The sequence below is a fragment of the Maylandia zebra genome, linkage group LG19 (assembly GCF_041146795.1).
Source record: "Maylandia zebra isolate NMK-2024a linkage group LG19, Mzebra_GT3a, whole genome shotgun sequence".
In the NCBI taxonomy this organism is placed as follows: Eukaryota; Metazoa; Chordata; class Actinopteri; order Cichliformes; family Cichlidae; genus Maylandia; species Maylandia zebra.
The window spans coordinates 22,814,253-22,886,341 of NC_135185.1; the positions used below are offsets into that span (position 1 = coordinate 22,814,253).

Below are 72,089 nucleotides of genomic sequence, written 5' to 3' on the forward strand. Positions count from 1 at the left end.
ATTAGTCTGCGGAGACAAAAGAGGTGTGATGAGGGTGAACCATTTCTGTCAGTTATAACGCAGCAGTGTCGTTGTGATGCTGTGAGGTGCAACCCAGTTTTGTCAAAGAGCGAACCATTTGTTTTGGTGCTAATGCATGCAATCCCAAAACAGGTAACATGTTAATGTTTAATTCATTAAAAGCACTTTGCAGAGGCTTTTTGTGTGATTTTGGCATCTTTTAAATGATCCTGTTTGTGCTTGTAGAAGAATTAATCTGGGGTAAATTAGAGCATTCATCTCATTGTCCTCTAGTCTGATTTGTGGGTGTGGGACTCTTCAGTGTGTAACACCCAGACTCTCCCTGAGTCTGGGTGTTATTTTTTATGTCTCTGTATAAGATTTTTCAATCTTATATAAAGATTGAATGATTAGTTTTATTCGTGGGAGAAATTCACCAACTTTAACAGAGTGGTTTCAGGGCCAGATTTTGTCACTGAGTGTGGTCTTATTGTGTTCATTATTTCCGTTGCAGCTGCAGAATGTCTTTGTGGTTTGACATAATTTGAATTGCCAGCGTTTTTCTATACAGCCAACTTTTTGGTGCACTCACTTTCTGTTTCACCTCCAATTACGAGGCTTTGAAAGTGTGACTCAGCTGCGATTTTATTTCCAGCCTCAGTGATCGTTTGAGTGCTTTTGTCGACCTGCTGGACTCCGCTGCATGCCCACATTTCAGCAAATTACTTTAGTGACTAAAATGTTTTCATAAGAAAAGGACAGGACTGAAAACTGCAAAATAAGACCCATGTTTTAAACTCAACACTCTATGTAATGGTAAATGTGTTCACCATTAGCTAGTTTCTTATTAGAATGCATATTGGCTGTTTATTAGTCATGATAAAGTACTTATTTGGGCATTACATTTTTACACTGAAGACACACAGGTTCTTTCTCCATTCAGGATAAGAAGGTTAAAGTTAGCACAACAAGTATTAGCTTCTTCTTCTTCTTCTTTTCTTTTTTTTTTTTTTAAAGAATATTCATCCATTCATACATTTTCTTCTGATTATCCAGTTCAGGAGAGAGACAGCCTTTCCCACTCGCAGTCATGCAGTTCAACCTAACCCCAGTAACTGCATGTCTTTGGACTGTGAGAGTAAGCTGGAGTACTCACACAGACACAGAAAAACTCTTACTTTGAAAGGTTTCCACTCAAGGACACGTGCTATAAAAGAAGATTTTCAAACATATTTTTTGCATGTTACTTCAAACCCCAAATACAAATTCACTGATCAGACTTGTTGTATAATTTTTAGTTGACAGAGTTGTTTTTTGTGTAAGGATCAGACTTTAAACTACATCTCTGTGTATTTATGATTCTGATGATTCTATATCTGTGTGAGCTATTAAGTGTCAGATTCATGTACAGCTTCAAGGCTTGTTATCAAAAAAACAGTAATTATGAGGTTACAGAGGGAAAAGTCAATAATGGCCAAGCAGTAGCAGTTGAGGTAAAATATAGTCATACAGAAAGAGGCATTAATAAGTGCTATATATTTAACTAATAAAGAACTGATATTCTATGAATATCAAAGACGTTATGGGAAGCTTAGCATTAGAAAGTTTAGCACTGCCGCCTCACAACAAGAAAGCCCTGGGTTTAAATCCAAGCTGGATTTTTTGTGCAGAGTTCGCTTATGCTAGCTGAGTAGTCCAGCTTCGTGTCACAGCACAAAGACACGCATGGGTTAGATGAAGGGGTGATTTACCTAAGGTGTGAATTTCAATGTGAGCTTTTGTCAGTCTCCAGCCATCCAGCAGAATGGTGACCTGTCCAGAGTGTATTTTTGCTCTCACTCAGCTAGGATAGGCTCAAGCCATCCCACGATCCTCATGAGTGATTGGATAGATGGGTTTACATCTTTCTAGACTTTTTTTTTTACAGCGTGAAAATTGGTAATGCACCAGTTCGGTGCTCTGGTGGTGTGTTGATCATGCCTCGACTCTAGATCGAGCTGTAAATGAATGAACGCATGGTATGAGACCACAGAAATTAAAGCTATAGCTCTCTTCACATTCATTTAGATAAATGCCCAGTCTTATTAAATGAAAATAACTACCCAGTCGCTGGCTAGACTTGCTAGAAGGACTTTGATGTTATGCATACTAATAAACAACTAGGTGGTGGTGAATGTGTGTAGCTTAGAGAAACCTCTACTGATGACTTTCTTTTAGTTTGGAAGAAATGTGCAACACTCTTCCAAGAAAATTAAATTAAAGCACAAAAGCAAGTTTTTACGGTCTTCTGACATTCATTAGATTATCTCTGATAATGTTCCCACTGAGACGGCATTGAAATGTCTGTGTACTTTCTTTCTTTTCCTTTTTTTATTACCTGTTGTTTTCCTATTTAGTAATCTGCCTGGCACTTTTCCAGATATTGCTTTGAGCAGCGTCTTAATTCAGATACCTGCTTTGAAACCAAATGTTATAGATTAATTGAGTTCTAATTTGAAACTCAATTCATTTATTAAGATGAATGTGCACGCACTCAGACACACACTGAAAGGGAAAACCCACACAAACTCCCTCTGTATTTCATTCACCACACTTACACACATACACACACACACTTTGAGCTTCCACTCTCCAATGTTTCCTTCATCTCCCCTGTGGCACTATCAGAGGGGTGAATCTGTATCGTTTCCCTGCAGCATTACATGAGCTCCATCCCCTCGCATTCACTGACTGACATAAAACTTACAACACACACTGAAGCTTTTACACTCACTCTGTTAGACAGTTAGTCTTGGTCAGACGGAAAATCTATATGAAGAAGTGAAAAAAATGGGAGATTTCTTTTTTTTTTTAAAAAAAGCCTTTAAATGCACTGTGGGCCATTTGTTTCGCACACACCAACCAGCAAGGAATCCAGACTGACACTCAGAGGGATAATGATTATTATTACTCCTCTCCTTGTGGAGGTTTGGGATAACCTTCTGTGTCCGTCCCCCAGTGTGGTGCTGCTGCTGGGGCTGCTGGGCTGGAGTAGCTAGAGGGCAACCAGGATCCACTGAGGCCCCATGATGGATGGACCATGCTTATTTATGGGGGGAAAACTCTGCGGTGTGGTGTGTTTGGGGTTTTTTTGTGCGTCTGATATGTATGAGTGTGTGTGTTGGACTAAGAAACAAGTTGAAAAAAAAAGTGTGCAAGATGAAGTGGGCCAGTGATTTTGAAGTGTGCTCTAACCTTGACCTTGCTTCTGGGCAGTATAAGGCCAAACTCTGTGTGTGTGTGTGTGTGTGTGTGTGTGTGTGTGTGTGTGTGTGTGTGTGTGTGTGTGTGTGTGTGTGTGTGTGTGTGTGTGAGTGAGACCAAGAGAGAGAGAGCAATAGAGGCTGCATAGCTGACAGGTTTTTAAAGGCCAGAGGATAGTCTAACCTTGGCAGAGAATAGGTTGGACACCAGCCAGCCTCATCTTCACCTTAATCCCCGAGCCTCATATATCCTTCACCAGACCCCGTAGAGACGATGGCATATTTCACTTTATGACCTGATCATATTTCTGATAAATCTTCACCATTTACACCCCAAAAGAGCTCACTGACTATCACCCCGTTGAATTTTCAGAGCTGTTTAGCGATCGGCAATGCCTCCCTCTATCTGTTGATGGCACTATTGAGCTTCTGTATCCTGGCCTGTAATCTCAAGTCATCAACAGTCAGATGCAAGCATTAACAACCACCAAACCACCGTGCAGCCCCCTCATACCAGGTTCCAGAATCCCCCCAGCTTGCTGCCTCCACCCACCCACCCCTGGAGCTGTGATAGATGAGCATGCCTGCAAAACTACTTATGAAACACTTAACAATAATAATGTTGTTATTTCTCATTCACTATTCCACAGAGCTTCCATTTAGTCTCTCCAGCTGAAGCAGAAGGTAAATGACAAAAACCCACACTTGTCACAAAATGTCATATAACTAATACAAATGGGGAAAACATGCAAAACAATGGTTGCATCCATATTCTAATGGCAGGAGTGGGTGCCATTGGTGCAATGTAAATACAAGCACTGTTGACTGATTGTGTATATGGAGAAAAACTGCACTGAAGACTGGATGAGAAGCAGAGGCATAAACAGAAAAGAGCTGAAGGGCAAAACAGAGCCCACAATATGCAATTTGTCTTTCTTCTTCTTCTTTCCTTTTCAGGCCATACATGTACATATGCCTATCAATACACTTCTGTGCATTAATCAGAGGGCACAATTTTAAATATCAGCAGTCCTCTGGGTTTCAGTAAAAAAACAGCCAACTTCAGCTCTTCAGTAACCTGTGCATGTTTCCATCATAGTCACATATTTTGATCTTTAACTTATTCAAAAATTATGCTGCATTAGTAAGTATCAGAAGAATGTTTTGTCTGGTGCAATTATATAGATCCGCCCTGGCAGTGGGAACATAGTGCATTATTAATATCTTCATATTACAGTACATTTTGCGGGGGTAACCAGCAGAGATCTGCTTTAGAGAAGAAATCAGAACTGACAAATATCTTGTTTGTCACTGAAGCAAGTTTTCAGCACTGACTAATAAAGGATGGAGGCAGAGCAGGCAGGCTTTCTTTCCAAACAGGCAATTTTCCTTTTGCCTTAACCCTTACCCTGACCCTACCTCTAACCTCCACCCTGTCCAATCCCATGGACAAAGAGCACATATTTCATGTGTTCAATCATTGTTGCTGACATTATGGCCATTGGCTGTCCTGTCAGGCGTGACTATATACCGGCTAACCCTCGGGTCCCTGCAAACACAGCGACAGCAGCCTCCCACAGTGATAGCTGCCTGGGAAATAGAAGTACAGCCACCCTGTGATCATTCCAGGAGCCATCCTGCCTAACAGCTCTGGGCTTTATGGCTCTGCTGCTTCTGGTGATTCACACTCTGTCATATAGTGCAAGCACAGCTACACGGACAGACAGATTCATGGGCACGCACACACATGTGCACCTATGCACACATACCGGCAAGGGTGCATCGACAAACGAGGCACATTCCTGCACACACACATTGGGAAACACATGTCCATAAACAATACATATACAGACAAACCTGAGGAATAAAACATATGTTCAAAGCACATATTGCACATGGGCACATTGGAGAAAAATTGGTGTTTATCAGTTTTTAAATTTTTTTTATTATTATTAAAAAAATAGATAAACACACATATTTTCTTTCTTTGAAACCGCTCTGCACTTCCTAATCTTAAACTGGAAGGATTAATGCTCTCTTATTGCAACTTGGGTCTTGTTTAGATGTTTTGGATACCAAACCAACCTCAGCTAATTGAATGAATATCACTGCTGAGGCTGAAAATTCCCTCCATACTATGCATGAATTAAGTTCCTGCATCTAAAGGAACACCTGCCTTTTGTTTAGTTTGAGATATTTTCATGACAATATGTCCCAATTTCTTTTTTGTTATGATATCTATCTGTCAAGGCATGATGTGGAATGTCCATTTTTGATCTATCAATGGTAAAAAAAAAAAAGAAAAAAAAAAGAAGAAGAAGAAGAAGAAGAAGAAGAAGAAGAAGAAGAAGAAGAAATAAAATCTCCAAAATGTAATAATTTCTAATGTAGGGAAAAAGAAAGAAATAAAATCATGCAAGGTGCAGACAGACTGAGCCTTGGCAGAAGTAATTATAGAGACTGTCAGTTGTAATTTACACACTCACTTCCTGCTTACTTACTAACTGTTCTCGCACACAAGTTGTCTGCAAAATCAGAAGCCATTAAGGACAACTTTTATGTCCTCACTTTACAGCCCACAGTCAAATACACTAGCTTGTGTAATCTGTCTAGCTTTGTGATTCTCTGCTCATATTTTAAGCACATTTTGAACTCCTTTCAGTGTTGGCTGCACAATACAGAGCCCACTTTCTGATGTCTTTCTCTTTCTTTTTTGCACATTTGTCAAGTTTTTACCGGCAGACAAAGATAACCCATGTAAATACAAAATTAATCTTTTTAAATTATGATTTTTTAAGGGAAAAGGATAAAGTTTTGAAAGTCATTTTAAGATGAGAGCTTCGTTTTTAGATTTTCTGGAGGTTTTAATCAATAAAATAAATATTAACATTTTTTTTTAGTCCTCGGTCATTTTTGCTGTACAGTTTGTTTAGGTCAATCACAAATTCATTCATCTTCTCGGTTTATATATGAATAATGCAAATAGTGGCTCAAACTAGAAGAAAAAAGCCCATATATAAGTAATAAAATTTGCAATACACTTTGAGAAATATGCCCTTTATGCTGAAAATTAAACCATTTTTTAAATAATACAACATCCTAACATGTCTGGTCACACCAGAATGTGGCACAGCAAAATGTATTTGCACATCCATGTTAGATAGGTGGTGCAGAAAGCTTGGTGATGTACTTGTGGGTGATGCAATGCATGTATAATTTTTTTTCAGCTCTGTTCCTCTCAGTTGCCTCAAAGTTCAGCACTGTGAAGCCTGGTCAACAGTGTAAATTCGTGTATCCGAGCTCAGAAAAGTGTAACTGCACAAATCTTGTTCCACTTCCATGACTGAATTCGCTGCGTAATGTCGTAAAGGGCAGCGAGACGGAGCTCTGAGCGATAAAATCTCTCAAAGAACAAAGAAGGAAAGAACGCACACAATACTAGTGATATCTTCACAACATAAGGGTTTACTAAGGTGTTGTACACACTTCCCACACCGATGAATACTCAAATTCAGGAGCAGACACACAAACAAACATCAGACCTGCGTGGATCTGCACAGCATGGTCTTCTGTCTCTTCCCCAGCACAAATAACAATGTCCTACAACCAGTCCCAGCATCATTTTTTTAGTTACCTAGGTAACCTCACGTAAAACTTTAGGATCCCCATTAAAATCAGTCAGGATGGAATAAAACGCACACACACACACACAAACACCTAACAAAATCCCTCTTAACCTTTACCAGCCTCCCTCTCTCACTCTCTCCCTTCGTTCCTCCCATTCCCTGTCCAGGCAGACTACTATTCAAATCCACCTGTACCTCTTCACCTTCAACAACCTGCACATTTTTCTCGACATCTCCTCTGTTCTGACAGAACATTATACTCCTCCCCTCATTTCTCCTGCCTCCCTAATCCCCCGGCTTTCCCCCTTTCTCTCCTCCATTCATGTTACTCCCTTCGCTCACATTCTCTCTAATACAGTCCCCCTTCTACCTCACGGCTATCTCGCTGCTCCTTTTTCATCCCCTCCCTTTCCCTTCATCTCTATCCCTCCATATACTCAGAGATGGAGTGGATGGACCTTCCCCGTCTATCAACCCCAGCTATGACATTTTATCCCTCTCATCCTCCCTGTATCATCCCTTTCTCCCTCTCTACCTCTCCCCGTCTCTCTCCCTCTCCCAGCAGCCTCCCTTTGGCCATTTCCCTTTGAATGCAGATGTGAGCTACTGCATAAATAGCACTCTGTATATTTTCACTGAAGCTTCACTGATTGAAGTCCAGCCATGACCAGTGCATCGCTTATCCCTTGCATCCCTTATCGCATCCTCACGGCTGTAGATGAACAGTATCCTTCACTTTTGTGTCTCACTGTGGATGTGAATGAATGATGCATTGTGATCTGCAACATCAAAGTTGTGTTGTTTAATTCATACATCTACATTATCTGGCTGCCCTTGGCAGGTGTCAGCAGAGAGTGCAGTTTAGAGTCTGGGAGCGGGATGACACCGTCCTGCCCCGGCCAGTGTCACACTGATGTATGGCTGCAAATTACTGCGATAAAAGCCTGATGCTGCTACTGTTACCAGCCACTTGAATGCACTTAATGCGGAGCGGGAGGGAGAGAGGAAGAGGAAGCCAGTGTGTATGTGATGCATCGCGCACTTGCTTGTGTTTGTTATTTTGAGTTACGAACTGTTCAGTTGTCGCCGTCCCTTCGGGAGGCCACTACAAGGTAAATTGGATGTATCTACAACTGTCATAGTGTGGGTAGCAATTGTGTGTGTGTCTGGTGGGATAATAGGATGGCTGCTTGAGTGAACTTTTCCTATCTCTCCATGTGTTACTACCGACAATGTCAGTGAACAGCGTTTTGTCAGATGTTACAGCTTTGAGCGATGCGTAATTCTCAGTGCGGTGACAGCAAAGACTGAGATGACTTTGAAGAGATGGAGGAGAGGCGGGAGAAGACGGAAGGGGAAGACAGAGTTATGAAGATATGAGCAGAGAGCAGGAGAGATGACAGGAAGGCAGGGAGATGGGGGGAAAATTGAGGACAGGTAAAGATAGGGTCGAGGGAGACAAGGGAAAGAAGAGGAAGAGATAATGTCAGGAAAAAAAGCAAAGCAAAGCAGAGAAACCCAAGGAGGAGGGAGGAAGGAAAGAATGGGAACTTGGAAAAAGGTTTTGTAGGAGTAAAGGGGCTTTCTCAAGGACACAAAGCTTAAGAAATTTCCACAGCAAACAACTCCCATCAAACTGTTGTTTTGTGAGATTATGAGATTTCGGTATGTATAGAGTTAAGCTAGTTGTTATTACTTCCAGTTTTTCTGCCAAGGAGCTTAGACAAAAGCACAGCAAGCTGGGTCATCCTGTCACGACCATTATCAATTCTCTAGACTTTCCCTGAATGAGGCTACCTTCCATTTATGCATTTTAGTTGTAGCAACCTCTGAGGATGAAAGATTTGTGGCTCCATACTGTAGAAGTTTACATATTGCCCAACAAGCAAAAATCCCTGGTTTGATTCTGGCAGGAGACATGAAACCCCAGGGAATTGCACCAGGATGGACATTTGATGTAAAAATCTGTGGCACTATCTGCTGTGGCAATTCCTTGTGCATAAGGGATCAGACAAAAGTAGTTCCTTAAATGGCCATTTGAGCCTGGCTTCATAAACAAGTCAATCTCCACATACTCCGATATTTGAATCCCCAACTTGAAAGCAGAAATAAACAGTAAAAATAACAGTTTTGGTCTAAAGTTATTGCAAAATGAGGAAGGTTGACTCTGAGATCTGACTAAGCCACCACACTAATCCTAACCCTAGAGGCAATCAGTATGTAATTTTCGTTTTTATTAAATCGTTCTCCCATGTCTTTGCAATTATAGAACAGAGAATATTTACTCTTACTATCTAACTATCATTTCTGCATTTTTCTCCAAAAAGTCTGTTTTTGCTTTTCTCCAAACAATAAATGGGGGTAGGGTTAGGATAATTGTTGTCACCTGTGCTTATTTAAACCTCAGAGGTTTCTGTGTTCTGGCGTGAGGTTAGCTCTGTTTTTCTGTTGTGATTTCATTCATGTTTGGTATTTATTGTGACCGTGCCAAAGTCCAGACCTTGACCCAATAGACTCGCTGTGGCAGGATCTTAAGAGTATGCCTGCAAACATCGATGAACTTGTGTCCTTTTGAATCTTCTTTTTGTCTCTGTGCTCTTGCGTTCACTTGTACCCCCCCATGTCATGATTAGTTTCCCTCCTATGTGCAGTCTCTTTAGCCCTTTACTTCCTATTAGTCTGTTTACCCTTCCTCATCTGTTACTGCCTGCTAAGAAATAGTTTGAGTTATTTTACCTTTTCACCTTACAAACCTTGTATTCAGGCGACCATGGCTCAAGAGTTGGGAGTTTGCCTTGTAATCGGAAGGTTGCCGGTTCAAGCCCGGCTTGGACAGTCTCGGTCGTTGTGTCCTTGGGCAAGACACTTCACCTACCGCCTACTGGTGTTGGCCAGAAGGGCCGTTGGCGCAATATGGCAGCCTCGCTTCTGTCAGTCTGCCCCAGGCCAGCTGTGGCTACAACTGTAGCTTGCCTCCACCAGTGTGTGAGAGTGAATGGGTGGATGACTGGGTGTGTAAAGCGCCCTAGGGACTTTTACTAGTCCCTAGGCGGGACTAGTAAAAGCGCTGTACAAATACAGGCCATTTACCATTTGGGCTACTTACCCAATACCATTTAAGGGGTGTTTTCACTTTACCTTGTCTGTTTTTTGTGGTGTTTTTCTTCTTGCTTTTGAGTCTTTGATCTGCCAAACTATGACAGAAAGTATCCCTCGATGATGTTCGTGCTGTTAACTTAGCCCTCTACCCTCTTGTCCAAATATACTTACCACTGGCTCAAAAACAAAACAAAAAAAGCAACATGAGGATAGCACAGTACTAAACATAAAGGTTTCAAAACAGGACTTCACAAACCAGAAGGCAACTTTGTGGTTGTCTCTCCATACACTATTATCTTCCCCACTGCAAAGTTTACCTCTAGAGAAGTGTGTGTTCTTGGATTTCTGTGATTGTGTTTCAGTGCGTGTGTGTGTAGTTTTTGCTTACCACAGCCTTGACCAGCTAATTGATTTTTCCTGGCAGTCTGTAGAGATCTCATTTGAGTTTCCAAAACGTTCAATTTCTCTGAAATTACAGGAAAATCCCCAAGACAACAAACCAAGAGAACATAATTCTCAGACCAAACCAGAGCCTTTCCATGAACACAGCTTCAAAACAAACACTGGAGTCAATTTTCCTGGTGAACAGCTGCAAGTTATGTGACACATTTAGTGCACTGACCTCTAGATGACTTTTCTGTTACTAACTTGATATTGAACTTAAAGGATGTAGTAGTTAATTGGCTTACTGTGCGTGGTAATGTTTCATCTGTAGATCTGCTAACGTGTGTGTGCGTTTGTGTGTCTAAGTCCTACAGCAGTGATCACCACTGCTTCTTAATGGTGCTTCTTTTACTTGCTGGATCTATGATGGGTCTGTGTGGCAGACAAGTGCAGAATACCAATGAGGAGAGCAGTTTCTGTAGGAATGGCTCCATCAGTCCAGCATGCTGCAAGCCCACAAATCTAAACCACTATCTCTATGCAATTTCATCCTAATGAGCTCAATTGGAACAGAGGTTCAGAGACAATATTGCCAGAGCAATTAGGTGCAAATGGTTAGAGTATCATTTGGATAATAATGAGACATAAGAGCAGAGTCGGTTCAGTTTTGTATTTTCTGTCAGTAAAAATATGAGGATTCTGGACATGCTGCTGCATATTTGAGATATTTGGGTCATGCTTGGATATGATGATGAATTACTCAACAAAATCTTAGTAATTTTCTTTGCTTCTTTCAAATGAAAACAGTGTAATTCATATCATTTTTAAATCACTTAAAAATGAATGAAAACATTTCTTAAAAAGTTCAAATACTAGAAAACCAATAGTTTGACACATTAAATTTGAAAACAGACAAACTTTGTTTTAAATAGTTTTAGATTTAAGCTATTTTTATTAGATGTTTAATCGCTTTGTTAATGAATTCAGTTTATGTGTGTGTGTTAATTGTAGAATAAAAGTACAATTTTATCACTTTCATAGGAGTTAAGAGGAAACTGCGCAACCAGATGCCATTAATCAAATGCACTTGAATAAGTGATAATCAGTGAGCGTGACCACCTGGATAATAGCAGATAATCTGGCAGTTTGTAGGTCCGGTGCATTTGGAAGTATGTGTTTACACATAACCAATGAGGAAAAATATCAGCAGTGTTTCTAATGAGGCAATGGTTTCTGCCCATCAATCTGGGAAGGGTTTAAGGACGTTTCCAAATAATATAAAGTCCATCATTGCACAGTGAGAAAGATTATTCACAAGTGGGAAATATTTGAGGCAGCTGCAAGTCTTCACAGGACTGAATGTCCCAGCAAATTCATGCCAAGGTCAGGCCGTGCAATGCTCTGAGAAACTGTAAAAAACCCAAGAGCTACATCTCAGACTCTACAGGTCTCGGCATGTTAAATGTTAAAGTTCATGACAGTTCAGTTAGAGAAGACTGAAAAAACATGGCTTTTTTAGGAATTTTTGCCAGGAAAAAGGCTCTTCTCTCTAAAAAGAACATGGCGGCCTGACTTATCTCCACACAAGACGACTGGAACAATGATAACAAAGTGAAAATATTTGGCCATAATGCACAGCGCTACGTTTGGTGAAAACCAAACCGCATATGAGCACAAAGACCTCATACCAGCTGTCAAGCACGGTGGTGGAGGGGTGATGATTTGGGTTTGTTTTGGGCACCTTGTCATCGAGTCAACCATCAATTTCTCTGCACACCAAAGTATTCTAGAACTCAATGAGGAGGCGTAGACCTCAATGAATTATGCAACCATTTAATTTTTGGTATTTAAAAAAATCTATTTATAGATATAGATATATAATTTTTAAAATATAATTATTTATGTGTTTTACATTTCACTGTATATTCCAGATTTCTTTTTTACATATTAAAGATGTGACGTGATGTAAACGAACAAATGAGCTCATGGTGGCAAGAAAAACAGTTTTCATCTCCATTTATCTAAAACTTTCACTGCATACGAACTAAAAGCCCAGTACTGACACACAGACGCAATCACACAGACTTTGAGCCACTCTCACAGAACATTATAGTTTTTGCTTTTCACGTATGAGACAGCTTATGTAGAAAGATGCTTTGCCATCTGACAGTCAATGAAACCCCCGACATGGAGGCTTTATTAAAGACCCAACAGGTGAAGGAGGTCCTGGAGAGAAGGGCTCCATCAGCCCGAGACGCATAGGAATAATACACACACATACAGGCATACCATTCTTCATCTCCCTGAATCTCTATTTCTCTTGCCTTTGCACTCATTGATTGCTTTCATCCTGCAATAACCTCTTGGTTCGACCACTTCCATACTCTGTTATTGTCTCTCACTTCATTCATTCTCTGCTGAATTTCCTTTTCCTTCTCTATCTTTTCACATCTCTCCCAGCCGTCTCTGTCTATTCTTCTATCCCACAGCACCTTTCACTCCTCTTTTATCTTGCCTTCCTCCTCTTTATCATTCTCATGGCCTCGGCTCTACCTTTCAACCCTCGAACTTCACACTCTCCCTCGCTCTTCGCTCTTTTCCCTTGCCTTTTCTACTATTCTCCTTTGGTTTTTTTCATCTCTTTCCCTGCCTCTCCTCCTGTTCACGGTGTGGCCATAAAGGTCAGGTTAGCTCCATGAATAAGCTGTAGATTTATGATGCTGCCATCTCCCAGGAATCACCGTGACCAGGGCCAAACAAAAACAACACCGCAATAGACCGCAATAGATCGCCAGAGCCCCGTTCAACAAACGCAAGGGTTATTAATGAAGCTACGGACCGCTGCGCTAGAGGTTGACGGAGTGGTTAAACTTGCGAGTAGTGCACACGCCTGCGCATGCAAACGCACAAAAAGGAACGCATAGAGAGGTTTATGAGCAAGCGCACAGTTGCGGAAAAAAAAGCAAAAATTCCCAAGAATTGGAATCAAGGTGAACATTTTAGGATTAACCAGAAACCAGCTGCACATTTTAAAAGCTCTGATATACTACTAGTCTAATAAAAAATAACTTTGGTAACATGCATGGATCTCATTGAGATGTATAGTACAAGTAATAAGTACATCATTGTTTTGCTAATTTTACGTGACTTAATTAAAACACGTAAATATTGAATAAAGAAGAAGACCTCTAACTGAGCCAAGCGAACACTCCGGTTAGATGCATTATTAAATTACGTTAATACTTTGCCTTAAGGTGGAACAAGGTGAATCGAGCTATCTACTCAACGTTTTCTGCAGAAGTCTGTTCAGATTTATTCTCATGCTTATTCCCAGGGTTTAAAATAACGCAGTTTTATCACAGCTGCTGGGCAAATCTCTTGCCACAGTAAAGCGATGTATTTCAGCCAAACCTAAACAAGTAGATTTTACCATCTAAACCTTTATAGTGGATAGCAACAGCAACGACTGCTGTTTGTTGTGACACAAACAACAATCATCTGGCATCAAACCTCTTTACGTGGACTCTGCAAGCATCTAAAACAGTGCTGCTCTTAGTGGCAAATACTGGAGATACGCAGGCGACATCTAACAAATATCTAAAAAAAAAATCATAGCATCATAGGACAATCCAGGATGAGATTGGGATTGCATAAGACTAAGATTAAAACTTAAATGTATCAGTTTGAATTAGTGAAAGGAAATGTAATGTAAATACCACATGGGATTAAAAATTCACCTTAGCTGCATTTGTGAAATTGCGAGATATATCCAGAATATTCATTCATCGTCCATTTAGTTAGAGAAACTACCATTTTAAAGTTTTTATCAAATTGAATGCAAAGTTTAATTAAATCAACAAAGATTAAACAGTTTGATTAATAAAGCTGGAAGTAATGAATAATAAACACAGCTAAAACAGCAGTAGTACTTCGTGATTAGGTGAAATACTGCAATAAACAAGCACTTTACATATTCAGCCTCCTTTATGTGTTGTGTAGTCTTGACAAAATTTTAACAGGTGGTGTCCATGAACAGTGCTTGACCTTATCTGCAAGAACTTTGTGGGTACAACAACAAATAAAGTATATACACCAGTGCTATATAAATATATATCTAAATGCTATTCAGTACGAGTACACCTGAAAATGCTCCTTTTTTTCCTGCAAACACTGAAATATGTTTCTAAAACACAAACAACCAGATAACGGCTGATAATGAATGCCAAGGGAGAAAAAGATTATGAGTTCAACATCAGCAACAACTTGCTGAATACAAACATTAAAGGCAAATACAAACTAAAAACAGAATTTACATAAGTCAGCCTTATCATCCCGTGCAGTTCAATCAGCCTCTGCAAATATTAACATCTTCCCCCCCCCAACACTAGACACTGTGACAGACTGATGTCCTGGGGATATGGTCAAATGTTCTGCTTACGATATATGCACAAAGGGATAAAGCTTTTTTTCTGTGTGTGTGTGCATAAAAGCTTTTTTTTGTAATAACATACAACAGATTAAAGTCTGGGAGAAAGCTGTTTGTGTTTCCTTTTAACTATTCTAAAAGAAAAATATGTGTGATTTTCTTCAACACGAGGACTGTGTAGTCATTTCTGTCAACACAATCCTAAACATTTAAGGTATACTTTCTTTTTAGGGAATTGTTTAAAGCTGCAGCACATCTCCTGTTCACATCCCTTAAAAATTGGACTTCATTGTCCCGATCCTTCCCTACCTTCTTGTGTCGTTAAGAGACGCTCAGACACTCAGACAGATCAAATTACCCGTCTACACCTCGGGTGAACCTCATTACTCCTTTCTTCCTCACAATTTCCTCGTCCTGCTCCTGCACCCAGTGTTACCCCTCCAGCCTCCCTCTGTGGATATTTTCACTCCCCCAAGTGTTGGGTCACAACTGGGTCAACCTCCAGTCAACAGTCTGGATTAAAATTTCACGAGATCCCTGATGCATATTTCATCGTTCTATACCCTCTATCCATCACGCTACATCCTCCTGATTGCCCGTCTCTGCTCACCTCTCCTCTCTGTGCTCAGCCTCTAGAGTCCGGGTCTCACAGAAGCTAAATGGACTCATAACGCAGCAGTGAGTGAGATGCAGATAGCTATTATGACACTTTTCCTGTCACAATGATAAATAAAAAGTAGCCCACGCCGCCGCCTATTCTTACTGTTCAAAAAATGAAATGACAGCTTTAATAGTAAAGGTGATTCAGCAGGCTGTGTCTCATATCTGGAGGTTAGAGGCGTTCGAGTAAAGAAAACTGAAAAGATATCCAAACACACACACACACACACACACACACACACACACACACACCAAAAACAGCAAATGCTGCAGCTTTACTGCAGGAGGACAAAAAAAAATAAAATCAATAGTGTCAATCAATGGTTTTTAAAAATCTTTATACATTCATAGCTGCACACTACTTAAATATACCAGGCACAGACACAGTCAGTGAGTACATAAACAGGACAGACATGGAGATGCTTAATACTGTTGTTCTTTTCCCCCTTTATTTATTTATTTATTTATTTATTTATTTATTTGTTTATAGAGGCATCTCTATGTGGAGCTTGAATGTCATCCCTTTGTGTGCCACTTTCCTCTTAAAGTGAAAGAAATTCATATTACAGTAGGTGATTCTAAATTGGATGTAGGTATGAATGCGAGCCTCAATGCCTGTCTCTGTGTTTGCACTATGAAGTAACTGTAGTATAGGCTGCCATTTATTCAAAGTCAGCTGGATATTAAACAGGGTATATACAGAAATGGCACAAAGAGAAAACTGCTTACACAACGGCTGCAAATCAAACTTGGGGTGGAGTTGTTTTTTTTTAGTTGTGTCATACGGCAGTTTCGCTGCTGTCCTGTAAAAAAGAACAAAGAGGTCAGGTTAGTTGTGCCCCAATTATATACAAAGAGCGTTCAGACACTGAAAATATAACAGAATAAACTGCAGATTTTTCTCTTGGTGCATTTTAGTTTTTGGTTTGAAAGACAAATCCACCACACAGACATACAGTAAGTGCCGCTAAGCCTGAGAAAAAGTTTTCATTTTGCCTTTTGACTGTGGGTTTATGCATCAGGACTTGATTAAAATGAGTTTGAGCCTTTTTTTGTTCTTTTGATGTGTAAAATAAATAGATTTCAAAACAAACTGCTGATGTTAAGACAACTTTTGGGGGGGGGGGGGGGGAACTTGGGCAAACAAAAAAAAAGTTTTAAATCTTTCTGAAGAATATTTTTTGCTTTCTTTTTGTCAAGTTTAATTGGCAGCAACTTTCAGCACTTGCTTGATTGATGTCTGCCAGCCCAGCACACACCATTTCTTGATATTTAGAAACAGTAAAGCACACTGATTTCTTGGTAAAAACAGTAGGATGCCCAGTATACACATGGTAGACTCTTGGATAATGTGAAATTACGACCCAGCACTGTCCTTAAATTGGCTAACTTTACTCACAGAGTGACTGTGTGACTGCAGGATACATCGGTTATACAGCTTAGAATGGGTGTAGCCCAATCTATTAAAGCTCCATCTGTGAGTTCGTCTGTTACGAGACCTGCAGGTTGTAGTATATTTATTATCAGTTCTTAATGTGGCTTATTGTTGTAGATAAGTCAACAGAACATTAAAATAATATTTCCTGTGTAGCGTAAGGCTCTGCAAAGGGTGGGTGAAGATCTGAAAGACAAGATGCAGTTACAATGGACTAAACTATCTGCCAATGGTAAATAAATCACTACACTCTAAAAACTATTGTTTAAGCTCAACAAAAAAAATTAACGCAACAGTTTCCATTAGTCTTTTTGAGTTATGATAACTTATGTCGAAATTAGATTGAACCAACAAACTATATTGAGTTACGGGAATTAAATTATCCTCCATAATCAAAGGTGATTTGAATTACCATTTACGTAATATTTGGTAGCTTAAAAACATATTTTTAAGTTGTTTACTCATAAAAATTATGTTCCTCCAATTACTTTTTCCACATTATTTGAAATGATTTTTAAGTGTTATGTAATTAATTACAGCAATTACAAAAACAATTTTTTAAAGTTCATTATTTAAAATATTAAGTTGCTGATTTTCATCATTATTATCATCATTTTAGCTTTCTCTTATTTTTTTTTTTTATTGTAATAGCTTTTAAGAAAGGAATTCATTCAACATTTTTTTTTATCAAATAACTTTTTTATTTTTTTAACAGTAGGCATTTCAACACTTTGTATTTAAAAAGTGAAAATAAACCAGAAATTTAGATTTATACCATCACAGCCAAGTTATAGAATATGCCTTTATGTATTTAACACCACAGAAACAAATGTGTTCAATTGGTAAAAAATCTACTTAGAAAACATTTTGTTGCAGTAATACTTCCATGCAAGTGTTCAGTAAATGTTAACTTTCAATGCCTACCAAACTTTACAAGATCTTGCATCTTTCTATTACACAATGTAGCAAACACCTTTAAGATCAATTTTACACATACAGGATTCAAAACAGTTAACAATTTTTGAAACAGAGTCAACATCTTTAACATAATGATGGTTCCATCAAGGTCAAGGAACAGCTTCTGAACAACTTCAAAAGTATATTTGCATTAGCTCAGATTGAGAGCATATATTATGCCCATGAGCAAAACACAGCACCTTGGGAAATTCTGGCCCTCCATTATTTTTGTTTCCTCCACCACAATGGTTGCAGTCTTATGGTCAGATCCAGGGGTGTACCGGTTACTGATGATGGCAGTTTTCATCACCTGCCTTAAGTTCTTTGGTGTCCTTGTAAAGCAAATTTTAAAAAATAGGTTAGTGAATTATAGATTAGACTTTTATACTTACTGAATCTTAATGAATTCAGATGATCAATGGAACACACACACACACACACACACACACACACACACACACAATGCTGAATTACTTACACCAAACTCCATGAAAAGGTCCTCGTCCTTCTCTCCAAGGAAAGTGATAAGGCAGCAGATGGCTACTTCTCTGCGTGTTTCAATTGTATTGTGCTATTTAAGAAAAAATAAAGTGTGAGTATAACATACATGGGTGACTGACAACAAAGTGCATTTCAAAGCTACCCAAAGTCTAAATAGTTGTCCTACCTCAAGAAGCATGTCCTTGATCTGCCTGATTCTCACTCCCTTAGCTCCTCCCCTTGATAAAATGACATCCATCAGTTTTGGGGTGCAATGGTCAAGTGTAGCCATTCAAGGCTTACAGTGGTTATTCTCTTGAACTCCTCCTTTATCTGTAGACCACACAAACAGAAGAATTAAACCTTGCAGACTATTAGCTATACTGCATTAATGAATGCTGTAATACATTATTTAAAGAGGATAGAAGTGATCTAAGGCTACCCCAAGTTTTGAGGGAACAAAAACAATCTTGGTGAAGACAAGGGAGACTTCCCCACCATAACCGTGGTGTAATCTCTAATGTTTTAGCAACCCTGTTTTTGCAGAGGTTTCGAATTTACACATTGTTCACTCCCAGCCCATTTTGTAAAAAATGTGTCCCAACTTAACAAAGCACTAATGACCCTAGATTATCACACTATACTAACTGCTTACATAAAGTCTTAATATTAAGTAGATTCACATTGTTAATGCCAGAATAATGCTATTTGAATGACATTAACAATATTTCACACAATCTGATTTAAAAAAAAAAAAAAAAACCCAAAAAAACAAAACAAAGATAGCTACAGCTCTTAAGATCAAGAACAATACTTACTTTAAGCTGTATCACAATACTAACCAAAATCATTTACAATGTAATATTACGTATAGGTCATGCAAGTTTTATAAAGACATAAAATAGGTGAGCCAGATGGAAAAAAGAAGCCTCTAGGTTATCCCTCTGACAAAACTATTCACAGTTTAAGGCTTCCAATTTTGGTAAAAAGAAAAACAAAATCAGCCTAAGATCGAAATTAGATTGCACTGTGTAGCAAAACTTTAACCACGCTTTTCCTAGCCACAGTTGCACTCTCTAGCTGAAGACTTTTGTCAAATGAAACTTTATAAGTCTTATCCTCTGCTGTGCTAAAGTTTAGAATGGCTAGCATTAGCTACATGTGGTAGTGCAAAGTATTTCCTTATCTGTATGAGCATCACATCATACACAAATCCACTACAGGTGACTAGCACAAATGCTTTGCTTTGGTAGAACTGTTATTTGTAAATGAAATGTTACTTACCTTGAAATGTCTTTTACAAAAGCTTGCACCATGCAACTCAACATGTGTGAATTTGCCCAGCTAGTTAAGTCGGTAGGGGAGGGAATTTGAAATCAGAAGTTACAGTGGAAAAAAATAAGTTATGTATTAAATTTCTTTAAGTAATTACAACTTGAATTTTATTTTGAACCCACTAACATTGGGATTTAATTTCAAATTACATATAAAATTAATTTAATGTAATTACCAACATTATTATTTCAACACAACCCAAAAAAATAAAGTTTGCAACTTAGAAGGTCTATCTTAATCAATAAATTAGAATTTTTATGTGGCAGCCATGGATTTAATCAAGTGGTGGTAAAAGGCCTGATGAATTACTTTTTAGAGTGTAGTTGAATATGTGATGTAGAGTAATGTGTAATGTTACAATGGTGAGGCATCATCATCACCCACTGGTTTAGGGACTCCTGTTCTGGAGCTTCAGCTAAAACAGACCCTACTTTATTATTTAACTTAGAAGCAGCAGTTGAGACAACCAAATTATCAGGTACATCAAGGTCTTAGGGTTTTAGATGAAAAACAGACGTAATTCAGAAACAAAGACTTTTTTCAAGTAGCCAAGCTGTTGAGCATCAATGTGAATTTTATTCATTGAACAGGTATTCTTGGTGTTCTAATAGCTGCAATTCCTGCAGTGTAAGAGACTTAACAGCAGATAAAGAATCAACTATAGCAACCTTTATATATTTCTCCATCATATTTCTGCAATGAATTCATGCACATTTCTGTGAGCGTGCAATGCTTCATTCAGTGGTTTTAGTAAGGCATGCCTTAACACCTTACACATATAAAACACATTACTCGATCAGAGAAACTATACTGCAGCTTAAGCATAAAAGAATTGGTGAAAATGTAATGTTGGTGATAATGTTTCCAGCTACACCATTAACCTTGCTCTATAGTAAACTCCTCAAGCGCCATAGCAATAACTTATTCGTGGCTGGGAAATCACTACTGACATTGAAAGTAAAAATCTTGGTAGTAGTCGTGCTGTGCTATACTCCAAAGTTTGGTATCAATCGATACAAAGTAACTACTGGGCGAGTACTGCCAATGCCAACACTAGTAGTATATTGTCACGAAGTGTGAAGAACTGCAGGCAATATAAAGATCTTATTGAATTCTTACATTTAGTGTGACCTTGACCTTGACCCAATTTTCACCCAAACAAAATCAGCTCAAGCTGTTATTGGTATCAACCATCAGACAAAATTTAAAAGCAATATCTTGAAAACTGTGGACACAAGACTGCAGACAAACAAACAAATGGAGCCGATTACATACTCCGTCCCATCAGGGGGAATAAAATAAAACAGACAAATAGACACAGAAAGTTTCAGACATTCCAGACATTTTTTCTAGAGCATGTTTGCGGTTTATTTTTATCATTTCCTAAAGAAATTATTTAACACAGTTCAGTGGGACATGTACTGAAATTTGAAGATATTTTTTAATAGAATAAAGCTAGCATACAGTAAATATACCACGTATTTGGTTTATAAATTAAAATATGAGAGATTGAGGGAATCTGAGAGACATAAAATAATGGGTTTGAACATATTTTCACACCCAGACTCAGGCACAGGAGCAGTATGAGTCTTCAGTTTTGAGTATTCCCATGGTGAACTCAGAGTAATGCTACACTGTTAAAGCAACATTTTACTATGTTTTCCCAATTCTGATGGGATCTCTTATCTTTAGCTTTCATTTCCAGAGGATTAGGCGTTCTCATGGATTTAATTGCGATCTCCTAAACCTCAGTATCCTCTTGTCTAACACTGTCTCTGTGGGGGAACTCCACCTCGGTGCTCTTGTCTGTCTAAACCACAGCAATTATTCAGTCTACCTGAGCTGTGCTTCTGTCTGCCGCTTTCTAGCCTCTGTGCTGCTGAACTCTGGCTGACCTGACAGTAGACTGGTTTAACCTCACAGTAACCCCCGCACCCACTTGTCTCTTCACACCCACAAGATCACCCAACCACGCACGCACACACACACACTCACACACATACATACTTCTTCACACCCAGCCAAAGTGCACAAACAGTCAGCTCTTTCATTTGAACATGACGCCTGACTGGCAGAGTGAACTGCCTCGCACTGAATAAAATTTTCATCCATTTTTAAACACTTACGGAAGAAGCTGAAAAAGGGGAAGTGGAATGTATGCCAGCTTCAAAATACAGTACGCAAACAAACAAATATAAAAGAGTATGTATAGAAGTAATAGCCTCAAAGCAGCATGAGGAAGCTTCACTCAACAGCACAGTCAGCTGCAGGGAGGCCGTTGGCAAACGCAGCATATGGCTCTTTAGAAACTGTGTAGCTTGTGAATGGAAATCAGGCTGCAGATGTTTGTTGTCTCCGAATGTTCCCATGGAGTGCATTTAGTGGACAACTTATAATGGTTTTGTCAGGGCAAAAAAGAAACTTGTGATCACATGCTCAGTTCTCACCTCTTTGACAAACGGGTCCAAGCATGTGTCAAAACATCCAAACTGATCCAAATCATCCAATCCCAGCTTGGTGAGGTCATCCGTCGGCCACTTATCGCATGTTGGTGGTTTTTCGTCTGTAAACGCGATGAAAGGCTGAAATCTAAATATAATCATTCAGTCAGTCACTCAGTCATCACTCAGTCATATCTGTGAAGGGTGTTTCAAATCCCTTTGTAGAAGAACACATCGTTTGAGATGTGTTCCTTTCTCCACTCGCTGTCATCAAAAACAGAAATGTCTCAAAGAAGGATGTTGTCAGGGCACTACATCTGAACTTGTCACTGGTTTAAAAAAAAAAAAAAAGACAGCATGGGAACTGAAGCTTTTTGCACCTGATGACAAACAGCAGCCTACATTTTTAAAAGGAAAAAAAGGGCACAAGCACAATGCTCTAAAAAGAACATGGAAGGTGGCATAATGACTGCAGAAGCATTAAATAAACATTACGGCGAAATGACTTCTAAGTACAAACGTTAATGTTACACATGGCAGAAAATCTGAATGAATCAACCATTAGTCGAAGGCAAATTTGCCTCCTCGTTGTCAAATAGAGTATGAGGCCTGATAGCAGGGAGATAGGACAAATGACGAGTGTGGTGTAATAGGACATCTGTAGTGAGTGTGTCACCGCCACACAGCCCCTGCAGATTTGTTTGTGCGTGCATGAGGAGCATTTGTCAAGTGTGAAAATGCAAACTGTATTTGCAAGCCTGGGTGTATACAGTATGTGTGTGCATATAGTGGGTATGATTGTGTGCATATTTGTTGCCAAAGTGCACTAAGAGCATTACACGGCTGAGCGCTCCGCTGACTCCCAGCAGGGCTTTTAGGCAACTTGGTGTCCATCGCTTTGTCTTGTAACAAACCAAGACACGCGCTCTCACACCTTTCCTGGTTCATTGTGAGGTTGTATTTGTGTGTGCTGCTGTGTGTTAACGTAGACAGTCGCACGCATGAGTTAGAGGCTGCGTGAGTGACAGCTCGCCCTGTACTGCACCATAAACTTCTGGTCAATGGCGATCAAAGTAGATCCAGATCTGCAGCCCGCTGTTTCAGTCTTTTATTGAAGTCAACACAATAAATGAACTGATTTCTAAAATAGTCTGTGAAAAGGATTCCTGTTGTAATCAGTGCGTCGTTTCATCAACATAGTTTTTGCTTCAAGGGCAAAACTGAAGTGACATCTGCACTGCAGTCTGCATAAAATTAGAACAGTGATGGAAAGCACTGACTTTGCTTGACGATTTAATATTTCATGAATATTCCAAACAGGGTCAAAGATTTTACAATTCACATAATAATGTTAATAAGAATGGCAAAAAATAAAATAGACTCCAAAACTTCGTAGTATTGCTTGCTTTTCTCATTTCAGGCATTTCACATCAGTGACTTGAGAGGGTTAGGGTATGTGGAGTCTGCAGAGTTTGCTGACATGCAAATTCTGGACCTTTTACTATTTCATCAATAGCACATCTTTCATGTTAGCTTGAAAGTTAAAACTTTTTTAATCAATATCACATTTGATCACCAGCCTCTGCAGCCCCATCTTACTCCCCTTCAACATCCTATTCTAAGCCACCTGACCTCTATGTGTGTGTGTGTGTGTTTGTGTGCTTGCCTGCTTGATTGCAGGACTAGAGACAGGTGCCCTGAGCTGGAGCAGAGCCTCACCAGCTGCACCTTGTCAGTGATCAAAACACCCAGCTCTTCTACCGCCGTCTTTCAAAAATCATAGTCACCACTAAAGTCAGTGAAATTGCAGTCGAGCCATTTGATTGATTACATCTTGATAGTCATCATTTGTTTCATAGTTTCCCCTCCGTATTTAACTCTGAGCCTCATTCTTGCAGCACCTCTTTTGGATTTCCTCGCTTCTCTGGAGCCTTGCACTTCTCACCAGCCCAAATAGCACTCCAGCTCTCCAGCCTAAGCTTTTCCCCAGCCTCTCACCAGCGTACCTGCTCCAAATAAATCACCCTTTACCTGCAACCTGCTTCCCTTTGCTTTAATATCCGCTTTTGGGATCACCAGTTCTGTGGAACACATCAAGTTACAAACTGTAATGGGGAAAAAATGTTGTTTGCAGTGACTGATCCGCAGGAAAAAATATGAACCTCCTCTCTAGTTCATCTAAACTCTGCAGAACAGTTTAGTGCCTTTCAGTAAATGATTTTGGTTTTACTGCCAACAACTTTGAAAAGGGAGTAAATATTGAGCTCACTATATAATCACCAGATCGTAAACATTACTCAGAATGAATGCTAATGTTCCCTGTTCTAGCTGTATCCATTAAAAGTTTTGCTAATGTGCCCCCGGTGAGCACTTGCTGTCTTTGCTGCTATTGCAAACTTCGACTGTATGAAAAAGTTGTGAAGTGAAGCCACTGCAGAAGTGCCTTAAACCTGCACTTTATATATCGGCCACCAGGGTGAGATTTGGATGGTTGCAAAAAGAATGATTGTGAGGAAGTCATTGAGAAAAATAGGCTGGTTTGACCTTATTGGCTCAGGCTGAGATTCTATAGTGTCAATAAACGGTGACTTCAACTTATTCTTTTTGTAAATTATTGTCTGGTTTTAAATCAAAAGGAGAATAAATCAGGATATTTTTAGTTCAAGACTGACTTTAACCAGCTAACACCCTTTTGGTGTTTCAGTCAGATTCATCCTTTGCTGGTGACATCTGACTTCAAAACAACAACATGGTAACTATGAAAACAGTCAGCTCAAGGTCTCAAACAGAACCTTAGTACCCACTGGGTGATGCTGGTGGCTAAATCCCTTTGAGTGGTGATTAAAACAAAGCAACTCTGTCTTTCTTTTCATGGTTTTGCAGCTTCCAAAAATTATACGACTTGCAAGCACCATACACCAACGAAGGCTGTGCGATTTCACAGTTTATATCCTCAAATGCTCTTAAGCCACTCTATGCTAACATTTATACCAGCATTTGGAAAGCTGTCAATAATTAATACCTCCAACTTCAATTGGGAATCATTGCATCCCTACAACTAAAAATTTTCCCTGACCTTGCAAACAACTTGGAAGCAACAAAGGGCTGAATTTTATGAATGTGAAAAGCAGAATTTTAATATCTTTTCCATCTCATGTGGCTGCTCTTACCTACTGGAGGCCTGAAATCAAACTGGCTGGTCAGAAAAACCAGTTTCATAAAAGAACCAGCAACATTTTCTCATGAAACCTGTGAACAATGTTTTATTAATCCTGAATTTTTCTCCAGTGCTTCCTGTATACAGCACACTGGAAAAACAGCCAGCCCTTCCAGAGTATTCACATGAACATCTGTTATTTATTTATTTTTTTTGTGGGGGGGTTATGTCCTTCGTGATATACATATGCTCTTGGGGCTGGTTTCAGAAGTGTCTCAGTCATAAACTTTCCCATCTTTGTGTGCATCCCATTGTTAATTGATCTGAGATGAAACAGCAGCTCTTCTGTGTCAAATTCATGATTAAATACATTCCCCGCCCTAAAAAAAACCATCAACCGGTGCCTGATAAAATGGAATATGCAAGCGTTGCCACTGTCACGCGATGCAGACGGTCCCCAACGGAAAAACACCAATTACAGATGGCAACAAACACAGACCTAAACCCAGGGAGATTGCTCCCTGCTGTGAAAGATGGCACAGAATTCAGTGCAGGTCCAAAGAATGGTTCTTATTAAAATGCTCAAGACAGATTAGAATGAATAGAGAATTTTTGCCCTTTGAAAGATGATTAAAATGAATACAGAATTGCTTCTCTGAACGCTATGCTGCATACGGTCGCACTGCTCAGACTAGCCTTTTAATATTTAAAGGGAGATGTGTGGAATCCAGAGCCGAGGGTGGCGGAGGAAAAAGGGCGAGGGTGAAGTGGGGAAGGAAGACTGGTTTGGGTGGGGGGCAGCAGAAGGGGAAGCAAATGGAGGAAAATGCTTGATCACGACTGCAACAAGAAAGAGAGAGGGCCAGAAAGAAGAAGAAGAAGAGCAATACGTCCAGCCACTGTTATTCGTTTTCATTTGAACCTCTGAACCCTGAATGACTTCCCATGGGTAGAAACGGCTTGTCAGCGCTGCGTGTGCGTTAGTGTGTGTGCGTGTGCAAGAGAAAGACAAAGAGAGTGTGTCCACGCTTACATCAGCAGTTCAAACCCCTCATTTCACCGCCTCAGCACCCCTCAGTATTGCACCCTGTTCTCTTTACGCCCCATCTCTTTTCTTCTATTTCGCCTCCACCCGGCCACCACCCCGCTGTGTCGCCAGGACGGCTATTTACTCTTCCAGGGCGACGATCAAAACACTCATTTTTCTCTGTCTGCCTGAAGCTCTTTTACTGGTCTTTTGTCAGTTAGCCTGCTTTGACTTATCTGACTGGTTTCTTGACAGTCAGGCAGTCATTCAATCAGCGTGTAACTGTCTGGCCTTCCTGTCTGTCCGGATGGACAGGAATATGTTAAAGTTGGATTTCTCCCTCGCATGTTAACAAGAAAAGGCAAAGCCTTTTCTTGTTAACATGCGAAAGACTGTAGCTAAAAGCTCTGTCAATGAGACTTGAATGTAGCCTAACTCAGAAAAACGTGCTATTCTTCTGTCTCCAGTACTGAACAGCTTTGGTGCTATGCAGTGATTTGCAGGTGCACGTCCACATGTGTAGCTGTTTACTGTCCCTTGAGGGCAGCGTCAAACATAGGCAAATTAAATGGGCCACCTACACATTACACATACAGGAGCTGCTCGGCCATGACCTTCTGGCGGCCCGTTTTTGTTCTGATGTTGTTGCCAGAGGAGGTTTGGAACACTGCAGCTACTGAGTCAGCAGAGAATTGGTGACTTTTACACACTATGTGCCTCTGTCACTCTGTAGCTTTACGTGGTCTGCCACTTGGTGGCCGAGTTGCTGTGGATCTTAAATCCTTTCACTTTGCAATACTTACAGATGATAATGAAATATGTGGGAGAGAAGAAATTTAGAATGGCCCATTCTTTCACAAAGGTTTATAAAGGCAAACTGCATGTTACTGAGACTGAAAACACATAGAAAAGCAAGATGTAACGTCTGGTTTAGATTTTTAACCAATCGCAACATTCCAGTAGTTGCCAGTCCTTCCTCCTTCCCACGAGTTCCTCCAGTGGCCATTTGGCGGAGTTCTCAAAAGGCTCCCGTGCTGAAAGTCAGGGAAAAATTGAACATGTTTACAAAATTCCCTGTTCATAACAACTCCACAGGGACCGGATTTTTTTTCCCCCTTGATGCATCTGTTAAGGTTTTATTATGCTACTTTTATTGAGCAGTGCATCAATACAAGCTGGTGTAGCAGCTGTCTGCTAGTCCACACTTCCTCTAATTTCAGTCATTAAACTGGACCTCTTGAGCGTGTTTGTATGACTGGTAATAAAATCAGACAAAAAACATGATTTTTTTGTATAATAACGACGGTCCAAGAAGGTAGTTGTCCAGTTCTTGTGCAAAGTGCTTGTATTGCTAATGCTAGCAGTCTGTTACTTTGCACCAAACAGCTCATGCATGCAGCCTGCAGACAAAGTTTGATAGAAGCCTACTTCGGTCTAATTTTTTTCTCCAGAAAACTGACGTGCAGAAAAGACTGAAGCCTTAATGGATCAAGACTTCTTTTCATTTTCTCATCATCAGTTTTCTGTATTCTGTCTTGGTTTTTCTTCTTTTTTTTATGGTGACTGCTGTGGTTATTTCTTCCTGATTATAAAATGCAATGACAACAGAGAAAAGTCGTATCCAAGCATTTTAGCATGTTTTCCGGTGCTTTGAGGTGCAGGACCGTTGTTAATGGATGTAGGTTTAAAGGTTGAAGCAATCAATGCTGGATGCTGTTCCACACACTAATTTGGGGATAGACGCAGTTGGCAGATGGCATCAGTATGCCTCAAAGTGTTTCTCTGAATCCGTCTAACTTCAAAATTAGATGAGATTCAACAAACAAATTAAACAAGGTTTGAACTTCTCTTGTCTTGAAACAGTGCAGCTAATATAATATTTATGTAGTTTTTTTGCTTGGTGTAATCAGTCCTCCTGTTCATACTGACAAATAAAAGGTCCCTTCAGTGTTTCAAATAAAAGCGAAGACACACAAAATCCTTCCTCCTTTCAAAAATACATCCTTACGTTTGTGGGAAGACGATATGAAGCTTCAAAAGAAAGTTTAAAAGTCAAACAAGGTAACTGTTTCCACGGTTACAGTATTTTTAGTACAGAGTTTCCACTTTGTCTTAATAATATTTAAAAAAAAAAGAAGATTGCAGCTCAACTTTGGAAGTCTGGGTCCAATGTATTCCACTTATTAAACTCATTTTAACAAAAATCCAGGTGATTCATGTAAATTTTCATAAGGATGCATAATTGGAAGACTCTGCTAAAGCAGAAACGTTGTTTCTCTTAATCACCATGATAACAGCATTTCAGGGTTGAATCTTAGTATAACCTAGGTCTGACGTAGCAGACACACTTGAATGACCTCCCCTCAACAAAAAATCCAGCTTACAGTGTTTTTCCTGAAAATAAGGACTTAATTTCAATAAGATTTCCAGTATTCAACTTCAGCCTGAGCCACCGCACCACCTCTAAACAGCACAGAGTCCTCTTTGTGTTAATCAGTTAACTAATCCCACTTAGACTGAGGAGTCTGAGATCCATTTATTATGCAATATAATATGAGTTATGAAACTGAAAGCTCCCATGCATCTTTATCCAGCTCCTAATGGCATGCTGCGCTTGTGTTTGTGTGGTCCACGTACAATATTACCCATGTTGTGAGGACACAGAGCGAGTCCCCATAAAGTAAATCAGAATATGTTAGGGCCTGGACAGCCTTTAAGGTTACTGTGAGGTTACATACATGTGTTGTAGTATTGTTTGCAAGGTATAGACTGGTGCTTCAGTGTGAGTGTGTGTGTGTAAGTGTGTTTGTGTCTCTTCATAACTCATATGTCTTTATTCTGCTCTCATAATTAACAATCCAGTTTCATAGATGTTCATCCTCTGTGACAAATGAGGTCTGTGTTGGCCATGACCTAACCAAGGTCCGTTGTCTGTTTTAATGCTCCGGGGAGCGAAGCTGAGAAATGGGTCGGGAGAAGGAGAGGGATAGAGGAATCTATGTGTGCTTGTGCTGACCTTCGCGGGTTATTAAGGCCAGGATTCATGTTATTGTAAACCCCACAGAGACGAGACTTGGCTTTGATTCAGAGGACATTCGGTAGAAATAAGGAGGCTCAGATGCTGCTGGCAACACGGCCTCCCTGTTTAATCTTTCCTTGATGTTATAGGTGCACTGTTGACGCCGTGATAAAAAACAAAAATCCAGGCTTCAAAATGGGCTCTCTGAGCTCCTGCGAGATTTCATTTAATCATATCTTTTCATCTTTCTCAATCTTCTAAAGCGAACACCAATTTACACAAGCTGCAGTTTGCAAACAGATCTAGAGGTTTTCTTTTTTTTTCTTTTGAGGTTTTGCCAAGTTTTCAGTTTTCCTTATAGCTCTACAGTAACTCCCACTGTTACCTAATGAAGAGTCTAATTGTGCTGCTTTTTCCACCCTTTTGAGTGCTACTTAATGCATTGCGGCAATAGCAAATAGATGAGTTTGTTTGTGTTTGAAATCACAATGCACCACCTCACAGCTAAGACAGCTCTCTATTTTATACTTAGCAATGCTTGGATGACTTCTGAGAGTTGGTGCCCTGGCACTAATGAAAATCAAGATGGAACTGATGATGAAAGGGAAATGTAAGACTGACAACTGTTGAGATGCAGGAGATGGCAGGAAGCGTTGCTCTCCCCTGTCGAGAAACATGTCAGGGCCTGTAATGAGTCTTCCTGTCTCATATGAAATAAAAACGTGCTATTATCACAACTCGATCACTCTCACATTACGAGTGAAATTACAGGGTGCACCAAAAAAAAAAAAAGAGAGAGAGAGAGAGAGACTGTAAGCTGAGGACATGAAATCATCGCAAGGATCCCATTCAATTTCCAGAAATGTTTTCTCCTTTATGTACGTGTGCTCACTGAAATCTCCGAGTGGAGGAGGGATGTAATAAATTATATTTCCATTCATATTATGCCAGAATCATTCAGAGAGATTTCTGATCGCACTGCCGACGAAAAACTCGCAGCAAAACTTTTTTTTATTGACCCCTGCAAGTGTGAAGATGAAACACTGCCACGTGTAATTACCAGGAAATTCAAACTCTGCTTGACTAAATATAGACATGATAAGACTAATTGATATGGATAATTTTTTTGACAGGACCGACTATAAGGGGAGGAAATGCGAGGAACTATTTGTTGAGTTGGACCTTGTTTAGCTCCGATCCTTAACTGTCTCTCCACGGTCACTACATCACAGACGTCAATATGAATTACATTAAAGTAGCGTCAGGCTCACCGGCTTTGATCTCATCCCCACTTTATTTAGCTTATGATGATGAACCTACAAGAAACTCATCAGCGTGGCCAGAATGAACAGCTATAATTGTCTTTACAAGGTCGCGGAGTGATCTTTTTTAATTTGACGGCATTGTTAATTTCTTTCAGCTAATATCGCCGGACTGCCCTCGGGGTTGGGGGGTTGGTGGGGGAGGGGGCTGTTTCTTTCATGGTCTTAAGTCCAAAAAAAGGACAGCATTGGAAAGGAGAGAAGCGGGGCTGGTGACACACACTGCAAAAAAAGTAGGATTAAATAAGTCTAAAGCACTTTGCCAGCAGTATGTAGATATAAATAAATCTACTTTTGTGAAAATGAATAAATAAACAACTAAAAAAGCCTCCTGTGAAATGCCCAATGGTAAAATTTGATCAGACTAGGACAAGGCTAAGATTTTTGCTTTTTTTTCTCAGGATCTGAGATGACACTCAGCTGCCCACTCCCTGACCCCTCCATATATTTCTGCCGCCTCAGTGAAAAGGACAAAAGGTGCAAACCTACCTGATGACCCTTAAAAACTATGAAAAAGCAAACAGAAGTAGAAAGCAGCTATAAGCCCAAACCAGCGATGAGCTCAGTACATTAAGGTACATGGAAAACTATCACTCACGTCATTTTATCAGAGTAGCGTGCTGCATGTAGGTACAGCACTCGACATTAACACTTCTGACCGAATGAATCAATCAAAGATTTCCTTGATGCAACCAGCAGACAAGTTTAAACTGTGAATCACCCATCAGACTGACAACATCTACCTTGATGCTTCAGCTCACCGTACAGAACTGTATTTTTGGCATGCTGTTGCGTCTGCTTTGTGTCATTGAGCTTGCAAGCGTTCTTTCATATATATATATATATATATATATATATATATATATATATATATATATATATAATAAATCTGCATAAACTGCGTTTCTGCTTGTAATGAGGTTTGTGCCTACGCAAATCTCCAGGCGACTGAGCGGCATTCACTTTGTAGCGTCTCACAGCAGATAGAAATGGAAGATAAAAAGGGCGGAGGCTGGAAGCTCCAGGAGGGGAGATGGTGGTGTTTAATCAGGTCCTTCGTTCTTCTTCCCCTGCTGTGGTGAGCGTTGGGCTTTGACTCTGCCGCTCCCGTCTCCTCTGGCATTCCTCTGTTGCCATGGCAAAGCCACACTTATTCTCATTCCAGTGGCATTCTGCTGAATCTATGCCCAGCAAACAGCCAAAAGATGCTCGCGCAGGCACACATGCACCACCAAAGACAGACATGAATTTTTGATAGCAAGCATGCAAAAATGCTGAGTTACACATATTGAATACCAAGTTTGAAGCATATATATATATATATATATATATATATATATATATACACACACACACACACACACACACACACACACACACACACACACACACACACACACACACACACATATACACAGGTGCATATATTCACACACAGCCTGTGCACACATTATTGTTTGTCATGTGTGAGCTTGAAGAGCTGTAAGCCTGAAGCCCCTACTGACTTGAATGCAGATTTGTGCTACAACCATCTGTCAGCTAACAGCTCTCTATGTTCACCCTGTGTGTAATTTGGACACTTGCAAGGCAATATGGCATAAAACCGCATCATATCTCACACATGGTATGCCAAACTGTATATCTCAGTCTAAGCAGCACTATCCAGGGATTGAGCCCTGGGCATCTGCCTTTGGCTTCATGACCGCTCTCTGATAACAGCATTAATAGGACATGGTTAAGATGGGGAAGGTGGGGAAGGTGGCTGCAAATGAAACAGGGAAGTAGAGGATGAGGGAATCTGTGAGAAGTTGGCTTCTTAGGTAAAAATAAATAAAACCCAGAATCTCAGTTTCTTCCTTTTTCTTCATTAGAAATATGAGGACCAGCTCGTCATCATTGCTTAAGGTGGAATTTATTTTCACTGCTTTTTTTTCATGTTGTTTTTTTGCTACACACTCGGTGTTTAATGGCCTTAATGCTGCTGTGGTCCTCGAGGCTATCCTGGACACTGTGCTTGTGTCCCCCAAGTACTTGACAGAATATCCTTCAAGAAGGCTGGAGAACAATTCCTAAAGACAAAGATTGGCTAGGAGAGTTCAGGCTGTACCGAAGAATAAAGGTGGTCATACCAAATACTGATTTCCAAGCTTGTTCAAATCTGTGCTGTTTTTGCCTTTTGATGTACAGTATTTATGTAGGTTTGCATATGTTTCAATAAATCGATGGACCATTTCTTAAAAAGAAAATATAAAGAAACTAGACTTCAATTACTGGAGAAACTGAACTGCTGCTACTGGCAGCTTCTTTAATAGGCTACAAATTTACTGTACCTGAGATAGCAGCTACCCTACTGCATTATAGAATTGCTCCGAGGGGTCATAATGATTTCTGTCAAGTTTTTGTATTCAAAGTGTACTCACCCTCACTGTTCAGGGACATTTACCTTGTTGTGGTAAAATTGTCCCTCTGCAGTATGTAATAATTTTGTACTGCTTAGTTTTCTGACTAAGATTATAAGGAAAAAAAGGATTCCTGAAAAAATTCTGATGTGTGAAATATCCCATGCTGTACTTGAGCTCACAATCTTCAATATAAAGGGGGAAATAACACGTGCCACTAATGGCAAGGTGAGAAATTGGTGGCTCTCCATTCAAAGTCAATGAGACTTTATCACCAGAAAAAGTTGAATATTTCAGAAACGGTACCAAATTTTGAAAATCTAAATAGACGCACGCAGCACACAATCGAGCCAGTCTTTTTAAGCTATGAACAGTCTGTCATGCCTTACCTGTGTTAGAATAATTAGCCTGCAAAGAAGAAAAATGGCAGACATCAATAATGTATACTGTTTTGTAACACCAACATAGGTTGCTTCCATACAAAGGCTGAGATATGGAAGCTAGTTACCACAACAAAAAAGAGAAAATTTTGCCAACCAGCAGTCAAAATATCAGGATTACTTGAAAATTTCAAGTTATTAACTCAAATTTTTTAGAACATAATATGAAAGTTAGTTATTAAGTCAATCCAACTTTAAAATAGCCTCCATGCCATGTCTAAAAAGTATCCACAGATTCAAAATTGTGCATTTATGTTTGCATTGTTATTGCAGGGTGATCAAAAAATATCTTATGATCATTAAACAGATTAAAATGTACCTTGTCAAAGATGTGTAGTAATAGTTATTAAAGGACAGGATTTGGTAATAACTTCTGGAAACAGGGAAAGAATCATTGTTTGGTAAAAGGACTGTACGTGAAGCGACCCCCTCATGGCAGGAAAATAAAGTATAAGACTTCGGCATTGTCAGTTAGTTATTTTTCAAGTCTTTTTTTTCTTCTTTTGCAGACCCATGATTTCTTAATAACTGCACAAAACCACATGTAGACTTTTTGTAGTTTTTTTGTACAAAACACTAGCAATAGCGTGACTTCACGACAGCCTTGACAAACCTATTCTTCTGACAAAACACGGTAACACACTCATACTCCATGAAAGTCTTTTCATCCATTGTCAAGAAATATGTGCCCCTATTTTATAAACCTTTCTCAGCAGCATTTACCCAAAACAAAGAATTTTAATTAAAAGATTGCTGCGTCGATGTTCCTGAACCGAGCTAACCTTCCCGACGAGCAGATTGAAAGACAACTGCTAGTGTTTGCAGAGAAATTATTGATTTACCCGTCATTAAGGCTCGAACCATGGTGGGTGCCGCCCCAGTGCAAAGTTGGTTTTGGCCGCTCGGTTTTTATCCAAAATGTTCCATCAACAAATATGCACAGTTGGTCATGAGACATAAACACTGACGTCATAAACAGCGGTATTTAACCGAGTGGATAACCATAAAGGAGGATTTATGTTCCACATTGTTTTTTAGTCAGACTTTTGTGTTTGTGTGTGGTTTATTTTTAATCGAATCAAGATGTCCCTCTTTAAGTGTGCTAAAGTAAAGTTTATCGAATACTTTTTTTCCCTACAAAATCATCCTGCTGCAGTTTTAAATGTTTGATTTTAGAGAGTTTTCAAAGTGATCCCAACATTTGCAGTATAATCGTTTTGGTAGCTGATGTTTAAACACTGTAAAGTGTGTTTCAATGACATGCAAACGTGCCCTTAACCTTTATTTCACTTCATCTATTTTTCACACGGCTGACTGGTGACACATCAGTGCTAATTCAATTCTGTTCATCTGCCTGCTGAGTTCACGGAGAAAATTTGCTCACCAAATTAGCATTGATGAATGACTTACGAGCACCGCGGTGGCAGTCAGGTGACTACCATTTATCTACACTCTAAAGACTGGTTGTCAATACAAAAAAGAGGGTCTCAAAACATATTTGATGCATGCCCAGGTGCGCAGAAACAGATCTAATGAGTCAGTGGATGAGTCAGAAGTGATCTCAAGAGAAGTAAAACATGGAGTTGCTTAAAATATAAAGGACACGAATGCTGGGGTACTGGAGGACAAGGATGGAAGATGAGTCATGGGCGAGAGCAGAAGTAGCCTGAGATAGAATGGTGGTCTTCAGAACTGCATGAAAAATATCTGTAGAAAGAAGTCATGAAAAGCTGAAAACAGGCGTGAATAAATTCACACATTTTCAAAGGGAACCTGTCATTCTCATTTTCAGGTCTGTATTTTTACTCTAAGGCCCTGCTGGCATATCTTTGTATGATTTGCAGTTAGTAAAAAACAAAACAAAGCAGCCCTTTAGTTCAAACAGGCTGCTTCAGCTGCTATTTCTTAAGGCCCCCAATCTGATGAGCTCAGTGTTCTTTGCTACAAAAAATACGGACGTATTAAGGTAAACTAGATTCCTGACTAAAAGATACCACTCACTCGCCTGAATGAAAAATTGCTTGTCTGGCACATAAGCCAAAAAGAGTTTCTTCATCATTTTTCAGTCCAATGTAAATGTGCTGTAGTGTCTCCTTGACTAGGCCACAGACTTCACTTTTTGAAGAAGTCAAGGTAGTAAAACTCACTTTTGTACCTGCTGGGGAGGTTCTACGATTAGAAAAACACCAATTATTAAAAATTCATGGTAGAAATAAAAAAGATGTTTGTTTGCAGTTGGACATATCTTGTCAATGTTTTTTTTAAAGCCTGTAAGGCTGAAGAACTTCAAATTTCAGTCAAAATAACACATCAAAACTGAGGAATTCAGTTCAGGCATGTTAAAAGTCAGCTTTAAGCTCAGACTAATGGACAAAGTGCAGTCTTTAAAAGGATAATAAGAGTGATTTAATTAAGAGTGATTAATTAAGATGGCGCCGGTGAGGTCGGCTGCCGTCACGACTGCTCCGACCACTTTTTCTTTGTCTTTGTTTTTTAAGTTAGTTTTCAGCGTTTCTAAATCGGCAAAATCATCACCATTGGGTACATTAGGTATGACAGTGACACTCTTGTTTCTATTGGTTTACAATGTACTCACAATTCGAAGTTTTTAACTCCGGATCCGAGCTGGCCGAGTGAGATCTCGAGGGAGAACAAAGGGAAGCGGCGGCGGCCTAGAGGGAAGCGAGCCGGCGTCAGGAACAGGCTGAGAGCTCGTGCACACCGCACACCTCTGCCTAGCATCCTGCTCGCCAACGTCCAGTCACTGGAGAACAAGCTTGACGACCTCAGGGCCAGGATAAAGTTCCAGAGAGACATTCGGGACTGCAATCTCCTCTGCTTCACCGAGACATGGCTGAACCCAGCGGTGCCGGACCACGCCATCCAGCCGGCCGAGTTCTTCTCGGTTCACCGCATGGACAGGACACGGGACTCGGGGAAGTCAAGGGGAGGCGGCGTGTGTTTAATGGTGAACAACAACTGGTGCAACAGTGCGAACGTTGTTCCTCTCACACGCTCCTGCACACCAAATCTGGAACTACTGTCCATCATGTGTCGTCCTTTTTATCTACCTCGGGAATTTACATCGGTCATTGTAAGTGCCGTTTATATTCCACCACAAGCGGACACGGTCACTGCCTTATGCGAGCTGCATGAGGCACTCACACAGCACCAGACACAACACCGGGACGCTGCGCTTATTGTGACGGGGGACTTTAATAGCGCCAACCTCAAACGCGCAGCGCCGAACTTTTATCAACACATCACCTGCCCCACCAGGGGTGAAAGGACACTGGACCACTGCTACACTACGGTCAAGGATGGCTACAAGGCACAATCCCGCCCCCCGTTTGGCAAATCTGATCACGCCGCCATCTTCCTCATGCCAAAATACAAACAAAGGCTGAAACAGGAAGTTCCGGTTCAGAGGAAGGTCGCGCGCTGGACGGATCAATCGGTGGCCGCGTTACAGGACGCACTCGATGACGCAGACTGGGGCATGTTCAGAAACAGCTCCGACGATGACGTCAACGTGTTTACGGAAGCGGTTGTGGGATTCATCGGGAAACTAGCGGATGATACCGTGGAGACAAAGACTATCACAACGTTTCCCAACCAGAAGCCGTGGGTGGATAAAACCATCCGCGACGCTCTGAGATCCCGCACCGCTGCCTACAACACGGGACTCATGACGGGGGACATGGACCCGTACAAAGCCGCGTCATATAACGTGCGGAGGGCGGTGAAAGAGGCGAAGCAGCGCTACGGGAGGAAACTAGAGTCACAACTCCAACAGAGTGACTCTAGGAGCCTGTGGCGGGGACTAAGGACAATAACGGACTATAAAGCACCAACAACCGGTATGACGAACGCGGCCGTGACTCTGGCAGACGAGCTGAACACTTTCTATGCTCGCTTCGAGGCTGCAGCTAAGGTCTCCAACAATGCTAGTGTTAGCGGCGCTAACGGCTGCAGACAGGAAGATACTGCCAGCACCGGAAACGTGCTCGTCATCTCCGAGCATGAAGTAAGGAGAGCCTTCAAGAGAGTGAACACCAGGAAAGCAGCAGGACCAGACGGCATCCCAGGTCGTATCCTAAGAGACTGCGCATACCAGCTAGCTCCTGTGTTCACTGAGATATTCAACATCTCTTTATCTCAGTCGGTGATCCCCACATGCTTCAAAGAGTCCATCATTGTTCCTGTCCCGAAGAAACCCCACCCTGCTTCTCTCAATGACTATCGCCCTGTAGCCCTCACCTCAGTAGTGATGAAGTGCTTTGAACGCCTGGTCAGAGACTTCATCATTTCTTCACTACCAGACACACTGGACCCACTACAGTTCGCTTACCGTCCAAATCGTTCCACAGACGATGCCATCTCTCATCTCCTCCACACATCACTCACTCACTTGGACACTAGAAGGGGGAATTATGTTAAAATGCTCTTCATAGACTACAGCTCTGCATTTAACACCATAATTCCCTCCACACTCACCACCAAGCTGGAGCATCTGGGACTCAGCTCATCTATGTGTCAGTGGATCTCCAACTTCCTAACTGGCAGACCACAGGCAGTAAGGATGGGCGGACATGTCTCAGCCTCCACCACTCTCAGCACTGGAGCCCCCCAGGGGTGTGTTCTGAGCCCCCTGCTGTACTCTTTGTACACATATGACTGTGTGGCCACTACCAGCTCCACCACCATCATCAAGTTTGCTGACGACACCGTCGTGGTGGGCCTGATCTCTGATAACAACGAGACGGCCTACCTGAAGGAGATTAGGAATCTGGAGAACTGGTGCCAGAGGAACAACCTCCTTCTAAACGTCAGTAAGACAAAGGAGCTGATAGTGGACTTCAGCACTAAGCAGGAGAGGAACTACCAGACCCCCGTCATCAACGAGTGCCCAGTGGAGAGAGTGGAAAGCTTCAAATACCTCGGAGTTCACATCACGCAGGACCTGTCATGGTCCTGTCACATCAACACCGTGGTGAAAAAGGCCCGACAGCGTCTCTACCACCTCAGACGCTTGAGAGACTTCCAACTGCCCTCCAAGGTGCTCAGGAACTTTTACTCGTGCACCATAGAGAGCATCCTGGCGGGAAACATCTTAACCTGGTTCGGGAACAGCACCATGCAGGACAGACGAGCTCTACAGAGGGTTGTGCGGTCAGCTGAGCGCACCATCCGCTCCGAGCTCCCTGACCTGCACTCAATCTACAGCAGGCGGTGCCGGACCAAGGCCAGGAAGATCGTGAAGGACCTCAGCCATCCCAACAACAGACTGTTCTCTCTGCTGAGGTCAGGAAAGCGATTCCGCTCCCTGAAGACCAACACAGAGAGACTGAGGAGGAGCTTCTTCCCGCAGGCGATACGGTCTCTCAATCACACCACCACACAGTACTGACCCACACATGCAGTTCTTACACACACACTGGACTTTCTGGACTTTGGTTTTGCACAACACTGGTCACTATATTCTTCATTTCCGGTTAATACTTGTACAGCTGCTGTTATTGTGTATATATTTATTTATATTTAGATTTCTTCATACATTCTTATATAGTTCTATATTGTGTATTGTGTATTTTGTTGTACAGTTATTTTATTTTCAACTTTAATTTATATATTTATCTTTATCTTATTCTTCCCAGTTAAATTTACCCTTCATTCTAATTTGTGTTGTACAGTTATTTCATTTTTAACCTTAATTTATATTCTATTCCTTCCTAGTTAAATTTACCCTTTTTAATTTTTCATATTTATTTCCTATCTTATTCATAGCCTTTTCCTTTTTTGTTTTCTTTAGGTCACGAGCAGTTGTCCAAGCATTTCACTACATATCGTACTGTGTATGACTGTGTACGTGACAAATAAAATTTGAATTTGAATTTGATTTCTGGAAACATTTCTGTTTGAGGTGATTTTTGGGAGATCCACCACTGCTTAAAATAATAATCTGACTCCTGACTTAAAGAGATGGAAAACTCAAACTTAACAATGGATGTTTTAAAATGAGAATCAGTCGATATGCTCACTCCTGGAGCCAGCCTCAAGTGGCATTTCAAGGAGCTTTAGTTTTTTGGCATCCTAATCAGCTTACTTTGTCAACCCCAGAGGGTTTTTTTTTTTAGAGGTTGTGAATTCACTGGGCACTCGACTTGCTTTTTGTCCGTGATGAAAACAAATAAGAGGGGTTGGTTTGTTTTCTTACTCAAAAATGTAAATTTTTGAGCCCAAATCAGATCCAAAATACGAACCCACAGACCAACACTGGCAAATACTTTAACCACAAGGTCTATGGAAGGGAGAGCTGTTTGTAAATAAACTGGCATCAGTTTAATGAAGTAGAAGTAGAGGTGCATTTTTTCTACATGAGGTCATCTCACTTTTCAGAGCTTCTCATGTAACGTATAGATTTCTGATATGCTGATGTGTGATCAATAAAACACGGAATATCTCAGAAGTAAACAGTGACTGTTTATGGTGTGATACTTTAAATTTTCAATAATGCATGGCCGCACCCATATGGAAAAGATATATATAAATCTTATAAAGTTTTTATCTGTCTAGCATGAAACTTGTATGAAGAGTGAAAACACATATAAGATCCCTTGAAAAATTATATAATGAAACTTGTATGTTTTGTATACTTACTAAAAAAAAAAAAATGAAAGTAATGAGAAAGTGGCCACTTTTATGAGTAAATCATATATGTTTTTACTATTTCTTTTCCATATGGGCATAGTCGCTCTGGGCATTAAAGAAAGCTGAAAACACGCTGAACTTTGGCTACCGTTTAGACACGCACACTCGATGTGAGCACATGTTTTGATTCTGTGTCTCATTTAATTCTATGCTTTCCATAAGCACAGGCTGTTATGTCCAGCGGGCACACCAATACTCATGTGGAGTTATAAATAGCTAATGTCCACGCTCTGTTTGCCTCCTGAAATGGCTATTCCTTAAACAAACAAATACTCCTGACCCGATGGACAGATGAATGCCATAGGGTGTAGTTAGTGGGGAACACACTTTCCTGTAAATGACGGCTTCTGCAGCTTAACAAATATAAGCTTATTCAATAGCTACATTACATAAATAATTCGTGTTGACCTCCGGACGCTGACAGTTTCTGGAGAGTAGTGTGTTTGACGCAGACGCATGCTCGCTTTCCTGTTATAGACTGGTCAATACATCGATTAGCTAAAAAAAACCACACAATTTGTACTTGTAAGTACCAGCAGCACGCCCAGAGAGCCGATATTTGGCTGTAACAGGTCCGCCAGCTCATGATTACAACGATAATTTGTATCACTAGAGGCCGGGACTATTGAGCGAGACTCATTTACCTCGCTGTGTTGACAGGGAGGGCACTCAATGGGCTTGTGCAGATGTTTGTGTGTGCATGTGTGTGTGTAATCATGCATGTGTGGGCAATAGGGACACACTCATCTCTGCCAAGGTCAGAGAAGGAAGCTGTATTCATTAACCACAGCAACTGATTGTACATTCAGGGGAAATTTACACTGTGTGACAACAATGAAGACATTACAATGGGCAAAATGCTAGAGATGCAAAGATATTTCCAAAGCTCATCAGCAAGGAACCCTGGAGAGCAGCGAGAATTGTGTTTTTACTGTATAGGATAATTGTTCTCGCTGGATTAAAACACAAAAGATGAAAAGGGGTGATTGTCATGTGTTTTCTTCTTGATTTCACAGGAAACCAAGCCAAAGCTGTGATCTGACTTTCAAGTTGTGTGCCAATATGGCACCAGAGTCTGCACAGGGTACACGTTCAGCTCTCTCATCAGGGAGAAAATTGACCAATCTAGAAAATAGTGATGTGAAAACTACTTTTGTAGAACAGACTGTGACACAACGCTGTAGAACATGATAGAAAGAGAAAGACAGCATCATTCAGCCTGCGAGGCTTATTGTGTGTAGAGGAAGAGAATGAAAGAGAGTGACAAAAGTGGTTTATCTATCTGAAGATGGACACACGTACACTTGTATGCACTTAAAGCAATGATATACACAAAAAAGAGATGTCGAGAACTGAGCTGAATGGGGGGAATGCTGGGATCAGCTGATTAGGAATGAGATGAAAATTGGGGCAGGGCGATAAAGAACGGGTTCTTGTTTTCATCACTCTTGTTCTGAGCTTAATGGGGTCAGGACAGATGGAAGGAGGGAAGAATAGATGGCAGGAAAAAAACGCAAGGTAACAAGAGAAGAAGAGAAACGGGGTGCCTGCGACAGATGGAGAGGTGGAGGAAGAGAGTGAAAGGGAGAAAGACAGATAGATGAAGAGCGACGGAGGGATGGTGCCGACTGCTTCATCTCTACTATCAGATGAGGAGGAGGTCGGGTGCAGTAAAGGCAACTCAAGGTCAGGCTAAAGGGGGGAAATGAGTCAGTGAATTAAGCAACTCAAAATAATCCCATCAAGAGTCAGTATTTAATTAAAGTTCTTTTTACATAGTCACTTGTTTCTCAGCACCAAAGACATTTTTCCCATCGCATATCTGTTTCCCATGGCATAACTCTTTCCCACACTTACATAGGAATGAAAAACTTCTCTTTAAACCAGACTCAATGGCTTGTTTCACTCTTATCAGCCTGTCGAGTCTCTGTGGTTTCTCGGCTGTGAAAGCTCGCTGCTGTTCTGCTCCGACGAGGGCGCGGAGTAAGGGAAGGGGGGGGAGTTCCCAAGTCCTCGGTGCCTGCCTCCCTTCACTGCCCTGGGGCTCAACACCAGCCGCTCGACCAGCAGACCTCTGAGACTTTTTTGCCACCCAAGCGTCCAAATAATGCCTGCAAACATGCAAGCCGAGAATGGGCCCTGTTTACAGGGCCGCAAAGGCACTCCTTCAAAGAAAAATTCTATCAATTAATCTATTTTTCAAGTGGGAGAAAGAGCAGCGTTTTTGTGGCGTTAGCCTGTGTGATGGACTGATCTTCAGAGAGCTCAAAGGAGTGTCAAATGCACTGTACTGATAAGGCTGGGGGCAGGAGAGGAGGGAGTGAGGTGGTGGGGACGCTGAAGCTGATTAGCTGATTAGGTGACGAGGGCTGCTTCTGAGCTCTTTAATTTGCTCGACCAGAAAAGAAAAGTAATTAATCTCAAACTTCCAAGACCTCTTGGGGCCTTCAAAAGCACACCGAGAGCGAAAATCAACAAAAACAGTAAGCCTTATTGTGAAAGTCTGTTTATTAGCCAAATTGGCTGATTGTTTTGTTTGCAAAATCCCAGATTTAAGCCTCGCAGACAATCTTGAGGGTGTTGGGGTTTTTTTTGTCTCTCTCTCTCTTCTGAAGCTTGTGCTCACATCTGCTTCTGCTTCTGCTGCACCGCCAAAGATGAAGCTATGTGGTAATTTTACAAAAATGCGCTTGGCATTTTCACAGAGGTTGATAACTTGTCCACAAAATAAGTCTTTTGAGCTGCTGAAAGGAGAAAAGAGGCAGCAGTGAACTGCTCGAGATGAACTCAGAGCGATTTTTAAAAGAAAAACAGGTATTTCTTCTTGGTGTTTATCTTCTGTCTGCATCCCATAATAAGACAGCATCTTTTAAAACGACTGCCAGAAAAAGGGAAAAAAAGGAGTGAAGGACAAAGGAGGGGATTTATTCAAATTATACCAGCGATGAAGGGAATAAGTTGAGGAAAGAAGAAAATAAAAAACAAAAGATTGTGATGGAAAAAGGTTAGGAGAAGGGGGGTGATAGACGAGATACATGAAAAAGAGATGGAAAAAAAGAGGAAACGTGGATGAAGAATGATTACAAGACGGAGGGACGCTGTGATAGAACAAGACGAGGGCAAAAGAGATGAGAAAAAAGAACAGAGAGATGGAGAGAGGATGTCCCCCGTTGTTTCTGGCCAGTAAAGGTTTCATTACACCATGCGATAACGGCAGCTGGAGATCATCTGTGAAATCTAGACCACTCCGTTATCCCACCACTTCCCGTATAACAATGCTGTTTACTGCTGTATCGCTTTACCCTAACAGTAACCTACCTCTTCAAATTACACCCTCAGTGCACAGGCCCACAATGAAAGTTGCAGCTGATAAGGAAACGGTACACACCGACAAGCATACACGTGGAAACGGATCCATACAGAAACTTTGGTGCAGAGTTTAGGAATCCTTCAAGCTACATAAATCTCAGGTGACAGCAGTTGTTTGCATGCAGAGTTCTCGGAGTTCAAAATTGCTTTTATATGTAGACAATAGCTTACAGAGTGAAAAACTAGATTGAATTTGAAGTATCCCATTTTTGTCTCTTTCGCATATAAACGTCAAATCCCCCTTACACAAGCCTGAATATGCAAGTTGGAGTAACTCGAAGGGAACTGGGATACTTTTACACAGGTTTCCAGATTCTGGTGACCAGTGTTGGGACTAACGCGTTATTAAGTAACGCGTTACAGTAACTACGTTATTATTGTGGTAACGAGCACGGTAACTAGTTATTATGCCAAAACCGGGAACGCGTTACTCGTTACTGGGATTTAGATAGGCTCGTTACTCGTTACTTCGTGTGATGGCTATCGCGGAGCTTCCACAGATTCAATAACATTAGCAAGTGGAGGAAGCCAGCAGGTGGATGAAGGAAAAGGGAGGCAAGAGGAGAGACCCGAGGCGGCCGCCGGTCCGAGTGTCAGGTGAACTGAACTTCAGGTAAGAAGTTACGACCTGCAGTCCATCTGGGTCAGATATGAACCAAGTTTAGGTGGAGTTTATTTTCGTTATGCTGACTTTTTCGTACTGCGTGCTAGCTAGCATGACGGAGTTTCTATACAGCTGGGTGGTGCTATGATGTCACTGATGTTGAACTTTATTTTGTTCATAAGTTATTAGATTTGCCAACCGTCCCGTCTGGTATTCAGAGAAAATATTACGCGTTTCATATTGAGGTGAAAAGGAACAGTTTGTCCCGTAATTCAGCTACAATGAAAAAGGCACAAAGCTGGAGTTATTCTGTGTTTACGCTGCACAGCTGCCTCTTCTTCTCTCATTCTCTCCCCTCTCTCTCCTGTTGCTACTTCAATCATGAAACTGATCAGTGATCAGCTGATCGGCTTTTCTCTCTCGTTTGTTTATCGCCCACTTTGCGCCAGAAAGAAGAAACCAGCGGATGTCGCGGTAAACAACAGCAGCACGTTTAAGCTTGATCAGCTGTTGTTAGAATTTATTTAATATTAATTTCTAGTATCAGCTGATGTTTGCTGGAGCCACAGCTGTAAAGCTGCTGGTCATGATATGATTTGGTTATGTGGTGAGAGGGAAACATGAAGATGAAACCAGGAGATGTCCTTACTGGATCATCAGAGCTGTGATGGAGAAACAGGTTTACCTTTTAGGTGACATGAATGAGTTGAAGGGAAGTTATGAACTGTTTCTGAGAGACAAATAACCCCAGGATCCTTTTTTAGGTAGCTGACAGCTGGTAACTGTGCAGGTGCGGATCTAGCAAAGTGTTGCCAGGGGGGCAGGTAGGGCATTAACAGGGAGAGGGGGGCAGAAGGAAATACTTTCTTATTCTCATTTAAAATGTCTCACTTTTAAAAAAAATAATTATCTGAGTCTTTATTATCTGAGGCAACAAACAATTGATAGATTGATACATATATACCATCAGAACAGTGTACATCACTGTCACAACAGTGTTTATTTTCATTCAAAGGCTTTATGATTTTTCCTATAATGGCGGCCGGTCTCTAGTCAAAATGCCCGGGACGATTTTCTGTCCCAGTCCAGCCCTGTATGCAGCTCATCTGCAGTCTGCTGTTACCTACATCTTCCTATTCAGAAGGCAGAATTTCCGAGTTCTGAGTACAATCAAAGCACCACGACTGCAGTTTTTGTGTTGGATGTAAAAAGCAGGCTAGGATAGAATCAGGCGTGGGATTTCTCTCGTGGAAATGTGCACATTATTTTTTCCTTTCTATTGGTAGGTGGCACAGTGCACTTGTGGCAAGTAAGCAAGCTAGAAGACTGGCAGTCTGGCTGGGTATCCAGTTACGGAAGCAACACATTAACAAGAGAATTCTGAGAAAAACCAAAGTTACTTTCCCTAGTAACTAGTTACTCTGAAAGTAATGAGTAACTTGAAGTAACTGAGTTACTTTTGATAGAACTAGTAATGTAACTAAGTTACTATTTTAAAGATAAGATAAGATAACCTTTATTAGTCCCACACGTGGGAAATTAAAGTAACTTACCCAACACTGCTGGTGACACACCTGCGCATAATGCAAGTTGAGTTTAGCAATAGAAACACAATGGAAACTTGTCACTGTCACGACAACTAAGGCATCAGTCACACAGGCCCAGATACCCGTCTGCCTTGGCAACCTCCAGTGGCTAGGGAAAAATGTGTGTTCTTCCTGATCGTCGCATTCCCTGCTCCTACACTGCAAATGTTGGGACTCTGTGAATTAACAGCATTAAAGCTGCATTTTGAGTCCTTGCTTCCTGAAGAGTGCACAGTCTTCCTTCCACACTGTCATTCTGTGACACTTACTGCAATCCATCAGGTTGAGATTCCCTAATGCTGCCTCTTATTGGAGGATGATTTGTTTTCCTTTTTAGGATGTTAAAGGCTGGATTGATATGATTTTGTGAAGTACAGTATTTAGCCCATATGTCACACTGACAGAGAGATACTGTATATCTAACAATAAAGTCTGTGTTTTGGGTGAAATCATATTTGTATTAAAACATTTGGCCAGCTACATATAAATTTCCCATACTGCATTACTGTGTACACACAGCACACAAAAGCATGGAAATTACACATTCTGTGTCCTTCAGCACTAACATAGTGACAGACAGCTGCAGACTCTCTCATCCACATCTATGACCGATTTAAAATCTTCTTTCATGTTCACTCTGTGGTCCTGCAGGAGCACAGGAGGAACATGTAAACCTTAATGGTCAGGGACCAGTTGCTTTGGACTTTTGAGTTATTACTGAAGAGTTTTCCATTTGTTTTCACTGTTAAATGGTAAATGGCCTGTATTTATATAGCGCTTTACTAGTCCCTAAGGACCCCAAAGCGCTTTACATATCCAGTCATCCACCCATTCACGCACACATTCACACACTGGTGATGGCAAGCTACATTGTAGCCACAGCCACCCTGGGGCACTGACAGAGGCGAGGCTGCCGGACACTGGCGCCACCGGGCCCTCTGACCACCACCAGTAGGCAACGGGTGAAGCGTCTTGCCCAAGGACACAACGACCGAGACTGTCCAAGCCGGGGCTCGAACCGGCAACCTTCCAATTACAAGGAAAACTCCCAACTCTTGAGCCACAATCGCTCGTTGATCTAGTGTTCTGTTAATTTTATGTTATGTTGTGATTTAGTTTATTCCAGTTTCGAGCTCTTCTTGTTTCAGGTAGCTGTTCATTTTCTTGTTTTATTCTAGATTCTTTTTGTGTCTTTTTGTTTTACTTCCAGCTATAGTTCTGATTATGTTCAACTGTACCCCGTTCCTCACATCTCTGCACCTTTCCAGTCACTGTTCTGTGAATAAATAGTCTAGTTTTCCCCTTGTCCTTTATTGTAGTGCCTGTTTATCTTACCCTGTTTGTCCTCTGTGGCCCGGGCTTCCTGCATGCTTTTGGATTTATATTTAAACTTGTTTTGCTTGGTTATTCCGGACTTCACCTTTCAATCTAATAAAATTTTGCCTTTTGTTCATCTACCTGCTTTGATTTCTGCATTTTGGTCCATTTCTAAACTGAAACGTAACACAAACTCATCACAGGAGATTTGAACCCAGAAGCATTGAGCTCTGAGGAACAATGAGAATTCCTAAAACCAAGATCACTGTGAGAATGTGCATACCATAAGCACCACTTTTTAATTTCACTGTGAATTTTAAGGGTACTATATACTGTGTTTCATATAAAGTATATTTACACCCACCATATTCATGCGAGCATTACTGTGTGTTTGAGCTTCACATCCTGAGCTCGGAAGCTTTAGCTTTCACAGATTAACAGCCATCACCTCAGGTCCTATTCACAGCAATGATGATCTCTGCTTAAGACTTCAGTAGACATTTATCTCTTCCTCATTCAGCACACACACATACACCTGATTCCAGGAAGATTTATATGTGTGGGTGAGAATATCTTCATATAAAATGAATAGTAACCATGTCTGGCAGGCTATTCATGCTGCATGCACATACTGTATGCATGGTGTGTGTGTTTGTGTGTGTGTGTGTGTGTGTGTATGTGCCAAGATGAAATGACTTTGACTGCATTTTCCACACAGCAGATAAGGATCAGAGGCTGCCTGATAGTAGGAATTAGGAGCAGGGATCCCATTGATCTCTAATGGACCGCTACAAGCAGTCTGAGAGCCCATCACTGTATCCAAGGAAACACGACCCCACGCTTACACACGCTGACACACGAACGCACACGCTCACACAAAGCAAATAAGACAGACACACCCGCTTGTGTTATGAATGCAAGAAATGTTTCTGCTGGTATTAGGTTACACGGCCAAAACGCCCCCAGAATCAATGATGAAGGCTTAATTACGAAGGGTGAGGGATGAAATTGTTTGTGTGTGTGTGTGTGTGTCGCATCTGTATATGTACTCACATACCAATATTTTTTTGCTGCAGACAAAGTAAATCTGAGAGGAAGCTAGTGTTTCAAGGCTGGACGTTTGAGTAAAAATAGAAGGTCAGTGGACCATATTGCCTGGTTGTCCCAATCCTTAGCTTTTTAGACAGAGGACACAAAATCAAATTACCCTTTCTCTTTCATGTACACACACAGACAGCAATCCACAAGCCCAGGGTAAAGAGACGGTGAAAGATGGCCTCTCAAACTTCTTGATATTGTGTCTCTTGTCTCTCATTGCAGATGAAATGAATGTATCCCTCCTGCTTCTCTCCTCCTTGCTGCCGCTTGCTTTCTCTTGTTTTCTGCCCTACTGGGCACATCTATTACCCTCTGATGAATGACACTGGGAATCCTATCTGTGCTTACTACTCTCACTGTACGGTGTCAGCAATTCATCCTACATCTAAACCTCAGGGTTGCGTGATCTGCTTCAATAGGGCGCTGTTAATCTCTGCAGGACCAATTATAAAAGCATTATTGGAGAGGCCTTTCACGGGAAGGTTACATTCAGTGTCCAGGTATTCTGCATGGTTTCAATGAGCACTGCAAGTGCAATTTGATATAATGAGCAATGTTTTATGAGGTTAACGTAGAAAAGGTGTCTTTCAATTTTAGATTTAATTGGATTTTCATTTTTATCTTGTTATCTTCCTGAGATTGGGATGTCTAGAAAGAAACATCATAGAAGAAATACACAAATAACTTAACGTACATTTTCCAGGAAATTAACTTATCTTTCTTATTTCATACTTATTCTCTGTTGTGAGTCAGACTAGACAATTGGAACAGCTCTGATTTGCTAAATCCAGGTGCTATCACCTCTTAAGCTTATACATGCACATTATATCATGTCTGTTTATCCAAAGTGTCCAAGTGGCAAACTGCCTTTTCCGTGGTCTCAATTTCTTTGTCACAGTTGATCAATTTTGTTGTGAGCTTCGAGTAGGTTTAAGTTGAAGAAAAGAAATTTACTGGCTGATAAATCAACTCGCTGGTTCCTCATTTAAAATTTTAACATCCATGTATATTACCCTGGCATGATATAATAGCTATTGAGACCAGTGGTCGGGGCTCAAAGCTACTGACTGATCCAAGTGGATTCCCAGCTGAGCCACTAAGTGCCACTTTTGAATTCTAACTTCCACTTCTCCTCCACTTCCCTCTTAAATTACATTGACATGACATTGTGATAACCCAATACTACAATAGAAAAGGCTAATTATGAGTGTTTAAGCTCCTTTTGTAATTAACTTGGAGTTTCTTAAATTTCATCCTCCAGAAGTGTTTTTTTTTTTCCTTTCTCCAGTGACACACGTGGCAATAGTTGATCCCAGATGAACTTACAGTGAGATGTTTTCAAAGGCTGCTTTCAAGTTTGGATATCAGAGCCTTTCTTTTGCATTGAGGCTCATTTAACTGCTCAAACTCTGTGTTCAAATGGTTCTGATGAAGGAATAAAAGGATAGTGACAGTTTATCACAACCTGAGTCTTGTGTAGTTGTGGTCATTCCTCTTGAATAGCTTGCCTGGGAAGATGCCAAAACCATGATAGCATTATTTAGTATTAGCATTATTGTTAAATGATGGTTTATCAACCCTTCAGTGCTGTTTCTGGATCAGAAACAAAATCACATTGGTCACACAGGTGACTCCCTAGCAACCAGGTCACTAGAGAAAAATGTTTATCGCCTAACCGGTTGGTGAAAGGTTGGTTGCTGGCTGTCGATAGGTGACAGCTTTGGTTGTGTGGAAGACACCAACTCGTCTGCAAACACTGGCCAACTACTTGCCAAGCTGTAGTGAAACTTAAAAAGTGCAACATGAAATGCTTTCTTCTTTTTCATCTCACCCCCAACCAGTCATAAAGAATTACTGCCCCTCCCTGAGCCTGTTCCTACCTGATGTTTCTTCCTGTTGAAAGGTAGTTTTTCCTTCCCACTGTCACCAAGTGACAATGACATGAGCGGTTAATTACTCACTTGTAATTGTACTCCTAGTTTACCTGTAGGTCAGCTTTACCTCTTTTTAAGAAGCTTATAGACTCACAGCCAGATATTTAACTCTTCAGAAAAGAAGCTCTGACCAGCAAGGATTTCAGTGTAGATGTTATTGCTGATTATACCTATAAATCTGACACGCTGACAGTTACTGGCTAACTGGTGCACATAGTGGAATTGTGAATATTTAATGTACAGTGCTGTGCAAAAGTCTGGCGTCACTCCTCTATCTCTTTATTTTTGCTAAGAAAATGGGAAGTGGGTACAGCAGAGGTAAATGGGAATAAAGTATATAGAGCAAAAACAGAGTTTGTACATTTGCAATAAGCTTGAAAGGCAATATTTGGTATGACCACCTTTATTCTAACACAAGGCAAACGTTTGGCAAACTCTGTTGTAATTTCTTTTAGTATTTATGACTAGTTCTCCAGGCTTCTTGAAGGACATTTAAAGCTTTTCTTTGGATGTTGGCTGTTTTTTGTTCTGTTTTCTGTCAAGATCTTGTAAGGAGACAGTGCACACCTTGCTAAAAAATGCCAAGGCTTCAGACAATTGCTCTTTGGGAGTCCCATTGTTGGTGTTAAAAAAACAGTTTTATGTCTGTGTAGTTTCAAATGAGGAAAGTTAAGCAGATAATGTGTTTTCGCAACAGGCTGCTAGTAACAAAGTGCCTAAAGGTGCCTTTATATGCTTGAATGATTCATAAGTAAGTGTTTAGCGGCTTTACAAACAACAAAACACTTCTCTGAAAATGGTCAGGTGCAAGGAGTGGCCTGAAAATGAGTGGAAAAGCAGCCAAAGAAAAAGTCCTTGGAAGCAAAATATAAAGAAAAGAGGTGTAGCTCGAGACTTTTGCACGTTACCGAACAACCGTCTTGTGCCAAGATGCTACATCCACTTGAAAGGTGCACAGGTTGTTCCTTCTACATAAGAAGAGAACCAAAAAAACGGTCTTTCCTTTAAGTGAAGTTTAACAGAACCTTTGGTCGGTACAGGGTTATCATAACTGACAGAATTAAGGTTCAGAATTATAAAAATCGCTCCCAAGTCCCACTGAATCATAATTACTTTTCGTGGGTATGATTTTCATGGCATAGCTCTGTTTAATTACCTTGGGTGACGAGCCGCTCAAAGGCAAACCATTACCTGTATATGCGCTCATATATATATTTTACCTCTACAAGCTTTATGGCTAACTCGAGTAAGTTCCCATTCCCTGTACTTCTCTGTGATATTACTTATCATTATTACTCTGGGATTCATATAACAAATTATTCTAATTAAGTCTCGGGTATATTCCTCACTTATTGTACATCACCAGACTTCAAGATGACTGTGACTGTTCTGCACTTTGATTGTTATCTCTTCCCATTCATCTGTGCCCTCATCTATGCCTCACTCAGCCTCTGTCTTTCACTTTCAGTCTTTTGCCACCAATTTTCTCTGCGAACGCTGCCTTAATTGAATGCGGCAGTTGTCTCCTTTTAATTTCAGAGCTTGCTAATGTCATTAATAATGTATGGATATTCTAATTAGAATCTGCCCCAGTCGCTTTACAGTGTAAACACTATTGATCATCTGTTAATTAAGTTTTAAATATCATTGACGGGACATGGAATCAGTGGCAGATATGAACACTCTCATCAGGCCTTCCCCATGCAAGTGTTCAAAATCTTACACTAATTAAGAAATACTGCTGATCCATTGTCTCGTTTCAATTTAGCCACATAGCGGTGCTCTCACTGCCACTAATGTCGCTAAACACACCCATGCAGTGTATATGCAAACATTCATTTAACCCTTCGCTGACCCTAAAAAATGCATCCCTTTAGAGCCCTGGGGACCAAAAATGGTCCCAGGGCCTCAGAAGGGTTAAGCACATAACAACTTGCTCTTAATTCAGAGTGCATAACAAAAACTGTGCTTGTCATTTAGTCAGATACGAGCCACCGCCCTTTAATTTCTGTGATGAAACAGATCTAAGAGAATTTACAAACGAAGCCAGGAGACATATGAAGCCGATCTTGCTGCTCTGCACAACAGCTGGTCTTCTAACGCTGAAGGATTAGTCCCTGATGCTACAAGAAAGTCAGTGCTACACGCTAAGATCCATCTTACAGCGCACAAACCAACCAAAGACGCACATGAACACACAGGGTTACAAACATAAATAAAGACAGGAAACGCATGGAAACAGATGTATGTTTGTGCATAAACAAAATAATATGTGATCACACATATGTATAAATATACAGTGATGTCATGGGCCCGACTAAGTGCTGCCAGTTAGAGCCACAAACAGCTAAAAGGGAATCGGCTTCAGTGCGATGGGGGCAGAGCCAAATGCATACCAAACAGGCAGGTACAGATGGCAACCTTAGGGCTAAACATACCCCAAGGGCCTGTCTGAAAGTGTGTGTGTGTGTGTGTGTGTGTGTGTGTGTGTGTGTGTGTGTGTGTGTGTGTGTGTGTGTGTGTGTGTGTGAGAGAGAGGTGGAGCAGCATGTGGTGAAAAACAGGAAAAGGTCAAGTGTTTGTCCAACTGCTGTCAGCCGCTCCCTCCTCCTGTCTGTATCTTCATTCTTCTCACTATTCTTGCCCACAGCTCACGCTTTCTCTCTATTGAGGGCTTCTATTGAGTCTTACAGAAATTGAACAGACACACAAAAACACCTGGATGTCTCCCATTGTGCCTTACACTGGCACACAATTAACAAAATATAATCTCCATGACCACCACAGTGGCAAGTATAGTCAAATGCCCTGCAGTGTCGAGGGTGCAGCTTCAGATTTAAGCCAAAGCAGGATCATGGAAACTTGACACAGGATGCAACCATGTTTACGGCCTGTTGCCGTTGAAGGTGACCAGTTTTGGAAAGTTACATTAATTACGCATGAACTGGTTAAATTGCTTAAAAGCTCTCAAAAATTGCTGGGTTTTTTTTCTGGCTAACTGCCAGAGCAGTGTCTATGTACTAGTGGGTGCAGAAAGTTGGAAAAAAAGGTTAATATTATCAAGGAAAACCCCACTTTCAACAATTACACACTGGCAAAAATAATCTTAGCTGTGTATATACAATTAAGCTGTAAGGAATGCAGCAGATATATCCTATGGCTGGAATCAATCTCTCTAGTCACCAGTCCATGATGGGGCCAAAACAGACAGAGCTACAGAACATTTAAAATCACCAATTAACCTAATATGGATGTTTCTGGGAGGAAGCTGGAGTACCTGGAGAGAATCCATGCAGGCATATGGAAAACCTGCAAATTCCACTTAGAAAGGCCCCAGCTGGCTAGCAGGTTCAAACCCATGATCATCCTGCTGTGAGGCGACAGTGCTAACCACAGCACCACCTGGCAAAAATCATCAAAATCACCTTTGTGGGTCTGTCTTAGGAGAGTGTATGTGGCTCTTAAGCAAGACTGAAACCTCCAAAATGCCTCCAAGATAAGCAACAAATTTTCTGTACAAACAAAGTGTTTGGAAACATTATCTGATTGGACAATGATCACTTTTGATAGAACGCCTAAGAATACAAAGCTGTAGCAAACCGGGCTACATCTTTACAGCAGGAGCACTGCTACATTGTTTGCAGGAGTTAACACATTTCGTGTCTTTGTGAAATTTGTTGTGTGCATGAGAGGAGAAAATTGCATCTGAACACGCAGTGAAGCTAACCAAACTGTTGTGTGACATAGGCTGTGTAACTGGTCTCTCACCTATGGGAACAGTGGAGCATCTGCTAGATACTGTTTGTTACAACAGCAGCTCCCTCGCAGATGTGGATAAGTGCCTCCAAATGCTCTGCTGAACTATCCATTGTGTTGCGCTGGAATCCAGCACAGCCCAAATGTTGCCTCTTTACTTGATTCACAGCTGACTTCTGTAATTGAGTATCATTCTTTATCCTCCATAAGAGGAAGATTAGCTTCCACACAGATATTTTTTTATATCTGTTTCATGACAGCATGTTTCCTCTCAAGGTTGCATCTGAGGGAAGTGAAGTTCAGAACCTGTTTTTAGTTGCCAGGGAGACGAGCCTTGGCGAGGTGAATGGAAACAGTCTGCGCTATGTACTGTACAGCAACTGTCTGATTCAGTTCACAGTGAGGTGCTTTTGATGGAGAAGGCTGTTTCATTATCGTCTCTTGTCTGCTGGAATCCTGTACGGCACAAATGTTCACCTTTTTCTCTGCAGACAATTCTCACCTGAGACGGTGCAAGATTAAGCACAGAACAGATATAGGGCCTGTACCTGAGTTTCTTTTTTTATTTATTTAGTGAAAGATATTGTAGCAGGGCAACCCCATGGCAGTCTCCTTCTTTAACTGTTAAAGGGCTCACAGCATCTCAGGAAAAGGATGGATCCAACTGCTTGTTTACAAAGCTCTGCTGGTTGTAGGAGAATGACAGGCTTTGTTCTGCACTTGCAAACCCCTGCTGATGTATTATGTACATTTTGTAATACAAGGCAGTTAAATGTCACTGATTATTCCTGTAAGAAAGCTGTGGCCTTGGGCACTGAAGACATCAAAGGAGTCAGAACAAGACAGTGATCTGTTGCAGTTGTTATCTGAGGACCACACAGACACTTCAGACTCAAGTTCTAATCTAGTTTCAAACCACAAAACTCTTCCAAATAACATACTTGCTGTGTGCAGGATGTTGGCACTGGTTGAAGTGAAAAATGTGTCTATAGTTCTCAGTTTGAATCTCAGTTCCTTTTACGGTCGCTAAATTAGGTCCACATCTTTTTGGACAATGACAAATTTTGGTTCTGCACGCCACAGCAGTGAATATAAAATAAAAATATCAAATAAATACTTTGGTTTTTTTTAGGAGCTAAAAATGATGGACAGTTAACTGACAAGCAGGTTCGTGTCCAGGTGACGCCTGTTCCCTCACTATTTCATAACAAATTAAGCAGGAACCAGTGGAACCAGGTCACTAGTCTTTATTGATGACAGGACTGATAGTAGAATTAGCAGCATGAATTCTGGAGTATACAGCACTATGCTCTTTGCTCAGACTCTGCAAAATGCTGGAAAACAAATGTTGCTGCAAAAGCATACTGCAAATGCAAAAGTTTCTCAAAGCAACCAAATGGGATATTCTTCAATGTGCGTCACCTGATCTCAACCCCATAGAGCATACTGTTCAGTTACTGGAGATAAAACTGAAGGTAGAGAGACCCACAAACAAGGAGGACCTGCTGTGGCTGAGTGAAGACCCGGCAGAACACTCAAGGAAGCAAACGAAGCATTTTCTGAAGCCCACAACTTCTAGAAAAGTGTGCAAAGGATTTTCTTTCAAGCATTAAAACAATTTTTATGTTTAAAATTGTTTTAGTTTGTGCAATTCCTTTATGAGCCCCTAAAAACGTCTATAAGTCCAAAACAGTGAATGCGATATTTAGTTAAACTGCTTGAATTAAAGTTGAACATCTGCAATTCAATCACAGCTTAACTATTTGATTTAAAATCCACTGTGCTGCTGTACACCAGCAAAACTCTCATTGTTCAGATACTTATGCACCTAACCACATCTCAAACATGAAAGGCTTTACACTGTTTAGCTGTCTGCTCTGCAGCTTTACTGTTTTGGTGGAATCTCACCGCTTTCACAGCAGGCAGACAGAGATAGCCTCGACATATATGCAGCATTTAGTAGCTAAACAAACTCATTGCAGCAGAACCAGACACAGCATCTGCCTTCAGGTATTTTTCCCAGCACAGAAAACCCAGCTTACCCTCTATGCAGTGCACCTGGCCACCAGCAGTCTGGAGATTTTAGTTTAAGTAGCTGTTCATATAGATTTAAACAATATGCTATCAGCTGAGGTAATTTTACAGGTTCTTTCAGCTCTCTGGGGAGTCACAAAACACTTTACAACTCTATATATGCAGCAATACTCTCCAATAACCATGAATGGAATCAGCTCGCTTTGAAAGGCAATGATATTAATTCAATGATTAAGATTATTCTTATGGAGCATTATGAAACTATACAGAGTTGATAGTGATGTCTCATGTACAGTATATGTGCATGTGTAACTGCACACCTGAGAGGGGGGGGATAAGATAAAAATCTCTCAACCATTTAAAAATGCTCCATAAGAAATCATTGAGACTGAGGATGATCATCAATTAAAGGACGATTGGGTTCCCACGTTGCAGTGATTAACAAAAAACAGTTACAATGATATAATAAATTAGTCAATACCTATGAAACCGACCTATAGACATTACAGATGTTTAGGACATTGTTAATGGTATCCCTAGTTTTTCTACTATCACATGTCAAAAAGCAGCCTGGTCTTATGACAGTTCATGAAATACTGACAAAAAAGGCGATCATGTGAAGGACATGAATTTCCTTTTTTGAGGCTGTCTCCATGACTTTGAAACTAATGCAGCTATTTCAGTGAACCATATATTTTTCTCCTGACAGGACTCATCAGAAAATTGGCACAACGGAGCTTTCGAACATGTGGTAACTTTAGTAATTTAACCAAAATCACGTCCTTTTTTAACACCTTAGCGAGTAGGTGTGCTCCCTTAATCTAACCAAAGGAAAAACAACATTAGACACAAAAATAAAAAGAAGTGGTCATATTTAGGATTCGAACTATAGTCTGTAACTTACCATAAATAAAAAACTGACTATTCCTGCCTGTGGAAACGGAGGATTACAGATTATAATCCCTAAAATAAAACATTAAAAGTATGAAGTGGCTTTTTCTAGGGTTTTCTGGGCCGTTTCTCTTTGCAGCACAGACATGCTAGATTAAAGTAAATTTCACTCTCTGTGATAGACTTTTATCTCAGCATGCATTTTGGCTGTCATGGCAGGAAAAACACTGGTGTTGGTTTGACACTAAAAATGGCTTCGTTCCATTCACTTGACATGGTTCCAGTATTGTTCATGTTGGCTCACTGCAGCAGCTAACTGGGACACTCGATGGACTGTTAACAAAATTAGCTTCACGTCTATCAGGAATATCACCCTGTGCTGTGCTGTCGCCATTGGAGTGTATTTCTCTGTACTTTTTCTACACCCCCCCCCCTTCCAAGCTAAATGCATCATCTGCTTAACCTGAAAGATTGAAACTTTGCTCGTCCCTGAGTCTGGCCTGTCGGTTGACAAAATCAATAATGGTGAAAGCAGGGAAAGAAACATTATATTGCCAGCTGAAGCGTAAGTGAAGGGATAACAACTTTTCTTCCCTCACAGTTTTCCATGATTACTTTTTGGACTCAGGTGTGAGTGTCTTATTGATTGGTGATGTCATTTAAGCACTGCTGCTTTTCCCTTTGGGCTTGTTTTATTCATCATATATGTCCACTGATCCCGAGGGTGAGCCTTTTGTTTCATCAGACAGGTGTGTGTAAAATGCTTTTTAGTTCGTCTTTTTATGAGTGATTTTCTGTCTTATACTGTAGCTTCACATTCTTCTTCATGAGCTGAGTTATTTCTAGTTAGAGTTTCTCTCCGGTGGTGTTATTTTTACCCTTATATTCTTAAACATCAAATAAGAAACATTTAAAATACCTTTATTCTCGCAGCATGGTCATGGTTAAGCTCCACCTGGAGGTAAAGATATTTCACCAGTGATGTTCTACCAATAGACAACCTCACAGTACAGGAATCCAAAAGAGTGTCATCATACAAAGAAATTTCTGAGTATTTATCAAATTAGCAATATACATTCAAAATAAACCATTTATAACTTTACAGGGACCTTTGCATGTGGCATATTTGTGTTTCTGCAAGCCTAGCCTGCACTCTTTTTGTTCTTCCACTGAAAAAAGAACTTGCAGCTTGGACACTCCAGCCTGTGGAGTGAAATGATTACTAATAAATTCATTTTGAAAAGAGAAATCAACAAATGTCTTAGTCTGCGCTACATCTGTGCAGTGATTGCAATGATTGCCCTTGGAGGACCCCCTAGGTTTTAGACTCTGCCATGTTTATTGGATGAAAACAGCTGGATGCCAGTTTATCCTCCTAAAACTGATTAGTTTTTGAGGGAGTATAATATCAAAATTTCTATTAATTATGACTTTGGTAAATGAAGTGTAGGTTTTTCAACTGTTCTGCCCCCTCCTATATGTAAATGGCAGTAGGCGAAAAATGAAAACACATTTGAATTTAATGTATTGCACTCGTGTCGCTTCAGATTAAGCATTAATTCTGATTTCATTTAACTTGCACTTTTTATTAATGTGACTATTTTTGAGTAACAAATATTAATGTGACTGTACTAATTAATATTATTATTGTGACTATTTTTGAGTATGGCCAAAAGTAAAGATAGAAATGGATGTATACTTGTTTACCTGTGATCAGGGTGGCAGCTTTTTCCTGTGTTTACAGACTTTTACTTTTTTTGCATTTATTTGAACCTCATATGATCTGTAATTGAATTTATGTTGTTTTGTGATGGTATTATTGTTATGTAAGCTCTCTTTTTAGTGTTGAAATGAATACATAATTTGTGCTGTTGTGAAATAAAATTCCCTATAAAAGACAAGAAAACAAGATTAGATGTTTTAGCCGCAGAATTCATTTATGATCAGTGGAATATTTATTTGTGTTAGATTGGTGAACATTAATATTTGAGCGATTTGAGTTTTTTAAAAAATAAATAAATGAATAAAGCTACTTCCAGCTTCTCCCTTATTCACAAGGGGTTGCCACAGCAGGTAGCTCTGCATGTTTTATTTGGCAGATTCTTTTATAGACAGCACAGAATTATTATTAATCCTGTTTTTTAAAGTTTCAGAGTGCAAACATCCTGGTTTTATCTTGGATGCTTACATTTCCTTATTTTGCACACAGGAAAAAAATAATTTTACTAAAAACACACTTCTGATTGTAATAGTCAATTGTGCATCATTTTTGCTGGATAACAGCCTCCAGTTGTGAATTGTTGTTTTCAAAAAGTCTCACACACATCTCCTAAGTAACCCAGCCCCTTTCTTCTTCAGCAAATCTCTCAAGCTCTTGCAGATTTGATGGTCGATGACAAAGACCCAGTTTTGATACTGACGGTTTTAAGCTAAGTTTTCACATATCCTTCTCTCTCTTTGATTCCTTGCACCTTCAAGAGATTCCCAGTTCCAGAAGCACTGAGGCACCCCCACAGCATAATACTCCTGCAGCATGTTCCCCTGTGGGGATGGTGTCTCTCTCTGTGGCCAAAGAGTTAGTCTATTTTTGTCTCATCTGACCAAAGGACACTCTTCAGTCTGGCTAGAAGGTGTCTCTTCTGCAGAAATGGTTTTTCTTGCCCTGCTCCTGTGCAAGGGTCTGGCGATTGTCTTCTTCATGACTATCCTTACTGTTGTAGGATAAAAATTTGTTGTGGACAAGAACAGGTGTTGTAAGTCCAACTTTTGATTTTTGACCCAAATCAAATGAGTTCATCCTTGATGTAACAGACCAGAAGGCTAGGTACAGTCACACCTTCAGTAATTTGAGTCCATTACATGCATAGTTTAAGGGTCTTGTCTCCTGGTCCTCCAGTTTCCTCACACAGTCCAAAGTCATGCATGTCAGGTTAAATTGGGCTTTGTTAGGATGCCTGGGTCGCCGACCCAGGGTTTTTGAGTTTACGATATTATTTATACTGTCTAGTTTTTGGTTTCTTTGAGTTCTGTCTTATGGCTTAGGTCTGTCTTCTTTAGTTGCTCTGTCTCCCCTATCACCTGCATCCCCCTGTCTAGTTCGCGTCTATGTGTATCTTAAGTTCCTATATCCCCGTGTTCAGTCAGTGTTTTGTGTCTGCCCTGTTCCCACGTCTCTGTTCCCTTTGTAGTGCCGGCATATGAGTCTGTGTCTTTGTTCAGTCTGTGTTATGTGTTTCCTGTTTTACTTTGAAAGTCCATGTCTGATGTTAATGTGTCTGGTTTTGCTTCTTCTTGTCTCGTTAGGCCTGATTTGCCCCAGCTGTGTTTCCCTCCTGTTACCCATTCCCTGATTGCTCCCTCTGTGTATTTAAGCCCAGTGTTTCTCTGTGTCGCGATCTACCGTTTACTTTGCTGTGTGTTTTGCCCATCCACCGGTGTAAGTTTATTTTGAGGTTTTTTCTAGTTATATGATGTTTGCGTTCAGCATTAAAGCTGTTTTGGTTTAAGTTCTGTCTCCGGAGTCTGCACCTTGGGTCCTATTCCTGTCTGCACACAGCCCCACCTAACAGAAGATCGCGACCAGAACATGGACCCTGCAGACTCTTTTTCCTTTGAGTTCAACGGCGAGATGGAGCGGCTGGTGCGCCTGCTCGACCGCATCGCCCAGTCCCCGGATTTAAGGACCATGGCAGTGGGGCTGAGCGCGGTGGAGGCCATCATTCGGCATAATCCCCAGCTTAGCCAGTTCGCTAAGGACTCTGAGTTGGGGAACACCATAACTGCCTGGAGAGAGCAGGTCAGGGCTAGTGAGCTTGCTCTCTCCCTCACTGCATCTTCCCCACCGCTGCCGCAGGACAACGCACGCTCTGCTTCATCGCCACTACAGGCTTCCTCCCCTTCCTCACACCAGCTGGGACCTTGTTCGCCTGTCCGTTCGCCTGCCTTTTTCCTGGCGGCTGTGTGGTCGGAGGATGAGGAGGAGGTCTCCGTTTCTCCACCGGTTCCTGTTCCCTCGTCTAAAAGGAAGCGACGCCACCGTCGCTCCTCTCCTCGGTCATCCGTTCAGCCTCCTGTCTCCGCTGGAGGGTCCGAGGAACCGCTTCAGCCACCTGTCTCCGCTGGAGGGTCCGAGGAACCGCTTCAGCCACCTGTCTCCGCTGGAGGGTCCGAGGAATCGCTTCAGCCGTCTCTTCCTGCTGGAGGGTCCGAGGAACCGCTTCAGCCACCTGTCTCCGCTGGAGGGTCCGAGGAACCGCTTCAGCCACCTGTCTCCGCTGGAGGGTCCGAGGAACCGCTTCAGCCACCTGTCTCCGCTGGAGGGTCCGAGGAACCGCTTCAGCCACCTGTCTCCGCTGGAGGGTCCGAGGAACCGCTTCAGCCACCTGTCTCCGCTGGAGGGTCCGAGGAACCGCTTCAGCCACCTGTCTCCGCTGGAGGGTCCGAGGAGCCCGTTCAGCCTCACGCCACGTCAGCTGGAGGGCCCGAGGAGCCTGTTCAGCCTTCTGCCACGTCAGCTGGAGGGCCCGAGGAGCCCGTCCAGCCGCCATTAGCCTCTGCCTCTGCTTCGCCTGGTCCAGCTTCTGCCTCGGCTTCTGCTTCGCCTGGTCCAGCTTCTGCCTCGGCCTCTGTCCCTGCTTCGCCTCTGCCTGGTCCGGCTTCGGCCTCAGTCTGTGCTTCGCCTGGTCCGGCCTCAGCTTCTGCAGCTCCGTCTGGTCCGGCCTCCGAGTGTTCAGCTTCGTCTGCTCCTGAGGTCTTCATGCTGTCTGTTCCTGCCCGTCCTGCACGTTCTGTCCGGCCGATGACTGGACGTCGTTGCCGTCTTGGACAGCCCTCTGAACTACGCCGCCGTCATGGACGGCCCCCTGAACTACTCCGCCACCAGTGCCTCCCGCCCGGCCGGCCTCCTGACCTGCTCGGTCGCCGTCGCTGCCTCCCGGCCGGCCGGCCTCCTGATCTGTTCCGTCGCCACCGGTGCCTTCTGCCTGGCCGGCCTCCTGAACTGTTTTCTGGGCTCTTGGACCATCAGCCTCCGGGCCGCCCCCTGAACTGCCCGGGATTGGACTATCGTGCTGTCAGCCTCCGGGCCGGCCCCCCTGAACTTTTTTGAGACTATTGCCTGGGCCTCTGCGCCCTTCGTGAGCTCTTTTGTTTGGTTGCTTTTGGACTTTGCCTGGGCCTTGGTGCTGTTGTTTTGGACTTTGTTTCTGTGTTTTGTTCTGTTGCTTTCCGGGCTCCAGTGTTTGCACTTTTTTTTGTTTTGTTGTTTCTGGCTCCTTGTTTTGTTTCAAGCCCTCCATCCTGTTCCCCCGCCACCCACCCTGGTTGGGTTGTTTTTGTTTTTTTGATTTTGATGTTTTGGTTTGGGCTGTCTGGTAGCCAGCCCTTGGGGGGGGGGGGTACTGTTAGGATGCCTGGGTCGTCGACCCAGGGTTTTTGAGTTTACGATATTATTTATACTGTCTAGTTTTTGGTTTCTTTGAGTTCTGTCTTATGGCTTAGGTCTGTCTTCTTTAGTTGCTCTGTCTCCCCTATCACCTGCATCCCCTTGTCTAGTTCGCGTCTATGTGTATCTTAAGTTCCTATATCCCCGTGTTCAGTCAGTGTTTTGTGTCTGCCCTGTTCCCACGTCTCTGTTCCCTTTGTAGTGCCGGCATATGAGTCTGTGTCTTTGTTCAGTCTGTGTTATGTGTTTCCTGTTTTACTTTGAAAGTCCATGTCTGATGTTAATGTGTCTGGTTTTGCTTCTTCTTGTCTCGTTAGGCCTGATTTGCCCCAGCTGTGTTTCCCTCCTGTTACCCATTCCCTGATTGCTCCCTCTGTGTATTTAAGCCCAGTGTTTCTCTGTGTCGCGATCTACCGTTTACTTTGCTGTGTGTTTTGCCCATCCACCGGTGTAAGTTTATTTTGAGTTTTTTTTTTTTTTTCTAGTTATATGATGTTTGCGTTCAGCATTAAAGCTGTTTTGGTTTAAGTTCTGTCTCCGGAGTCTGCACCTTGGGTCCTATTCCTGTCTGCACACAGCCCCACCTAACAGGCTTATAAATTAGCTGTAATACACTGCACCTCTTTTAAAATACCTATATTTAATTCTGGTTCATTTAAATGTAAATAAATTTAAATGACAAATCTTTATTTTCTAAAGCACAGATCCACTTGTTAGATCCACTTATTAGTGATCTTATCATACGTTCACATTCTTTTTTTGTTACCCACCAGATGGGGGGGCTGTTGTTGTGGTAATAACGGTGTCACTTTTGATATGCCCTATGATATACCCCGCTGCATGCAAGAGAGTTTGGTAAACACCGACGACCGCTTTCTATGGGATGCACATACTCAGATTCATCTTATCTTTCCAGTAAATCTGAATTTCTTTGAACTTTTTCCACAACATAAACACCGCCACCGAGCAAAGCAGGTTTTGCAAAAAGGACTCTTGCTGTGTAAAAGTTGCTTGTGTCACAGCCTTGGATGTGTCTGTTTGCGTGTGAATGTGTGTGCAAAAGGGAGTGTGGAGCTGTCAGCGAGTGTTATCCTCCGTGTGAACCAGGTTGTTGGCAGGGGTGGCACAGTGCAGGCTGACATAGGGCTGATTTGCTTAGGAAAGAGAGTGGCTTGCTGTGCTTGTGGGTTCAGACAAGCGTGGGGCAAAGAGGGCTCGACAGGAGACATCATAGAAAGAACAACAGTAAGATTAGGAACCACCCATCCTGCTCTTTTACCCACTCTCCAGGGAGACAGCTCTCCGGTTTGAAGGAGAGTTGCAGCCAACACAACCAACTTTCTTTATAGCTTAATTTCACCAACATTACACAAGTCACTTTATATAATAATATCACATATTCTAACTATGTCATTTTCACCCTGTGTGTTTCATATGGGATGTATCCGTTTCATTCTTATTGTGTTAGATACAGCATATGCTCATTCTGAATAAAATAAATGTAATCAAATATGAATCACTTCAATAAACGAGATAATAATGACTGTTCTAGCAAACCATACAATGGCTACAGCAATCATACACTTGATAGTGTTTCACATAATACATGGCTTGCTTGGCTCTTCTGACTCATTATGATGCAGTTTCTACATTTATCTGCTTCACATCTGATATAAAGTGAGCAACAAACTAGCTTCAGAAAGTTACTTGACTTCTCTTACTTATCACAAATCCGCTGCTACTCTTGGCAACATCTTCAGATCTCGGACCCACTCCTGCAGCTTCTCTCTTCCTCTCTGTTGCTGTCAGTACCACTAAGAGGCACCGCTACTCCTATGGAGGGGCGTCACTCCTCGGCGCTTTTAAGTCTTGTTTCTCACCAAGTTTCTTCTGCCCATCCTTTACTCTCTGCGCTGCAAATTGCAACATATGTCTGAGTCCTTCTTCTGTCCGTACTTCAATTTAATTATTCCGAGCATGTGGTGAAAGGCTAGCAATAATTAGAATCAATATACGATCTTTGTAAATTGAGGGTTTCTGCAGAATATGCACACACAAATGAAAATTACTGGTCTAAGTGTAATGCATTATGAAGCATCTTAGAAGGCTTATTAGGCAGGTAGCATTATAAATTGATACCCCTGCTATTCCTCAGGCAGCCAACGACCCTGTCAGTCTGGATGGTGGACATCTGCTTCAGTTCAGCAGGTCTGAACTTCTATCAGTCGCCTCTGCTTCTTTCCCTTCATCCTTCATCAGCCAGCTGTGCGTGAACCGAGCTCTGTACTTCACCCACTCCCCACCCCATTTTTTCTCTTCACTTCAACTCGCCTCTCCCCTTCTCCAGCTCTGATTCAACGCCACCTCCTGCTTTCTACTTCGCAAACCAATTATCCAACTAACTGACTGTCACTTCGGCTCTCACAGACCCTTCTTAAGTCATTTCGTTTTCACCTCGTCGCATTCGCTGTTTACCTAGTATTTATCTGGCATTTTTTGCAAGCAGATGGTTCACCAGTTACGCAACACATTTATCCATGTAAGCGTGAATATGTCAGAAGTGCTCTGCACATGTTGGGGCTGAATTCAGTTTTGTCTCTCTCAAAGGAATCACACTGATCCTCTTTGTAGAGGAGGCGATGTAAAATTTTTATCAGGTGCAAGCAGAATACACCGCTGTTGTCATTCCAATGAGCCATGGGCATCTCACTTTGTTTCGATGAGGATTTTTATTTGAGGGCTATTACAGAGCGAACGTGATCTCACTCGCACACAATGTAGAGGAGAGATCAGAGAGTGAATAGAAATGACAGAATTACAATTGGGGTAAGCACATTTCACCTCACCTGTGGTTCCACTCAAACTCAGTGAATTTCAAAAGTCCTCATAATGAGAAAAATACTTTTTCTTGGCTGGCTTTTGAATTTTTGTTTGTTCGTTATCGAGAGTTTGTATAAAATTCAGTCATTTAATCGGAAATGTAAAAATAGCCTTCAAATAGTCAGACAATAACATGAAATTAACTCTTAACCTTGAAAAATGAGCCAAACTGAATAAGAAGCCCTTAAATTCCTCAGGAAAAGTTAAGTTTAAAGATCTGCAATTTCATAGCAAGTGATACATGAACTGCTGATGGAAAAAAGCTGATAAACTAACAAAGTCTCACGTTAAAAATCTATGAATAATTTGGTGTCAAATATTTGTCGGCAGTGGGTTTCAGAGGTGAAGACAGCGGATAATGCTCAAGCTTTACTTTTTACTTCAGTGTTTTAAAGAACATCTGAGAGTGACAACCAAACAGTGCTTTCCTTCCTGCCTACTTTTCACCACTCCATCCATCCTCTCTGCTCCGATCCTCTCCAGCAGTGTTCTGTCACATCCTGCTAAGGTTCTCATTTCTTCATCACATTCCTCTTCCTTCTCTTCTATCATCCCTGTGACACCTGCATGGAGGGGGTAAAATGGAGTCATCTGTCTGTTTGTCAGAGTGAAAGGTCATTAGACGATGAGGGTAAGAGGTCAGGACTGGAGGAAGGACACCTGAAGGTGACTATACATATTTTTTGATTACTTTTCTTTCTTTAATGGATTGGCCAAATCAATATATTGGCATATTTCACACTGATGTGTAGACATGGAAGACATTATATTTAAAGAATCATTTAAAAGCGAGGTGATTTTTCAATTTGGTAATTAACCAGTTGTTGTTGTTTTTTTCATATTTATTGCCTATGCACTAATGAGGTCATAAACACTTGTATTGAACATCTGTCTTTAAAGTTGCCTTGATCGATGTCTTTATATGAATCCATTTTACAGTGTGCTGTGTGAAATGGATTACTCGAAGCAATGCCTAGGAAAATGATCGCTTGTTTTGTAATTCCCTCATCTCTATGAAGCACACCAGTCTCTTTCAGCTCCTTTGCTTTTACAACTTGCCGCTTTAAAGTTGTGATTCTGTCTTACAGTTTCCTCCAGCAGATGTTTTTAGCAAAACCTTATCAAAGCCACTAACTACCACCTGTCTGGCAATAAAGAGAAGACTGCCAAGACCGTCATCCCCCAAACATTTATTTATATTAATTATTTTCAGTTGTATTTAACAATTTAATGCCATCAACCTGCTGTATTTGCAAGAATTAGAAAAGTCTTGATGATAAAATAGTTGATTTTTTTTTTTTTAATGAAAAAAGAAAAGACCAGTAGAACCAGACCCAGGAAAGGTACAGCCGTTTGATGTGGTCGACTTTGGGAGGTGAGGGGAATTAGAAGAGTTACAAAGGGTTGTGAACATAATTTTAAACTTAATGTTATGCAAAATAAAGTTAAGCAACTTCCAACAGCTGTGCTTAGATGGAGTTCAGCATCACAGTGACCTAAAAATGGAGCTGTGCAATGTAGATAATGAATCCAAAATGTTTCCCTAATGCTAACCAGGTAGTTTTGATAGCTTAACCGAACCAAACAATTCTCCTGATTGAAAGCCGTGTGTGCTTAGGTCACCACCACTCCAGCTACCTCATAAAGTGCAACTTTATGCAATTTCAGGAACACTTAGATGAGTTTATCAGCAACAACTTGTGTTTAATTATGTTTTGCAAGTCCTACCACGCAGTGATGCTAATGTAATGTTTCTGTTTAGGTTGTAGAGCGTTGTTTGCTAGCAGGTTTACCATGTCAGCTTTATAAGACTAAAATGTTAATAATAAAACAGTATGGGGGGATACGCACATCACTGGTGGCGTGAATTTGAGACCGTGTATCTTGGGGTCCATCATTTATTGTACTGAACTCATTGCCTTCACATATGGGTAATAGCGTAGTTAATGATAGTGGCATTGTGGACAGAGAGGAGTCCAACATAGTAAGTTCCCCATGCAACAAAGTAAGTCGTAGCATTGTGTGGACATGTGTTCACAACAATTTACTAACCATTTTAGTTATGATTTTTTAAAATTAACAAATACAAATTAATTTAATTCCTTCTTTGCAATGATTTGATTTAGAATAATGGTGACATCTGTTCACCTGTGGTTCTTTTTCTAGCATCACATTGTAACCAGTTAGTCCAAGGAGCAAGCCAATCAGGGTTTCCATCAAGCATTTGCTGAAAAACAAATCATCCCTGCATTTCTAAGTTAGACATGATACTTTTATTTTACAGCTTTAATATTTACTATAAAGGTTACAGGTAAGTGGGGTTATTGTATAGCTGTCAGATCAGTTAAGATTAAGTGAAAGGTGCCCTCTGTTCACGATTGTAGAATCAATATCAACATCTCATTTTCTGGTTTCCTATTTCCCAAGATCCCCAGACCTTGATAGAAGCTGCAGCAACTTAATCAGCAGTTTAAGGAAAACACTTTTGCTCCTCTGGCTGACAATGAAGGACAATGAAGACAGCGGCTGTATGTCTAGCTGTGTGACTCGAGCCCAGTGTGAGCCTGTATTTACATTTCAGTCAATAGAGTATTCACTCATCTGTTTGAATGACCTTGTAAAGTCAGTAATCCCTGCTTCACAATGAATAAATACATAAACAATGAAATTTCATCGTCTCACAGTCACTCATTTTGAAAGAAAGTGAGACAAGAGAGAGAGGGAAAAAGGAGAGAGGTGTGCGACTCTGATGCACAGTAATTCACTGACTGATAAGTAATTGCACTCTCGCAGAGTGCAGTGACTGCTGTTTGTTACTATAGGAAAGTGACTGGGGTAATGGTCCAATCCATATTGGACCTGTGCAGAAAATAGCAAGGTAATCAATGTGTCTGACCAGCTGCTGTGTAGCCCTGTATAGTATGTAATATATAGTACATGTTCTTGACAATGAGTTAGCAGAAAAGCTGAATGCAGTCTGCTTAAGTCCTGTTTCTGTGTGTATTTTTTATTTTTTTTTTGCATCAGTGTTAGCTCCAACTTGGCACAATACAGCAGCAAGCACTGCACCCATTTGAAAAAGCAAAATTTTCAAAATAGCTCGAGAGATAAAACTGCTTCCAGTGTGCCCTGTCTGCCACCTGATGTTTTATTCAGAGATGAGTCCAGTTCACATCACTTCACTTCACTATAGTGATTTATATAGGGCCAGCTTGAACAAATGAGGATTTTTTTTTTCCGTCTCCTCAACGCAAAGACAAAGACAGAAGGAGGAGAAAGCTATTTGCAATTTGGAGCATCAATAAAAATGCAAATAGAGGGAAACCATTTCTCAGCTGTGACAGTGGAGGCGTTGTCATTGCAGCGCCTAAAGACAGCGAGACGGATGGACCCACCCGTATCCACAACCCAGAATTCTTTATCTTTAAACTGTAACACTCAGAGTTAGAGAAGAAAAGGATGGGGGTTCTTTCTTTCTTTCTGCAAATGCTGCTTTTTGTAAAGATTATGTTTTTTTGTAGTGCATGGCAGGGATTTTTGCTTCACAAGTGCAGATGTATACTTCACATCATGATGGAGGTGTCAGTGCTGGGAAGAGCAGGCCAGGGTCTGTCAATCAATCTTGCTCACAGATATGCTGGAAGAAAAAAAAGGATATGTGTACTTTGAAAGCAATATTTTAACGTTATAAAAAGGGGATTGCTGTGAAGCCTGTGTTTGCCATTTGGTAAGAGCTCATCCTTAAAGCCTTTTCTATTGTGACAATAGAAGAAGAATGCCTTGATGCTGCTTAATCATCTAGGTAAGGAAATCCCAGAAACTTGATTCTGTTTATCTGGACATTGTGTTTTCTGTGGGATACATGTTTCATCACTCATCCAAGTGACTTCTTTAGTCTCTCTTTCAGACTGAAGAGTGGAACTCTGTGTGGTCTACTGGCACAGAAAGAGTTAGATGTAGTTCTTGAGAATGATGTGTTTGATGACTGCCTTTTGTGAGTGTTTGTGGCTGCCTAACGCTGGTTTTATGGTCGAGCAGAGGTAGATCGCTCGATGTCTGCTCCATTGCCTGCAGTGAGCGCTGTTGCAAGATGGGGGCAGTGTACAAAGTATGTGCTACAACAGGTATGTGGGAGACTTGCTTGTGTGTTGGTCAGTCAGCCAGCCATGGAGAAGTTGTAACAAACAAAGAGCTGAAGTGAAACACATGAAGTGAAACACGTGAAAAACTTTTCATGCCTATTTTTTTTAATGTTTGAAGGGGTTTTTTGAGGTTCTTCCATTCCCGGTGAACTGCGCTTTCACTCCCTGCACTATTCAGGGCCAACCAATCAACATTTTGCAGTCCCTTACATCATCCACTTCCAGCAACCTGCAGTGAGGGTCTTGCAGGAATGCACGGGAGCATGTCTGAGTTGGGTGAAAACCCGTCTCCCCATCTGTCTGACCAAAATCGTGGACATCTGCAGGACCGTAAATGTAGCTTTACTTGTTACGCAGAAGAATCTCAGGGGGGACAGTCGAGCAGAAGAAGCTCAGGAGATAAAACAGAGATGAGTAGGTGGAGAGTGGGCAGAGAGCTGGTTAGACAGGGAAGTCCGTTCCTTTGCAGGAGAGAATTCAATTCATGTTATTTATACAGCAACAAATCACAACAACAGTTGCCTCAAGGTGCTTTAAGGTAAAGACCTTAAGTTAATACAGAGAAAATCCCAACAATCAAACGATCCTTTATGAAAAACCACTTGGCGACAGTGGGAAGGAAAAATTCCCTTTTAACAGGAAGAAACTTCTAGCAGAACCTGGCTCAGGGAAGGACGGCCATCTGTTGAGACCGGTTGAGAAGGATAAAAAATAGCTTGTGGCATCCAAAGTTCTCAGTGTGCTGTATTCCTTTTTTTTTTTTTTTACTCTGGGCAAACAACTGGGGGGAAACACACAACAGCTCAGTTAGTTAATGAATAGTACTGACGCTTACAGCTAACAAAGGTTGTCTGACTTCCACCAGGTTACCGATGACGACCTGGCAGAGAAATGTGGTACCCTTCAAAGTTAATGTGCTCAACGCCTGATTGCACCACTCAAAACAGGTGCGGGAGGAGCAGCTTGAGCAGAGAGTAACACCAAGCCATCTGATAACTCCACCAGGGAACCAGATGAGGGAAACACAGACAGAAAAAAGAAAAAGCAGCCCCCAAACCAGTCCCACTGAAACAGAACAGTTGCTGTCACGCAATTGGCTGATTAGATTTTTTTTTAATGAGAATTTGATATTGAATAAAGTCGTATTCACTCCTATCAAATGGGAACGCTCTCTTATGTAATGCACAGTTATTGTTTTAAATTAGTTAGAAAAAATAAAATGTCATGATTTTTTGTCCATTGTGTGTTAAATAAAGGATTATCTTATCAGTCAGACCTACACACGTCCTCTACATGATTCGGTCTTCAAAATTATCCAAACCCGCTGCTATCAATCAGCGAGTGAGCCCTTTAACTCCTTCTTTTCTATTTTCTGCAAGAACAAAAGTACAGACCTAGATTTGCATCTACCTGTGGCACAAAAACCTCATTACCTCACAATCCAGACGCTTCATCGGCTTCTGCGAACAAAGTGAGCAGCTGCTTGAGAACAGCAGAACCTTGAGGCTGAGGCATTAAGAAGCACGTGAAGTCAATGAGAGTTTTTCTTTTCCCTGACTTGGTGTTTCCATGCTCGCTGATTCTCCCGCTGAGGGGAGTAAGTGCACAGGTAAGCTCCCTGCTTATTGGTCAAGACTGAGATGGAAGAAATTCTTGATCAGCTCTGACGCACAGGCCAATGATTTTTTTTTTATTTTATTGTGACTGTGCAAACGGAGAAGCAAACGTGGTTGTTTCTGAGCTGGCTTGCAGATACCGACTCAGGTGTCTAACGCTTCTTACGAAGATCAAATGGTGAATTCTTTCCTTGAGGTGCAAAAGTTCTCCACTTATCCTGTTTTTCCGAACTGCTTGTCTACAAAGTTTTGAATATTTCCTTGAAAATTATATTGCTAAGCAGCTTAATAAACACCACCAACAACAAAGTCACGACTCCTACATCACCTCTGAAAGCTCGCACTGCTCCAGACAGCGAAACCTTCATAAACATCAGACGTACTGAGGCACTCTTGACCCCCAAGGGAGCTTAGGGATTTAAATCTAATCTGTCCATACACCTTACTGTCTCTTCCCGTATTTTCCTTCCTCCGCTTGCCACTTTTCACTGTTTGTTCTGTGGCAGTGCATTTGTTTATTTTTGTGATATGTATGCAAAGACTTCCTGCATACATAAACCACAAACCCTGCTGAAAAAAAACCCTACCTTTTTGTTGTCAAAAACTGCAAGTGTGTCTGTGTGAGCAAGCACTAGTGTGTGTCCTCGCTGGCTGGCAGTAATGCAGTAGAATTTAGGCAGAGTGAATGATCACTCTGTTTATAGGGATTTGATTGCAACCCAGAAACCAGGCCACATTCTCTGTCTGTCAGCTGCCAGCGAGCAGCCTGGCGTCAACATTTTATTCCCTGAAACTCTGCCTTTCTTCTTCCTTTTCGTTCTCGCTGCATCTCCCCTCGTCTTTCCTAATTCTTCTTCCCACTCCCCACCCTTCCTCAAGAAAATTATTTATTTGCAGCCACCACCCCCTCCTCCAACACACCCCTCTTTCTCCCACCCCCTCGCTGTGCCTTCTGATTTCCCTGGGAACTGAGCAGCAGCAGACGTCTGCCTTCTTTCTTCACAAAAAACAGACACACACATACAAAAAAATAAGTCACACTTGCATGAGCACACGCCTAACTATATATATAATATATATATATATATGTATATATATATTAACACATACAGAGATTTAGACACATACACAGGATTTTTCCATGTGGATTACCTGGGAATTACAACATCTGGATGTAATAATTTCAATATTTGTTTACTCTAAGCTCCCAGTCCCCCAGTATGTGGTAACAGAAGTTTATGAAACCAAATTAATTATGT

The 72,089-nt window shown here is 41.2% G+C and overlaps 1 long non-coding RNA gene across 2 annotated transcripts; it reads right to left on the reverse strand.

Annotated features, from left to right (window-relative positions):
* Window positions 1-16,119: 16,119 nt before the first annotated feature.
* Window positions 16,120-19,183, reverse strand: LOC143414045 (uncharacterized). Of its 2 annotated transcripts, XR_013094612.1 has the most exons (4): window positions 18,497-19,183; window positions 18,308-18,400; window positions 18,030-18,161; window positions 16,120-16,240 (listed from the first exon to the last, which is right to left on the reverse strand). It is a non-coding gene; the product is annotated as an uncharacterized LOC143414045 (long non-coding RNA). The 2 variants fall into 2 exon arrangements; XR_013094611.1 differs by lacking the exon at window positions 16,120-16,240 and having other exon boundaries at window positions 17,534-18,161.
* Between the last annotated feature and the right edge of the window lie 52,906 nt (window positions 19,184-72,089).